General features: G+C 44.6%; 1 protein-coding gene and 1 long non-coding RNA gene across 4 annotated transcripts; one reads left to right on the top strand and one right to left on the bottom strand.

The window, feature by feature from the left end:
* Positions 1–21,664: 21,664 nt before the first annotated feature.
* Positions 21,665–47,876, bottom strand: LOC134396023 (uncharacterized). 3 transcript variants are annotated; one of them, XM_063122351.1, is made up of 5 exons: positions 47,829–47,859; positions 38,097–38,283; positions 37,048–37,098; positions 35,679–35,803; positions 21,665–26,620 (listed from the first exon to the last, which is right to left on the bottom strand). In XM_063122351.1, the coding sequence occupies exons 3-5, from the start codon at positions 37,086–37,088 to the stop codon at positions 22,959–22,961; spliced, it is 3,828 nt and encodes a 1,275-aa protein (XP_062978421.1). In that variant the 5' UTR covers positions 37,089–37,098; positions 38,097–38,283; positions 47,829–47,859; the 3' UTR covers positions 21,665–22,958. The 3 variants fall into 3 exon arrangements, with proteins under 3 accessions (XP_062978421.1, XP_062978428.1, XP_062978435.1); XM_063122358.1 differs by having other exon boundaries at positions 38,200–38,283; XM_063122365.1 differs by lacking the exon at positions 38,097–38,283 and having other exon boundaries at positions 47,829–47,876.
* Positions 47,877–48,089: 213 nt separating this feature from the next.
* Positions 48,090–61,611, top strand: LOC134396180 (uncharacterized). The gene is made up of 3 exons (XR_010025254.1): positions 48,090–48,163; positions 53,347–53,460; positions 61,368–61,611. It is a non-coding gene; the product is annotated as an uncharacterized LOC134396180 (long non-coding RNA).
* The last annotated feature ends 10,478 nt before the right edge of the window (positions 61,612–72,089 follow it).

Here is a 72,089-nt window from a genome sequence, read left to right as displayed (position 1 = left end):
CCTACTCTACCAAGGCAACAGGTGTGGTCCAAGAAGAGGGCTCTCACAGGGAGCTATTTTCTTTCCTAAGGTGCTGGCTCTTTTCAGGTGCAGGAGACTCAGGGCGTGTCTACCCCAGTTGATATCCCAGGGAGCATCCTGGGATCATCCCTGTGCGTCCACATGACACACATGGGATCCCGGGAGCAGGAAAGGATGATCCCTCCATTTCCCCGGAATATCTTGGGACACTTTTAGCCCATTTTTTCTCAGGATCGTCATGAGACTGTAGGAGTTGTGGGTGCCCATCCCAGTTTCGTCCTGGCTTCGTCCTGCGAGTAAACATGAGGAGGCAGGAACCGGACACAGGGCACAGACCTCTTCAGGTGCTCTGTGCCCATCGGGGGTGGGGTGAGGGGAGCAGGATTGGGTTTTTTTTTTTTCTTAAAAATGTACTTTTTCGTTGGAGCGCATGTGCGCTCATTTCCGTAAAAAAAAAAAAAATGGCGCCTGTGACATCCCTAGTTTCTCCCGGGATGTCACGTGTGCGTCTGTACAAAGGGGAAGATCTCGCGAGCAGAATATCGCGAGATCCTCCCCCCTCCCTCCCCGGATCTAGACATGCCGTCAGAAACGTGGCCAGTTGCTCCTGACAAAACCCATTGTGAGCTAAAATGAAACAAAAAATCACCGCTTCTCCTGCACACAGCATGAGATAGTGGCAGGTTCCATCTCAAAAACATTTCAGATTTACCAGGGTCTTTTTTTGTCGCGTGAAGAAGGCTAGAAGTGGCAGGAGGCGCAGAGGACACAGACGACAACATGAATAGGACCTGTGAAAATCCATGAGTGCCCAGTAACGAGCGGGGAATGAAATACTTGTCTGACAACACCCTTTGGCTGCTGTCTCGATTGTGAGTATGACTCAGTGGTGTCAGAATGCTAATTCCTTTATGGGCCTCCAGAGATAGATTTTCGCCCCAGGCCTTCCACCCTCTTCCAGCCTCTCCAACCTCAGACATACCAGCTCACTGGGCTCCAGAATCGGCGAGATGGAACCCCCAACCCTGCTGGTTTTTACTTCTGGAAGTGGCTGCTGTGGAAGGAGAGATGGACGTTAGACAGAACGCACAATGCTGCCTTATACTGAGACAGACCGTTGGTCCATCGATCGCAATATTGTTATAGGATTGAGGCTTTGGCAAAATCAAGGGTGGGGAACCTGTGGCCCTCCAGATGTTCTTGGACTCCGACTCCCATCATTCCCAACCAGTGGCCATGCTGCCTGAGACTGATGGCGGTTGAGTCCAACAACATCTGCAGGGCCACAGGTTTCCTCTCCTTGGGTTAAATGGTCTTTCAAAGAGCCTCTCGACATTAGGGTGACCCTATGGAAAGGAGGACCGGGCTCCTGTATCTTTTAACTGTTGCATAGAAAAAGTAATTTCAGCAGGTGTCGTTTGTATGCAGGCAGCACCTGGTGGAATCCCCTCTTCATCACAACAGTGAAAGCTGCAGAAGCCCTGCCCTCTTTTGTATCTGGTCACTTTGGATCACCATACACTTCCAGCCATCAATTCTCTCAGAGAGGCTGCCTTCGTGACTCCGCTTTGCCACCCGTCCCTGGTAAAAGACCCTTGGTTTTGCTGCTGCAGGGTGGGGGCAGGGAATGGCCATGGGAGAAGTGAGTGTGGGCTTTTCCATCGGGCCCACCTCCTCCCCTCTGCCTGGCTTGCAGAGACCTATCACGCATCACCATCGGCCCAGGAATCACCTCACCCCAAAGCGAGGTCACACGGTGGAAGGACCATGGTGACCTCACTTCAAGGGAAAAAATGGAATAAGTCCCTGGCTTTTTAAATGTGGCGCTTCGAGGAAAAGCCCCGTGTCTGCTGCAAGTTGACAGCTGCATTGTGTAACCAACACAGCGCCACTGCACAGCCACTGCAGGGTAAATAAGCCATATAGACAACCCACCCACCCCACTCTCTCTCTCACACACAGCATGGATCCATCACACATGCATGCAAGCATACATCCTTATGTCCTACTTGTGGGATTCCCCCAGGCAGCTGGTTGACTACTATGGGAACAGAATGCTGGACTAGATGGACCCTTGGTGTGATTCACCACAGCTCTTATGTTCTTACATACATTGATACATGGATGCACAGACACAGACACCTCCACACTTCCCCACTGCAAGCACAGGAGAAACCACACTCACCCTTTTTGCAGATCCCTCAAAAATCCATGCTAAACACGTTCTCTCTCCATTTCTGCTTCTCACACACATCATAGAATCATCATGGAATAGCAGAGTTGGAAGGGGCCTACAAGGCCATCGAGTCCAACCCCCTGCTCAATGCAGGAATCCACCCTAAAGCATCCCTGACAGATGCTTGTCCAGCTGCCTCTTGAAGGCCTCTAGCGTGGGAGAGCCCACAACCTCTCTAGGTAACGGGTTCCATTGTCGTCCTGCTCTAACAGTCAGGAAGTTTTTCCTGATGTCCAGCTGGAATCTGGCTACCTGTTACTTGAGCCCGTTATTCCGTGTCCTGCACTCTGGGAGGATCGAGAAGAGTTCCTGGCCCTCCTCTGTGTGACAAGCTTTCAAGTATTTGAAGAGTGCTCTCATGTCTCCCCTCAATCTTCTCTTCTCCAGGCTAAACCTGCCCAGTTCTTTCAGTCTCTCTTCATAGGGCTTTGTTTCCAGACCCCTGATCATCCTGGTTGCCCTCCTCTGAACACGCTCCAGCTTGTCTGCGTCCTTCTTGAATTGCGTCCCTCATCCATTCAGATACACATGCACACAACCTTCTCCCACTCCCTAGGTTGCTTCCTGCTGGCTCCCCCAACCCTGCTGGTTTCCTTCTGCTCCCCCCTCCTCTGCTTTCAGCTAGCTTGCCTGATCCCACCCCCACCCCCACCCCCCCAGCTGAGTTACTACTTTCCCTCCCAGCCCTGCTACTGCTCTCCCTATCCCCAGACGTACCAGGTTGATAGGCTCCATAATTTTCAAGGTAGAACTCTCATCCTGAACAAGCGCTATTTCTCGATGTGTCGGCTGCAGAAGGAATGGGATGGACATTAGAGGGCAGTGTCAGGCACTTCCGGGACATGGCCCTCAAAGGGCCCAAATGAGCTTGGTTAAAGCAAGGATTAACTACTATTATTATTATGATTATGATTATGATCATTATTATTATTATTTGATTTATACTATTATTATTATTATTATTTATTTATATAGCACCATCAATGTACATGGTGCTGTACAGATAACACAGTAAATAGCAGGACCCTGCTGCGTAGGCTTACAATCTAATAAGTTGTAGTAAACAATAAAGAGGGAAGGAGAATGCGAACAGGCACAGGGAAGTGTAAACAGGCACCGGGTAGGGTGAAGCTAAACAGTATAGAGTCAGAACAAACTCAATATTTGAAGGCTATAGGGAAAAGAAAAGTTTTTAGCTGAGTTTTAAAAGCAGTGATTGAGTTTGTAGTTCTCAAGTGTTCTGGAAGAGCGTTCCAGGCGTAAGGGGCAGCAGAAGAAAAAGGACAAAGCCGAGTAAGGGAAGTGGAGGTCCTTGGGCAGGCGAGAAGCATGGCATCAGAGGAGCGGAGAGCACGAGCGGGGCGATAGTGTGAGATGAGAGAGGAGAGATAGGCAGGAGCTAGACCGTGAAGAGCTTTGAAGGTCAGCAGGAGAAGTTTATATTGGATTCTGGAGTGAGTTGGAAGCCAATGAAGAGATTTCAGAAGTGGAGTGACATGGTCAGAGCGGCGGGCCAAGAAGATGATCTTAGCGGCAGAGTGGTGGACAGAGACCAGCGGACTGATGTGAGACGAGGGGAGGCCAGAGAGAAGAAGGTTGCAGTAGTCCAACCGAGAGATAACCAGTGCGTGAACGAGAGTCTTGGCAGAAGAGACAGACAAAAATGGTCGAATCCTGGCAATATTATACAGGAAGAAACGACAGGATTTAGCTACTGCCTCGATGTGAGGAGTAAAGGAGAGCGAGGAGTCAAATATAAAGCCAAGACTACGAGCTTCCGTGGCCGGAGTAAGTGTGACATCGTTGACAGTAAGAGAGAATGAGAGGTGAGGAGAAGGTTTAGGAGGAAAAACAAGCAATTCAGTCTTTGCCATACCTCACCTTTCTACCAAAAATGGTAGTACTCAAGGTGGCTTGCAATCATAAATAAAACATCATCATCATCATCATCATTAAAACATAATTAAAAACACAACAATAACAGAATAAAAGCAGCACTCAACCCAACAAACCTGCTTATATATCAAAAGGCTGCTTAATAATAATAAAAAAAAGGTCTTTGCCTGCAAAGCAAAATTTTAAATATGCACATTACGAACCTTTCTGCATGAGGCATTTAGTGTGCTTTCACGATTCCTCGCTCGTGGTAGTTTGCAGGGGCTTTACATGACCTTGGCATTCCTCAGGACCTCTCCCATTCTTTGCAACCATCTTAACCTCTCCCCGTCTCTCTCTCAGTATTAGCCTTGGAGCTGAGATAGTGGGACATGCAGGTCCACAGTGTTTTCTCACGTATTGTAGAAATAAAGAACCGTCTTGTGAAGGTACCTGAACCTATTAAGCATTGCCCGTAGGTTACATACGTAGCCCTTTGCTTGCAACCCGTTGCCTGCCAGTTGCAAGTTAAGCAGGTCACCCCGCCACAATATTCACCATGGCCTTCAATCCTGTAATGGGCTTTGGCCCAAAGGGCCTTCACAGGGGTGAAAGCAATCGTGGAAATAGCTGAGGGTTTCAGCAGTGCGTGGAAAGATGTTGTCTGGATACTACTGGTTGAGAAACAACGGAGGACACCGGGGATACAAACTGATGTTGTTGTCGTTGTTTTACTCTATGACACTTTATTTCGTAAGCTGGCTTGCCTTGAATCATAGAATCATAGAATCATAGAGTTGGAAGGGGCCTACAAGGCCATCGAGTCCAACCCCCTGCTCAAGGCAGGAATCCACCCTAAAGCATCCCTGACAGATGGTTGTCCAGCTGCCTCTTGAAGGCCTCTAGTGTGGGAGAGCCCACCACCTCCCTAGGTAACTGGTTCCATTGTCGTACTGCTCTAACAGTCAGGAAGTTTTTCCTGATGTCCAGCTGGAATCTGGCTTCCTTGAAAGGTGTCCCGGAAATATTTTAGACAGATAGATGATAGAGGAGCATTCAGTCATACGACGTCATCCGCTGCTGAGGTGGAAAACAAAATCTACATTATTCTGTTGCATCACCCAGTGCTTACCTTGGCCAGAGCTGTGTAACATCCAATGCAGCCTTGAAACCGTCTTGGTGGTGAGTACTTCCGAGTCCGGTTCTGTACACAGAGAAATTGGGAGAATCAGGGTGGCGTCTCCCTATCAAAAGGTTCCTCAGCCAGCCAGCCCCCCCCCTCTCTGTTTCATGTACACAAATACACAACATACCTGAACTCGTACTGACACATGTTCAAGGAAAGCATCTAACTCTGACGGGCATGAGAGGGTGTTTGGGGCATATATATATATATATATATATATATATATATATATATATATGTTGTATTATATATATAAACACAACATATTTTTGAAGTTCTAAACTGCCCTTTATCCAAATGGATTCCAAGGCATGAGTGAAATTAATCACAGCAACGTAAGTACAAAAAAAGACACCGAACAATGAACAAAACAAGCAGATAAAACTATATTAAAAAAAACCTACAGAGAAGTCAGAGACAACATTGCCATTTTAAAATGGGCAGTTTAAAAAAGAATCCAAACCTGGGGCAGATCTACACCAAGCAGGATATGACACTTTGAAAACGTTTTGAAGACGTAGGCCATAGCTAGACGTAAGGTTTATCCACGGATCATCCAGGGTTCATCCCTGCCTGAGCACTGGATGCCCTGTGTGGCGCTTAGATGAACAGGTTCGACCCCAGGACAATCCAGGGATAAACCTTAGGTCTTGCTATGGCCTGTATCTGGAGCGTATCCTGGGCCTCAACAGTTGTCACTACTGATATCATAGAATCATAGAACAGCAGAATTGGAAGGGGCCTACAAGGCCATCGAGTCCAACCCCCTGCTCAATGCAGGAATCCACCCTAAAGCATCCCTGACAGATGCTTGTCCAGCTGCCTCTTGAAGGCCTCTAGTGTGAGAGAGCCCACAACCTCCCTAGGTCACTGATTGCATTGCCGTACTGCTCTAACAGCCATGAAGTTTTCCCTGATGTCCAGCTGGAATCTGGCTTCCTGTCACTTGAGCCCGTTATTCCGTGTCCTGCACTCTGGGAGGATCGAGAAGAGATCCTGGCCCTCCTCTGTGTGACAACCTTTTAAGTATTTGAAGAGTGCTCTCATGTCATTATGTCATTATCATGTCATTACCATGTCATTATCATGTCATTATCAGTTATAAACTGTTTTAAAGCAGTAGTGTAGCGCACCTCCCCCTTGCTTCTAGACGCCAGAGCCGCAGGGAGGACGCAAGCCCTGCGGCGTCCGCCATTTTTTTGTTTGTTTGTTTAAAGGGGCCGTGGGTGGTCCGAAGACTTCTTGAAGGTAAGGGGTGTTTTTGTAAAAACCGGGGGGGGGAGGATGGGAGGGGGGGCGGGTGACAGAGGGATCGCCGCTTGCCGCCGCCGCCGCTCGCCGCCGCTCGCAAGCAGGCGAGCAATGCTTGCCCGGGCAATGCCCAGGCATTGCCCGGGCAAGCGGCGCTCGCCTGCTTGCGAGCGGCGGCGGCGGCGAGCGGCGCCCCCCCTTCCCACCCACCCTCCCATCCTTCGCCCTCCCCTCTCTTTCCCCCCCGCCCCCGGGCCGATGGGCACAGCGCTCATACGAGCGCTGTGCCAAGGCGGTCCGCGGCTTTTCGCGGCTCCTTGCGAGGCAAGGAGCCGTGAAAAGCTGCGGAAGTCCCTAGACGTTCCCCAGCTCCGGCCTGAGGCCGGAGCTGGGGGAAAAGCGCGCCATAAGCGCATTCGCTTATGGCGCGTTGAAGGAGGCCTCAGCGCAGCCTGCCTCCGGATTCCCCTGTGCGTCATCTGGACGCACAGCAGGGAAACCGGGTGAGAAGGCATGCTAAGGCCTCGTCTAGTAAGGCTCTCAGAGAGAGGGCTGGGGAGCATGCCTCCACTCATTTGCTGGGTCGCACCTAATTGATTTGATTTTTACACCGCCCCATAGCCAGAGCTCTCTGGGTGGCTTACAACAACCCATAAAAATACAACATAGTAAAAATAGTTGAAAGTTTTTTAACACAGAAAAACTAAATCAATGTAAACATCTCAAAACAACTTAAATAAATGTTCCTCTCTAATAGACCTGTTCTAAAATAGCCGACATAGATGCCTCATCATATACCAGGGATTGAACTTTGCACTAAGCTACAGCCTCTCTCTCTCTCTCTCTCATGAAGGGACACGAAGAACTCATGACAAAACACCTCAGCATTGCATAAGCCCCACAACCAAGACTTCCAGGCTGGTTTGAGCCCTGGGTCCTCTGTCTTGAGGAATTAAGCACTATTCAGCGTCCTCCTACTTTGGACGAGACCAGCTCCATTTCTCAGGTACTTAGCCCTATGAGGCGGTCCCTTTGCCCCATGACATACTAGCCTTGGCTCCCCTACCCCGGACTGCAGATCTGCTGTTCTATCTCCAAAAGGAACCGTTCTACTGGATTGCCAGCTTGAGGAAGATGGAATTCATCTCCAGTGGCTTCCAGCCCACCCCTCTGCAAGGGATTGGCAATTGGAGTTGTTTTAGCCCACCGCCAGACCACACATAGCACAGGAAGGCCCGCTAGCAGGTGCAGATGTATCTTCAAGCCCTTTCCCAAGGAGAAAGGCACACTGCAGGATCCTCATGGAAAGTCTTCTGGGTTGCTCCATCAAAATTCCCGGTCTCAAGGAAGCAGCAGAGCAGTGGAACAATCTTTAAGACTAAATAGTGGCCGATGGGAGGAGCAAAAGCTCACTTTGTGAGGCACAGAATCTGCTGGTCCTTCCTATTGAGCCGGCATTTCAATCCTTTGAAATAGGAACATCTTGTAGGGAGTCTGGCTCATAAAACCTTGAGCTATTGAATTTGGAACCTTGAGCTACGATGGATGGACGTCCTGCGCCCTCCCTGCGCTCCCAACTGAAGGTGGACCTTGCTGATTTGATTGTCTCGCCTCTCTTGCCCGCACGGCTCGTACTGGACCCCCTTCCGTCTTTTTCTCCCTCTCTTAAAGACCACTTTCAACCTTGCAAAGCTCACCTGTCTCACGGAAGTGGCAACAGCCACAAAAGCCAGGACAGCAGCCAATATCAGCCAAGGCTTCTTCATGGTTAGTGGGTTGACTGTCCTCTGAATCAAAAGCAGGAGGGCAGAGAAAGGGAAAACACCAGTGACGTATGTCCCGTCCTTGGACCTTGATTCTTTCTTTCCAGTCATTTGGGGGGTCTTGGACAGGGTAACTGCCTGCCTGCCATCAGTCCTGTTAACATAAGACAAATACTAACCAGTGGGCAACCAATGCGCCACTCCGTAAATAATTAGCAATAACTAGAAGGCTCTAATGGGTTGGAGGGCCGTATGCCATCCCCAGGAAATCTCTGGGGGTGGGCATGTCCATCAAAATGTGGGCATCGTCATCTAAAGAAAAAGAAAATATGCCTCTTGGTTCAGAAATACTTTTTACCCGTATACAATTTTAATCAATTAATTGACAAATTGAAAGGATCGATCATTTTAAAGGGTTTAGCCCTTTTGATTATGCAATCAAGGTCATTTTTGCAGCAATTAATTTGAAGTGTTTTTCATGCAGCCATTTCCAAAATGCATTGAAGGCTTTCTACCGCTTTCCCCTGAGTGAGTTTTTCTGCTGAAAGGCAACCGTGCCGGCTGTTTTTCCCACCCCACCAAGGGAAAAGTTATTGTTCTCTACTGCATTTCTGCCTCATCATCATCATCATCATCATCAGACTGATCACTTTTTAGAATTGATGTTACATTGGCTTCTTTCCAGTTCTTTAGTATAGAGGCCTGTTTTAGGGACAAGTTTCATTTTTAATTTTTTTTTAGATTTCAGATTTAAATTCTTTTAAGAACTCATCAGTGGATGCCATCCAGATCTGGTGACTTGTTAATTCTTAACTTGTGTGTAAGCCCTATAACATGGGTGGAGAACATGTGGCCCTACATATTGGACTGTAACTCTTATCAGCCCTAGCCAGCATAGCCAAAAGTGAAGGATTATGGGAGTTGTAGTCCAAGAACCTCTGGAGGGCCATGTATTCCCTTCTTCTGCTCTAGAACGGCTTTTCTTGTCACCACTATTTGCCTCAGTTCTCCACGTGTGCCTGCAAAGGATGAACCATAATCCCCAGATTTCCAGTTGGTCAGTAGATTGTCCACCCCAAAACAAAAAGTAGGCCCATGAAAACAGGTCCATGAAGTCACGAAGAGTCGGAAGCAACTGAATGAATAAACAACATGAAAACAGGAGTTGATGATCTTTCTAACTCATGTATGTAAATTTGAAAACAGAATACCCTGCCGATGCAAGCAGATAAAGTCTATCATTATTATACCCATATATTGTAGGAGGCAGGGCTATGGGTTATGCCAACCCTGCAAAGTAGCCCAGTGTTGTTAAGCCCGTTTTGTCTGGGGGAGGGAAGAGCTAGAATTGTGTATGTTAACCCTGCAGTGAAATCCAGTGTGTTGGTCACCCTATATAATAAAGTTCCCAAACTGAGCTAGGATCTTGGCCAATCACTCTATTGGTGAATGTGGCAAGCTAGTCATTACTAACCGAAGTCTTATTCATTTCAATGGCCCTAAGTGTGACTAACTTCTTGCTCTGGATTGAGGCCATTAATTATTACAGAACAAATAGATTAGGGTGACCCTATGAAAAGGAGGACAGGGCTCCAGTATCTTTAACAGTTGCATAGAAAAGGGAATTTCAGCAAGTGCCGTTTGTATATATGGAGAACCTGGTGAAATTCCCTCTTCATCACAACAGTTAAAGTGCAGGAACTATACCAGAACGACCAGATTTAAAAGAGAGCAGGGCACCTGCAGCTTTAACTGCGGTGATGAAGAGGAAATTTCACCAGGTTCTCCATATATACAAATGATGCCTGCTGAAATTCCCTTTTTAATACAACTGTTAAAGATACAGGAGCCCAGTCCTCCTTTTTGTATGGTCACCCTAATTAAATAGATTGGATTATTTATTTTTATTGCATTTATACCCTGCTTTTTTTCCTGCAAGGAACACAAGGCGGTGTACATAATCCTTCTCTGCATCGCCATTTTATCCTCATAACAACAACCCTGTGAGGTAGGCTTGTCTGAGAGTCTGTGACTGGTCCAAAGTCACCCAGCGGGTTTCCATGGCTGAGTGAGGACTAGAACCCGGATCTCCTGACACCCAGTCCAACACTTTAGCCGCTACACCACACTGGCTCTTAAAGGATAGATAACAATTTTCTCAGGGGCCCTCAAGAGGGAGCTGCAGAGTTGCAGAGAGCACATAATAAAGAATTGGTGGCAATGGAGAATGTGATTTAGCCCTGTGTGGCTGCTATTATTACGAAAACCACCTGAGGGTTCCTGGGAATATCCTAGGCTGGCAGCCCAGCCTTCAGGCAGTTTGGAGGTGGGGGCAGGCAGGATGGGGTCCTTTGTGTGAAGATGAGGCTCCTGAAGTGTTTGGGGCTGGAGCTTAAGCCAATAATCCTGCTGTAGGAACAGTGTAGAGGACTAGCCAGTGGTAGGGTGACCCTATGAAAAAGAGGACAGGGCTCCTGTATCTTTAACACTTGTGTTGAAAAGGAAAATTCAGCAAGTGTCATTTGTATATACGGAGAACCTGGTGAAATTTCCTCTTCATCACAACCGTTAAAGCTGCAGGTGCCCTGCCCTCTCTTAAATCTGGTCACTCTAGTATAGCTCCTGCACTTTAACTGTGGTGATGCAGAGGGGATTTCGCCAGGTGCTGCATGCATACAAAGGACACCTGCTGAAATTCCCTTTTCTATGCAACTGATACAGGAGCCCGGTCCTCCTTTCCATATGGTCACCCTAGACAGTGGGCTATAATTGTACAGTTCACCTCATATTTTTATTAGAAACCTCTAATACAAAAAGATGGAAGGGCTCAGGGGCCTTTTAGGCAGGCTGCCCCTGACTCCCGTTACACACACACACACACACACACAGCCAAACACAGCCAGAAAGTGCCAAGTGTCAAGGACCAAGTGAGGGAAATGAAGGGGAAAGAGGGGTTCTGAGGGAGACCGGGGCTGAGTTTAAGAAGGGAGCAAGAGCAGAGGGGTCCTGAGGGAGGAGGCGTCATGTCATGACAGGGGCAGTAATGGTGCAGCCAGGTAATTTTAGACCCTGCAATTAAGGGCCGTAGGGTGGTGGCTTTAGATGGCCAAGCGTATCGCTTTAGTTGTGAAGCACAATTCTCTTCTCTTCTCTCCTCTCCTCTCTCATACACACCCACCCACCCAATCCAAGCGTTACATCTTCTTCGTTCCTGGTATTCTAGAATAACAAAAAATAACACACACACAAAACCCCAACTCTGAGCATGTGCAGTTCTGGATTTTAAACCCCCTTATGTCATAGCATCATCACGAGTACAGGAATAATGTGACATCTGCTGCCTGTTTCAAAAATAGGTTTGTTGCAAATGAGGAATGCAGTATTATATAAAAATAAAACTTTTATTGCCTCAAACAAACATAGCTTCTAACTAACTTCTCTCCAGCCCTGACTGACTCTTGAGAGTGCTGAGTCACCGACTGCTGTGTCACCTCCTGATTGGGCGAGTTTCCTTCAATCAAAGTCTGTGTCCCTGACTTCCTCTTCCATCTGACTTCCTGTGTGTCTCACTTAGTTCTACCTATTGATACATCTTTCCTTTTTTTATTTTAACCAACAATACATTACAACTCCCATTTACCCCCCCAAAAAAGTTAAACATAGTCTTGTAGATGGTGTGGCTTCTGTACCAGGCGACCTGCTCGAGTTCTTACTTGTTTTGCCATAGGAGATGTAGTTTCTCTGGGGTGATAAGCGGTATCATGGGTATCCCTAGGATGTGAGGACATTTCAACTATCTCCCCAGTCTCTCTGGCAGGGGATTCCGAATGACCTCTTGCCTGGAGGCCAGACTGTGAAGTGGGTGCTCTCTCCTCCTGGAATTGCTGTTCTTGGTTGAGGTTCTGCACACCTGCATTTGATACTAGTTGGCTGCTCCTCCACAGATGTCTACGGTTTCTTCTGAAGACTTGACCCTCTGGTGTCACCACCTCAAATGACCGTGTGTTCACTTGCCTTTGTACTTCTGCCTTTCGCCATTCCTTGTTCTCTTGCCCTGCTGGCTGAATCCAGACTTGCTCACCACTGTGTAGATCAGGTAGATCTTTGGCCGACTTATTATAATAATGGGCCTGTCTAGATTTTTGTTCTGCTATAGAGTCAGCTCGTCTGTTATGGATTTCTGGCTGCAGCAAATTTCCTCGCATTGGAAGTAAGGTCTTAGTTCTTCGACCCATGAGACTCTGAGCTGGACTCGCATCCAAGCCTTGTGATGGGGTGTTCCTGTGGTCTAAGAAAGCTAGATATGGATCTGTCCCAGCTTTCTTGGCTTTGACCAAAATACACTTTGCTGTCTTGACAGCTGACTCAGCTTTCCCATTGCTCTGGGGATAGGCCGGTGACGATGTCTGATGATCAAATTCCCACTGTGCTCTGAAGGCCCTAAATTCTTCAGACACAAACTGAGGGCCATTGTCTGAAAATAAAACATCGGGTATTCCATAACGGGCAAAGTGTCCTTTAAGCTTTCTGATAATTGTTCGAGATTGGGTATCTAGCAAGGAGTCTATCTCCCAGAAATTGGAATAGTAGTCCACCGTTATGAGGTAGTCTTTGTCTTGCAACTTGAATAAGTCTACTCCTACCTTTTCCCAAGGCCTCCTTGGAATCTCATGTGGGTGGAGTGTTTCTTTTTGCTGTCTGTCACCTAGAGAATTGCAGATCTCACAGTGTGCCATGTAAGTTTTCAGCTGATCATTCATGCCAGGCCAATATACGCATTCTCTCGCTCTCCTCAGACAGCTCTCAATTCCCATATGTGAGGAGTGTATCCTTTTCATTATGTTCAAGCGCATTGCCTCTGGGATGATAGCTCTGTTTGCCCTAAAGAGAATTCCATCTTGCACACTGAGCTCCTCTCTCATTGAGAAATAGGGTGTAGCTTCCACTGGTAGCTGATGTTTGGTCTCTGGCTAACCATCCAGGACAATGCATTTAACTATCTGTAAGTTGGTATCCTGCTCTGTGCCTTCCTGTATTGCTTGTAGGTGTGGCCGTGAAATGGGTAGATATTGCAGCATATTTATTGACTCTATGTCCTTTTCAACTGAACCATCTTCACTGGGCTCTGAGAGATATGCTCTGCTTAATGTGTCTGCCATTACCAGGTGCTTGCCTGGATGATATTGGATCTGTACATCATACTTTTGCAATCTCATCAACATCCTTTGAAGCCTCTTTGGGGCACTCAATAATGGTTTCCGCACAATGGTTTCCAGTGGCTTGTGGTCAGATTGGACATGTACTGTCTGTCCAAAAGTGAGCTGGTGGAAGCGTTCCATCCCAAAAAGGACAGCTAACAGTTCTTTTTCAATTTGTGCATAACCTCTCTCTGTTTCTGACAGTGCTCTACTGGCAAAAGCAATTGGTTGTTGTTTTTGTAAAAGGGCCGCTCCTAGCCCCTTTTGTGAGGCATCACATTGTAGGACTAGCTGTTCTCCTGGGCTGTAGTACTTCAGTACAGGGGTCTTGGATATAGTATCCTTAATTTTATGAAATGCTTGCTGATGACTCTCTGACCATTCCCATTCTACTTCTTTGTGTGTCAACTGTCTGAGTGGCTCACAGTCAGCTGCTAACCCTTTACAAAACTTCGCCAGGTAGTTTACCATGCCTAAGAATCGTTGCACACCTTTCACATCCTTGGGTTGTGGCATCTCTCGGATTGCCTTAACTTTTCCAGGGTCCACCTTCAACCCATCTGCAGTCAGCAGGTGGCCAATGTAAGGTACTTCTTTCAGTCTTAATCTGGCCTTATCCTGATTCAATTTGATGTTCCTCTCTCTGCACCTCTCCAGAAAATGGCACAACTTTTTGTCATGATCCCTTGTTGCTTCTATTATCGTATCTCCTTCTCCCACAATTAGGATATCATCTGCGATTATCTTCAGGCCTGGGATGTTCTCTAGCTCTTGATTCAACCTGCATTGAAACACTTCTGGGGCAGGGCTGATGCCCATTGGCATTCGTAACCAGCGGTATCAGCCAAAAGGGGTTGCAAATGTGGTCAGGTAGCTAGATTCCTTATCCAGTTCTATGTGCCAAAATCCATTTTTCACATCAAACACTGAAAAAACCTTGGCTCGTGATAGGTCACATAGAACATCGTCAATGGTTGGCAGGGGATAATGACTGCGTTTTAATGCCTTATTTAAAGGTTTAGGGTCAATACAAATACGGAGTTTTCCAAAGGGTTTCCGTACAATGACCAAGCTGCTGATCCATTCTGTGCTAGTCTCTACTGGAGCAATTATGCCTTTGCTTTGAAGGCTTGCTAGTTCCTTCTTCAGTGGTTCTGCCAGTGCCATAGGAACTCTCCTTTTAGGGATCTTTACTGGTTCTACTGAAGGATCTACCTCAAGTTTCAATTTCCCTGCCAAATGTCCTTCCCCTTCAAAAACATCCCCAAAATCTTTCAGTATTTTCTCCATAGTCCAAATCCTGGACTGGTTCTGCTCACTGGCTTGTACGGCATTCAGGATGTTCGTATGTTGCACGTGAATCAATTGCATAGCTTGGACTGCTTTGCTTCCTAGCAGTGGTCTGTGGGCATTCCCTTCCACGATGATGAACTCTAAGCGATAGAGTCTATTATTCTTTGGATTGCGAATCTTTAGCCTGCACTTCCCCACAGGTTTCAGGGTACTGCTATTGTACATAATGAGCAATTGGCCACATGGTTCCAGATCTGTTTTCTTGTCTATTAGAGCTAATGGCAGCACATTGCAGGTGGCACCACAATCCAGTTGGAAACGAACTGGGTGTTTGTTCAACAACATAGTGGCAAACAATGCGGTGGGGTAGGTTACCTTCTTCCCTGTATTCCCCACTATGCGGACATCATGATTCACTGGACCCAAAGTGAGGCTTAAAACATCCTCACAGTTTTCAGACTCATCGCTTTCATTCTGTATTGTTCTCACAGCCAGCCTATTAGGTTTCTTCTCACTCTTGGACTGACTTTGGAAATGGTTGGGTTTGCCACAACCTTTACACTTCTGTCCATATCCTGGGCACCTTTCTTTTCTCTTTTCGTGTTGTTTCCCACAGAACATACACTGTATTTTAGGCAGTCGTCTCTGAGGCTGCCGGCCCTGCTCATTATACGGACTTGACTGGTGTTGGACTGCATGCACCTGCACCGCATGGGTGCCTTCTAATGACCTAAGCCTCTCTTTAGTAGCTTCAGCTGCCCTAGCAATCTCCAAACAACGAGTCAGTGTTAAATCTGGCTCCCGCAACAGCCTCTCACGGAGATGTTGGTCTGTGGTCCCACAGACAATTCTGTCTCTGATGAGGGAGTCTGTGATAGCCCCAAAATTGCAGGTTGTTGCCAAAGTCCTTAGTGCAGTAACATAAGCATCCAGTCTCTCTTCAGACCCCTGCTGCCTCATAAAGAATTGATATCGCTCCATTGTTTCATTTTGTTTAGGTATGCAGTAATCATCCAGCCCTTTTACTAGCTGTTGCAGAGTAGAAGTTGTACTAAACCCAAGAGTTTTGCATATCTCTCGCCCCTTTTCTCCAATCAGATAATATGATAACTTTACCTTTTGCTTTTCTTCCTCTTTTATTTTTATATAATACTGCATTCCTCATTTGTGAAGGCAAGATCCAGGTACAATTCAAACTCCTCTTTCCAGTTCTGCCAAGCTTGAGCCAGATTAGGCCCAGTGAAATCCAGTGATGGGGGGGGGGCTTTCAAACCTCGCTCCATAATCCAAAATCTCAAGCTGTTTTTTGTTGTTGTTGTAAATGGGTCCTGTTAGACTTCTGACACCATGTTTCAAAGATAGGTTTGTTGCAAATGAGGAATGCAGTATTATATAAAAATAAAACTTTTATTGCCTCAAACAAACATAGCTTCTAACTAACTTCTCTCCAGCCCTGACTGACTCCTGAGAGCGCTGAGTCACTGCCTGCTGTGTCACCTCCTGATAGTATTCCTTCAATCAAAGTCTGTGTCCCTGACTTCCTCTTCCATCTGACTTCCTGTGTGTCTCACTTAGTTCTACCTATTGATACACTGCCCCCAACACCTGCCACTCTCCAGCTAGTCTTTTGGTCTCTAATGTCAGAATATAAGTGACATTTGAGGATATAATGTGCCAAATCCTCCCAGAGGCCTGGTTTCTCCCTTGGGCTGGTAGACCATATCTACCCAGTTGCATAATTGAATCCATTTGTTCAAAGCGCAGTCGAGTGAAAGACTTTCGTTACTCCAATGTTGTGGGTAATAAAAGGTACCCTTCCTATTGATGCTGACATTAGGTACTGTGTCTTAAACTAGGGTAACCATATGAAAAGGAGGACAGGGCTCCTATATCTTTAACAGTTGTATAGAAAAGGGAATTTCAGCAGGGGCCAATCTACACCAAGCAGGATATAACACTTTTAAAACAGTATTGTTAGACAAAGGTTCTTTTGCCCAGGGGCGAGATCTAATTAGCCCCAAAGCACGACTCTACTTTCATAACGACAGAGGGTTCAAAAAGCGCTTTATTGATTTAAATCAAGATCTGAGCTCTAAAAGGCGAGTGGTCAGGCATAGTTAGTATCTGGGCTTTGCCCAGTGACAGTGTTAGCCAATCAGAACATAAAGTTTATCATAACAGTTATCTTGCTCTGTATTCCTTTCGTCTTACAACAACCAACACTGTTCCTTTGTTCTACATCATCAATGACTTTCTAGGCCGGAACTAGAAGTAACTATTTTTGTTAGATAAAGGGGGAAACAAGCTGACACCTATGGATAGACGTGACTTCTCGCTTGCTGTGAAATGCCTGCAATTCTACTTCCTTTCTAAAATGGCTTCACTTTGGCTAACATAGCTTTCTTTTTCTAACAGTATGAAAACAGTATATGTAATGTGTCCTGGGCCTGAACAGTTCTCATAACCCTTATAAACTGTTATAAGCAGTAGTGTTTGTATGCATGCAGCACCTAGTGAAATTTCCTCTTCATCACAACAGTTAAAGCTGCAGGAGCCTTGCCCTCTTTTAAATCTGGTCACTCTAGTATAGTTCCTGCACTTTAACTGTTGTGATGAAGAGGGAATTTCACCAGGTTCCCCATATATACAAATGATGCCTCAATACAACTATTAAAGATACAGGAGCCCTGTCCTCCTTTTCATATGGTCACCATAGCTATAATTGTACAGTTCATCTCAGATTTTTATTAGAAACCTCTAATACAAAAAGATGGAAGGGCTCAGGGGCCTTTTAGGCAGGATGCCCCTGACTCTCTTCTCTACACACACACACTGCCAAGTGTCAAGGACCAAGTGAGGGAAATGAAGGGGAAAGAGGGGTTCTGAGGGAGACCGGGGCTGAGTTCCTCCTTTTCATATGGTCACCCTACTTTAGGGTGACCATATGAAAAGGAGGACAGGGCTCCTGTATCTTTAACAGTTGCATAGAAAAGGGAATTTCAGCAGGTGTCATTTGTATATATGGAGAACCTGCTGAAATTCCCTCTTCATTAAAACAATTAAAGGTGCAGGAGCTATACTAGAGTGACCAGATTTAAAAGAGGGCAGGGCACCTGCAGCTTTAACTATTGGGATGAAGAGGGAATTTCACCAGATTCTCCATATGTACAAATTACACCTGCTGAAATTCCCCTTTCAATACAACTGTTAAAGATACAGGAGCCCTGTCCTCCTTTTCATATGGTCACCCTACCCTACTTAAACATGCCAATGGTAGCAATGATGAAGAAGAAGAAGATGTGGACAAACAGGAGCTAACGACAGTGGCAATTAGATGATGGCTTCACTGAGGGAAGAGGCCCATTGACCGTGTCTTTCACGTCCTCAAAACCTGGAGCTGGAAATGGACACGACCGGTGAAATCGATGGAGAGAGGTCTTGAAAATAAGGGGCAACCATTATATTTGAATGGTGCAACCCCTGCGCCTGAAGTAGATCGGGGGCCCTGCTTCCCACGTAGGCCTCGCCTCCTAGCAGTAATAGTAAGACGTATGAATGAGTGCCTGGGCCTGCAAATCTCAGGACCAGAACAACCCTGGGATGGACTTGAAGCCAGGTACAGTTTTGGTAAGTTATTGTTTTACTTCTAATTTAAGTGTTTCTGCCCTGGGTTATTTCCAAATAAAATGTTTCTGAGCAGGCCTGTCAGTTCTTTTAGTGTATACTGTTTCTACACAGAGCTCCATTATGTAGGGTGACCCTATGAAAAGGAGGACTGGGCTCCTGTATCTTTAACAGTTGCATAGAAAAGGGAATTTCAGCAGGTGTCATTGGTATATATGGGGAACCTGGTGAAATTCCCTCTTCATCACAACAGTTAAAGTGCAGGAACTATACTATAATGACCAGATTTAAAAGAGGGCAGGGCACCTGCAGCTTGAACTGTTGTGATGAAGAGGAAATTTCACCAGGTTCCCCATATATACAAATGACTCCTGCTGAAATTCCCTTTTCAATACAACTGTTAAAGATACAGGAGGCCTGTCCTCCTTTTCATAGGGTCATCTTACATTATTATTTCACACATCACAAACTCCATTTTTAAGTCCCTTCAAGTACAACCCAACCTCCATTATGAATTTCTCTCACATGCAATACAGACTCAATTCACAACGAACAGATGGGCTTTAATGTTTGATGTGTGAGCTTTGCACCCTGATCTTAGGCCATATTTATACAGAAGAAAATCATAAGGAGGTCAAGATTCTCAATCCTAAAAATTATTTTCATTCCCCTAAGCCAAATGTTTGAATTTTTTGTTCTGGACATCTTGTGCCCAGCCTCAGAGCGTCATCAGGAGGTGGTGGTGAATAAGTTTGCTTACTGCTCCCCCGCCCCCCGCTTCTGTCCCACAATATTTCCTATTTACATGGGGAAGAAAGAGGAAGTAAGCAACGACCACATGGCCTATTCCGTGGGCGTTTTTATCCCACTGCTTCTCCTGTGCACAGTAGGAAATGGCGGGACGTTTCGCTACAGCCGAAAAGTTGGATTTTCCAGGTCCCTTGATTATTTTACTTGCCCTTTTTTGCACTTTTTCCAGCTCTATAATATCTTTTTTTTAGGTGTGGTGACCAGAACTGTACACAGTATTCCAAGTGTGGTCACACCATAGATTTGTATAAAGGCAGTATGATATTGGCAGTTTTATTCTCAATTCCTTTTCTAATAATGCCTAACATGGAATTTGCCTTCTTTACAGCGACCGCACAGTTGGTTGGCATTTTCATCAAGCCGTGCACCACAACACCAAAATCTCTTTCTTGGTCGGTCACCACCAGCTCAGATCCTATCAGGTTATACTTGAAGTTGGGATTTTTTGTCCCACTATGCATCACTTTATACTTGCTGACATTAAATTGCATCTGCCATTTGGACACCCACACTCCCAGCTTGGAGAGATCCTTTTGGAGCTCCTCACAATCCCTGTTTATTTTAACAACCTTAAATAATTTGGTTTCATCAGCAAACTTGGCCATTTTACTTAGATGGGTAGTGGACTGTCCTTCACTGAAGGTCTTCAAGTAAATGTTGGACAGCTTTCAATGGGTTGTACTCTAGCCTTGCATTTCCTGCCTTGAACATGGGGTTGGATTCCCTTCCCTAAAAGACAGTGTGGTGTAGTGGCTAAAGTGTCAGACTGGGAGTTGGGAGATCCGGGTTCAAGTCCCCACTCAGCCATGGAAACTCACTGGGTGTCTTTGGGCCAGTCACAGACTCTCAGCCCAACCGACCTCATAGGGTTGTTGTTGTGAGGGTAAAATGGAGAGGAGGAGGATTATGTACGCCACCTTGGGTTCCTTGGAGGAAAAAAGGCAGGATATAAATGCAATAATAAATAAATAAGATTCCATGATTCTGTGGATACAAATTTGTACCCAAGTGGGTTATAAGCAGTGACACGGACTACAGAGATGAAATTGTAACTGAAATGAATTAAACAGTTTATTGATACACAAGGCTCGGAGTATAGAAAAAGCAGATAATTTACCGATAATGTAGACCTTCATTCCAGCAAAACAGAATGGAATAAAGGCAATACTACAGAAATGAAAAAAATATAATTAAAGAAATGGCATAATGATAGCATTTGCAAAGCAACTAAAGAAAGAAATTTTAATTAGAATCTTAAACCTGCATGTCCCTACTGAAAGAAATTCCCCCTCCAGCACATCTAATATAAAAGCGTCATAAGTTTCTTAGCCATTCTAAACTGTCTAGCAATATGGAATACAGGATGTAGCAACCCCTTCCTGAACAAACTCTCAGGTGGGAAGAGGTGGCCTCTGGGAAATTTGTATACAAGGTCTTCCTTTCTGGGGTTTTTTTTATAAGAACATGAAGAACTGATGTCTGGACAGCAGCTTTTGCCCCCATGACTGAAGCTGCCTGTTCTTTCCCTGGCCTACGCTTGGGTGTAGTTAAGATGAGAGGTGAGCTTACCCACTTAGCTTGCAGTCCATCCTAGGCTTTCTCCTGTTAGCAACACAGTAAAGACTCAAGTATTATAGGGTTGCCATACACTTGGACTAAACGGCAGGGTGGACATACATTACTGTAACTTTCCCCTCCGCCCAGCAAAATGGGCATAACAACACCGGGCTACTTTGCAGGGCTGGCGTAATCCACACACTCTCAGCCACAGCCCTGCATTCTGCAATATGGTAAATAATAATAATAATAATAATAATAATAATAATAATAATAATAATAATAATGGAATTTATTTACATGTATTGGGAGATAATTTTTGTAAATTTTTCCAAACTTAAGAAAAAAACAGAATCATAGAATAGTAGAGTTGGAAGGAGCCTACAAGGCCATCGAGTCCAACCCCCTGCTCAAGGCAGGAATCCACCCTACAGCATACTTGACAGAGGGTTGTCCAGCTGCCTCTTGAATGCCTCTAGTGTGGGAGAGCCCACCACCTCCCTAGGTCACTGGTTTCTAAAAAGACCTGGGTTAGAAAGATCATGAACTTCTTCGTTCTTTCTCTTTTGTGGGGTTGGTGGTGGATAGACTCCTGCCCAATTAGAGCTACACTAAAATCCTGAATGTCTAAATTATTCTTTTATGGGGGCAATGCCTTCTTCACCAGGGAAGATCAAATAAAGAGACTTAAGAATGAATGAAGTTCTTTCTTCAGGTATTGGGTGGGATGTGACATTGCATGTCTATATCTAATGAACTTGTGGTTGTTATTATTATTATTATTATTATTATTATTTATTTATATAGCACCATCAATGTACATGGTGCTGTACAGAGTAAAACAATAAATAGCAAGACCCTGCCGCACAGGCTTACATTCTAATAAAATCATAATAAAACAATAAGGAGGGGAAGAGAATGCACCAAACAGGCAGTATAAAAGTCAGAACAAAATCAAGTTTTAAAAGCTTTAGGAAAAAGAAAAGTTTTGAGCTGAGCTTTAAAAGCTGCGATTGAACTTGTAGTTCTCAAATGTTCTGGAAGAGCGTTCCAGGCGTAAGGGGCAGCCGAAGAAAATGGACGAAGCCGAGCAAGGGAAGTAGAGGCCCTTGGGCAGGTTATGCTTATGCGTTCCTGTTAAATCTCTGTATTTTATGGTGAGTATTTCTATGGTGGGAGAGTGATGAATAACAGACAGAATAGTGGATTTGTATATGTGTGATGACTGGCTGAGTGAGCGGAGGAGAAGGCATGTGTGCTATTTACAGGGACACTGTAGTGCCCTTGTAGTTAAGAGCGGACAGTAGGTTTTGCATTCTACCATACTAAACGAATAATTGGTGTGTGTGTGTCATTATAACGTTCATAAAATCGAAAAATGTTTCACCAATCTTGCTGAAATTTACATGTGCCAGAAAGAAATGTTGGTTTTACATACCCTGAAATATAAACTCTGCGCTGTGCTGTGTGAGTCAGACAGATATATGATTTGAGATGGAGTTTAGATCAGAGATAGGATTTTAGGATTGAGAACAGAGAGGGGGAGGCCTATGTTGATTTGTGAAGTGATTTTTGAGGGTGTGATCTTGAGGCTGCCTTCACAGCACTGGGTTATCGAGGAGCAGCGTCAGCAACAAGAGGATGTCTCAGAGGACGCAGGCACCTGCAGGCTGCGAAAGGCAAGCTGGGAGGTGCAGAACTGGCACACAGAGCGGCTGATTTTAAATAAAGCATGGGTTAGCGAACCAGGTCACTACCTCTCAGTCCTAAGTCAGCTCCCACTTCCCTGACCTCTCACTAACTGTCCTTGTTCTCCTTCTACCTGACTTTCTCCAACTGCCACTCACCCTGCCCACCATTCTGTTCTAGCCTCAGCTGTCAATCATTCCTCCATTCACTCTTCTGTTTCAATGGTATAATTTTACATTAAAAAATCATAAGCTTTGTAGTTGTAGTGACGGTGAGAAAGGGAAAAAAGAAATAAATTTAATTCGTTTAAAGGTTAACTCAAAGGCCTAATACCGGCCTACTACTTTAAGATGATTGCCTCACAGACATATATCTTAGGGGACCTGAGCAACGCCGGGTATATCAGCTAGTAATAGTAATAAAAGAGCCTCACCAGAAAATTAGTGTAATTAAAATTAACGTGAGTCACTTTTCATAGAGGGAAGCCAACTTGCAAAGTAATTGAACGCTTTTTGGCACTTAGATGGTTTGGCTTTACACTTTTGGGCTGCTTTCTGCTCGGATGGAAGCAGTCGTTCGCCTCTGGCAATCTTGTTCACAATCACAGCCATTTCTTTCACCCCCTCGAGTGCCTTGATGCGATCTTGGAATCCAGGCGTAGCTTCTTGTTTTTCACTTTCAATCAGTAAATCAATGTGTTCTGGAGTTGCCATCGGATTGGGCTTTAAGGCAATTTCCTGCAAGCGCTCAATACTGTGAGACGATTCCTTAATCAGTTCGAGCACTACATTTTCCACAAGCTCATATTCCTCGATAAGCTGCTCAAAGATTTTCTCTGTTGTCATCACTTCCCCACAGGCTTTTTCATATTTCTCCTTGATCTGGGCATATGTTTGCTCCTCCTTTACAGTTTTGTATTCCCACCTGTACTTTTGGTTGTAATGTACGTTCCACACACATTTCCCGGGGCAAACGGTGCATTTTCCACTTGTATCCATTGAAGAACATTTGCGCTTGTCTTGATCACTGGCATAGGCACAGGGATAGTGACATGTGAAGTAGCATGTCTGGCAATTAGTTAAGAATCCTTTAGTGACCTCTATTTTCACGGTCACTGGTTTGTCAACCTCAACCACAAAGTTCTTGTTGGCATCCATCTCGTCTCTGCGCTGCTCCAAAGCTTGCTGTGTCTTTCTTAGTGCTTCCAGAGCCCCCAGACAGGCTTTGATTTGCGGCTGCAGCCCCTGCACGGCCGTTTCCAGCCTCTTCCGTTCCTGGAGCACCTCTTTGGTCATCCGTAGGCTTCTAGGCTCTAAATTGTGCAAAGACACAAAAAACCTCTCCATGCTCACAGCTCCCATTTTCCAGAACATTGCATCAAACTCAAAACTTGTCTCATTCGCTGTAGAATTGCTGGCGAACAAAGCAGAATTGTTGAATTTGAAGTGAACAGGGTTGCCGTCTCCATCCATAGCACAGGGCACCTCAGACTCTAAAATGGCTTCAAGAACAGGGGGAAACTGTCCGTCTGCAAAAGTGACTAGGATTTGGATGTTAGCTTTTATGTCCTTCCCAAAGATGGAAAGCACCGAGTCAAAGACATATTTCTGAGCTTGTGTCAAGCGAGCTAAAGAGGCCTGAACCACGAAACAGACACCGTCAATATGGTCGATGCCGCCTGGAGTGGAAAAAAACTCCCGGATCTTCTCTGTTATCAGTCTGTCATTCTCTATTCCTCTGGTGTCACCAAATCCTGGGGTGTCAATTATAGTTAAGTTATAGGGAATCTGAAAGCCATTTAAGTGATTGATCTCATAGGCGGTTACCTCGGAAGTCTGGCTCTGAGCTTGGCTTCTGTTGGTCTCTTCATGGATAAGCTTGAACCTGAAACGGTCCTTCCACTCCACTCCCAGGATGTAATTGATCATCCCATTGATCAGGGTTGTCTTCCCTGATCCTGTTGCTCCCATCACCATGATCACTTTGTGAGAGAATCGGGAGTCTTCGTGCCCCAGCCGGTATTTTATAAAACTGGAAGAAGAAGAGGCAGACTTTGTTAAAGGAAGGCGATAAATGGTGAGTTGGTCACGTTCTTCTAACACGGTGCTTCGTTCGATCATTTTGTCTACTACTCTGTCATTTACTGGCAGTGAAATAGCAGCTGTTGGTGGAACTGCAGAGCGTTCATGTGAGGCAGACAACAAGTCACCTCTACAAACATTCCTCATTCCTTCCTCATTGCCATGTAGTTTTAGTTGTGTTGCTTCTTCAAATGGTTTTCTTTTCATTTCATTATCTTTTGCAAGTTCGTATTCTCGTCCACTGTTGTCATATTCAGCAAGACTGGCTTCCTCAGAAGTGAGGGAGCTGGCTTGGCATTCAGTCGCGATCCTCTCAGGCTCTCCAGGGAAACCAGTAGGAAGTGTCTTCACAATGTCAGTTATGTCACTGCACTCACTGAGCCCTAGTCTGCCCACAGCACTGTATCGAAACTGGTATTCATTATTTGGGAGAAGCCCTGTTACAGTGAATGTCTCCGGTTTATCTTTGGTATTCACAGACACCCAGTTCTTCTGACCATCAATCCTATACTCAACCTGATAGCTAGAGATTTCAGCCTTGCCATAGACGGCAGGTTGAAAGATGAGCTGGATGGAGTCGTGGCTGATTTCGCCAATCACAGGAGGGGAAGGCTTGGAGGGTGGTTCAAGACTAGTGCTGACTAGCTCTCCATCTTCATACAGATATATGGAAACTCCTGGATGGTCCTGGTCTGGAAGAGCACTAATAATCAATTTAGTGTCATCTGAAGGCAAGCTGGCAAATCTTAAGAAGGCCTTGGCAGATTCCCGTGCTGTTTTTATGATCTCTTTGTGCTCAAACCACAATGTAGAATCAAATTTCTCCCTGGCAGAAGTTGTTGATCCATGATGTGGACTTTTTTTAATTGTTAGTGAGTTTTCCAGTTCTACCAGATATGGTTCCTCATCTTCTAAAGAGGTGAACACAAATGCAATGATGTGCTTCAGCAAAGGATTGGCTAGGACTCTGTCTAATGCTTTCTTAGTGGGTACAACTTCCACACCTTTCAGGACATCAAGATAGACATTCACAAACGTCATCTCCTTCTCTTTTTCATCTAGAAATGCACTGAGTTTCTTAGAGCTGAATAGTGACTGCTGTTTGTTAGTTAAAATGTCGATGACAGCATCTTGAACTTCCTCTCCTCGGCGGATTAACGGTACAGTTCTTGACAGACGTTTCTGAAAATTCTCTTTGTACTGCTGGTACAGACCTTGGAATCGCTGGAGTTTCCTCTTCATTTCAGGGAAAGTTGTCGCAGCAGTGTTCTTTGCCAGGTCATTGCATTGTTTGTCTTTTTCTGCCAGTTGCTGCAGGATATTCTGGATTTCACAAACAAGTTCTGAACTGATTTCATGGAAATGGCAAACTATTTTGGAGTCCAGCAGATTCAGAGGATGTAGCCAGAGCCTCACAGGCACAGCCTTCTCAGCCAACACCTTGGGGAGGGTGGAACAAATGTTCACAGCTTCTTGGTAAGTCATGGAATGATCTTCTAGAGAAATATCACCATAAATCCTGCAGGCAATTTTCTCGGCTCTTGCCTTTTCCTTCTCATTCAATGTGGCAACCCCTTCCCCTCCATCTGAAGGAAATCTTCGCATTCTGTTAACCATAGCGCAGAGGTCCTGCTGTATTTCTTGCATGTCCTCAGAAGGAGAAACCTCTTGATCAAACACGAAGAAGACCTGCGCCCCATACTGCACACCAGTAACCACGTGCGTAGCTGTCTGTGGATTGCATCCACTGGGGTAAGAGAGATTTGTCATGTTGAGCTGCTTGACCTTGGTTGTGGCCGAATACTGGAGAGTTACACAAGCCTGGTGGGTGGAGCTCTTGCTATCATGTAAGAATTTGGCAGCTCCATGGGCTTCCACCAGACCACACAGCAGACTTGCCTTCATGGATTCCGGAGCCCTCAGAGCAGTCAGTTTATCTGCAATGGTGTCTGATTCAATGATATGACATTCAGTCCCAGGGCTTGGCTTAATTAGGATATTCTCTCCCAATGTCTTGTCATCCCATAATGTAGTACCTGAAAAGTTACAAATACAGATTGATTTAGTCGTATTGTATTGTATTTCTTTATTTACAGTCAACAGACCAATATAAAACAAGAAGATACACCATTATATAAAACAGTACAAAGTAGGGATAAAAAAGAGGGAGTGTTATAAAACCACTAAAGATACTAGATTGTTATTTGTTGGTTTCTGAAAAGGGAACAGAATTGGGTTATTGGGGCCTAGCATAGTGAAAAAGGGAGGGATATATAGATAATAAGATTGCTAATCTGTGGATTTAAGCGCAATCAACATCCATAAGAGATCTGGTGCGGATGGCCAAATTCAGGAATTTGGCCACCTGCTCAGTGGTAGATTTACTGGAGCCCTGAAGTAGACTAATCAGGAGTGACTCAGGAAGACGTTGCATAATAGGACAATAGGTCTTTCCTTGCCTGTTGGTAAAAATTGCAATGGAAGAGCACCTGCAGAATGGATTCCACCTTGATGTTATTACATGGGCAGTATCTGTTTTTGGATGGAATTTTCTTATATCTGCCCTCCAGCAACTTGGAGGGGAGGACGTTAAATCTTGCTAGGGTGAATGCCTTCCTGTATTTGGGAATGGTTAACCAACCCAGGTATGGCATTCCGTCTTTGCAAGAAGGGACTGGGAGACCCAGTGATTGGGGGGAACATGGTCCCCAGGCAGTTCCCCGGAGCTCTTGGTAGTCTATATCCATTAGTCTCTGTTTGGTGATCTGTTTAGCGCTGTCCAAGTCCATAGATAGCAGGAAAAAAGGGGATAGCCCTATTGAGGTTACTTTTTGCACCACTGCATTTGCATCACAAGCATTTTGGATTAAAATAGAGATGGCAACAGAAGAAATGTCTCCACATATGCCCTTCTTGGAAAAAACTAAAGGCGCAGTGCAATGTGGCTCCACAAAAAGCTTAGAGATGACCTGAAAACAAAAAAGGATACATATAGGAAGTGGAAGGAAGGCCAGGCTACAAAACAAGAGTACAGACAGGTGGCGCAGAAGTGCCGAAATGGCGTCAGGAAGGCTAAAGCTGAGAATGAGCTGAGATTAGCGAGGGATGCTAAAAGCAATAAAAAGGCTTTCTTCAGATACGTGAGTAGTAAAAGACAGAGGAAAGAAATGGTGGTTCAACTGCTTAATGAGGATGGCAAATTGATAACAGATGACAAAGAAAAGGCTGAAGTGCTCAATTCCTACTTTGCCTCAGTCTTCTCCCAAAAGCGGGTCTATGCCCCCCCTGGAAAAAGTGAAGCAGAAGTTGAGGGGGCAGGATTGCAGTTTGAGATTGATAAACAAATGGTCAAAGAACACCTAATTTCCTTGAATGAGTTCAAATCTCCAGGGCCCGATGAACTGCATCCAAGAGTAATGAAGGAGCTAGCGGAAGAACTCTCAGAACCTTTGTCTATTATCTTTGCAAAATCATGGAAGACGGGTGAGGTGCCGGACGACTGGAGGAGGGCTAACATTGTCCCTATCTTCAAAAAGGGCAAAAAAGGAGGAACCTGGGAACTACAGACCAGTCAGTCTGACATCCATCCCTGGATGGATGTCTGGAGCAGATTATAAAGAAGTCAATCTGTAAACACCTTGAAATCAATGCAGTGATTACTAGAAGCCAACATGGATTTGTCAGGAACAAATCCTGTCAGACTAATTTGATCTCATTTTTTGATAGGATAACCTCCCTTGTGGACTGTGGGAATGCTGTGGATGTCATATATCTTGACTTCAGCAAAGCTTTTGACAAAGTGCCCCATGATATTCTGATTAACAAACTAGCTAAAAGTGGGCTAGATGGAACAACTATTAGGTGGATTCACAGTTGGCTACAGAATCGGACTCAAAGAGTACTTGTCAATGGAACCTTCTCAAACTGGGGAGAGGCAACGAGTGGGGTGCCGCAGGGCTCAGTCCTGGGCCCAGTGCTCTTCAACATTTTTATTAATGATTTGGACGAGGAGGTGCAGGGAACGCTGATCAAATTTGCAGATGACACCAAATTGGATGGGATAGCTAATACCCTGGAAGACAGAAACAAACTTCAACGTGATCTTGATAAACTGGAGTGCTGGGCTGAAAACAACAGAATGAAATTTAATAGGGATAAATGCCAAGTTCTACATTAGGAAATAGAAACGAAATGCACAGTTACAAGATGGGGGATACTTGGTTCAGCAATATTACAAACGAAAAGGATCTTGGAATTGTTGTAGATCGCAAGCTGAATATGAGCCAACAGTGCGATATGGCTGCAAGAAAGGCAAATGCTATTTTGGGCTGCATTAATAGAAGTAGAGCTTCGAAATCACGTGAGGTACTGGTTCCTCTCTATTCGGCCCTGGTTAGGCCTCATCTAGAGTATTGCGTCCAGTTCTGAACTCCACAATTCAAGAAGGACGCAGACAAGCTGGAGCGTGTTCAGAGGAGGGCAACCAGGATGATCAGGGGTCTGGAAACAAAGCCCTATGAAGAGAGACTGAAAGAACTGGGAATGTTTAGCCTGGAGAAGAGAAGATTCAGGGGAGACATGATAGCACTCTTCAAATACTTAAAAGGTTGTCACACAGAGGAGGGCCAGGATCTCTTCTCGATCCCCCCAGAGCGCAGAACACGGAATAACGGGCTCAAGTTAAAGGAATCCAGATTCCATCTGAACATCAGGAAAAACTTCCTGACTGTTAGAGCAGTACAACAATGGAATCAGTTACATAGGGAGGTGGTGGGCTCTCCCACACTAGAGTCATTCAAGAGGCAGCTGGACAACCATCTGTCAGGGATGCTTTAGGGTGGATCCCTGCATTGCGCAGGGGGTTGGACTCGATGGCCTTGTAGGCCCCTTCCAACTCTGCTATTCTATGATTCTATGAATGCAATGCATGTTAGGCATAAAAAAAAAGTCCTACAATTCCTAACCTGGCCCAGCCAGCCATGCCCCATGCTGGGAATTGTAGGATTTTTTCCTCTCTAAACATGCCAAGGATTGCTAAGAGAATCAGAAGTGAACTGGACAAACCAACTAGGCTGGCAACTCTTACTCAGAGGACCTTTTCTTCTGCCGCCCCCAGACTGTGGAATGGCCTGCTGAAGGAGAGTCATCAGCTTAATGTTCTTTCAGAGTTTAAGACAGCCGTAAAGACTAGTCTTTTCTGGCAGGCCTACCCAGATGAATTTTAAACCTAAGAATTTTAAGATGCTGTGATTGTTATTTTAATATTGTATTGTTTTATATGCTCTTTTAACTCATTTCATTTATGATGTTTTATTTAATGTTGTTCCCTGTCTCGATCCAGAGGGAGAGGCAGGTAATAAATAATTTATTATTATTATTATTATTATTATTATTATTATTATTATTATTATTATTATTATTGGTCCACAGTGCAGTATTCTGCTCCCAGCACTGGCTAACCAGATGCCTCCAAGAATTTTATAGGCAGAGCATGAAAGTAATGGACATCCTCTATTGTTTGTCCCCAGTATCTGTTACTCACTGGAATATTGCCTCTGAACCTGGATCTTCCATTTATGGCATGACCCCTGAGAGCAGGTGTCTTGCGCAATGACTGTGAGGCAGGGCCAGCATCCCAGGTAGGCCCAGTCAGGCACCTCCCAAGGGCCCGTGCCTCAGCAGGGGCCCATTGACAAGACCCCTCTGGTCTGGCTCATTCTCTTCACCATTGCAATCTGCTTGTTCATCTGCCTTTCATTGCAGCCCAGACGAAAGGAGGAGGAGCCGTAGATGCCACTGCCTACTTGCTCACTGACTCCCTACCTGCCAAGCAAGCAAGACAGTAATGACAAGAACGGGGTTCAGGAATTTTACCTGGAGAAGTGGCAGGTTACAGGATCATCTTCCATTACTAAATTCCCCACCCACTCACCCACCCACTCACTCCATGTTAGCAGGAAAGGAGAAAAAACAGCGTGTAAGTGGTTATGATTACCTGGCTTAATGGAATCAAACAGACCTCACTTCCTGTTTCATTGTAATTGGTTAGAAAAATGCTGTGGGCATAAACTACCGTCAAACAGTGCAACAGTGGTTCAGGAAGGAAGTGGAGGGCTCTGGCCCTCAAAGCCACAGCTTGGCGCCCACAGTGCACTCCTTCCATCGCCAGCTGAAGACCTTTTTATTTTCTCAATATTTTAACACCTAATTTAACTTAAATTTAAACTTTGCTGTTTTAATTCCATATTTTAACCTATATCAGTTTTTGCTGTGTGGTTTTATCCTGGTTGTGCTTTGTATATTGTATTTTGTATTTGTGTTTTTAGACTGTTGGTTTTTATGCTCTTCATGGTTTTAACCTTTGTGAACCACCGAGAGAGCTTTGGCTATTGGGCGGTATAAAAATGTAATAAATAAATAAATAAAGTAAGTAAGGGATAGGCACCAGAGTAGAGCAAGGAATGGTGCTAAAAAAAGATTATGAGGAATAAGGTCAGGAACCTCTCCAGATCCTGGTTTATTTTTAGAGCTGAGCCTCACAAACATGATTAGTTCTTTTAATATTGTATCAGTTTTATATGTTTTTAATCAGTTTTATGTATTTTATGGTATTTGTATTTAATATTATTATTATTATTATTATTATTATTATTATTATTATTTATTTATATAGCACCATTAATGTACATGGTGCTGTACAGAGTAAAACAATAAATAGCAAGACCCTGCCGCATAGGCTTACATTCTAATAAAATCATAATAAAGCAATAAGGAAGGGAAGAGAATGCACCAAACAGGCAGTAAAAAGTCAGAACAAAATCAAGTTTTAAAAGCTTTAGGAAAAAGAAAAGTTTTGAGCTGAGCTTTAAAAGCTGCGATTGAACTTGTAGTTCTCAAATGCTCTGGAAGAGCGTTCCAGGCGTAAGGGGCAGCCGAAGAAAATGGACGAAGCCGAGCAAGGGAAGTGGAGACCCTTGGGCAGGTGAGAAATGTTGTTCCCTGCATCGATCCAGAGGGTTAGGCGGGTTGTTATTATTATTATTATTATTATTATTATTATTATTATTATTATTAGTATATCAAAGCAAAATAGGTTTCAAAGCAAAGAGTACAAAGGACTCAGATGCACTAAGGCTGGATCCAGGGTGGCTCAGAAGAAAGAGAAAAGGGATTTGGCTCAGGGAAGTGCAAAAGTGGAGGAAGGAACTAGAGGATCGGCAATCCTTGACTTGATATTGATCAATAGGGATGACTTAGTGGATAAAGTGGCAGTTACGGGAACTCTGGGGGAAAGTGACCACGTCATACTTGAATTCTTGATTCTAAAGGAGACAAAAGGGGAGTGTAGCCCATACACGTACTCTGGATTTTAGGAAAGCTGATTTTAATAAACTCAGAACTATGATAAGTAAGGTCCCGTGGCAAGTGAGCCTAATGAGAAAAGGAGTGCAAGATGGGTGGGAGTATTTAAAAAAGGGAATTTTAAAGGCACAATTACAAACAGTTCCAACAAGGAGAAAAGACAGAAGGCAACAGAAGAAACCAATGTTGCTCCACAAAAAGCTTAGAGATGACCTGAAAACAAAAAGGATCCATATAGGAAGTGGAAGGAAGGCCAGGCTACAAAAGAAGAGTACACACAGGTGGCACAGAAGTGCCGAAATGGCGTCAGGAAGGCTAAAGCTGAGAATGAGCTGAGATTAGCGAGGGATGCTAAAAGCAATAAAAGGGCTTTCTTCAGATACGTGAGTAGTAAAAGATAGAGGAAAGAAATAGTGGTTCAACTGCTTAATGAGGATGGCAAATTGATAACAGATGACAAAGAAAAGGCTGAAGGGCTGAAGGGCTCAATTCCTACTTTGCCTCAGTCTTCTCCCAAAAGCGAGTCTGTGACCCCCCTGGAAATAGTGAAGCACAAGTTGAGGGGGCAGGATTGCAGTTTGAGATTGATAAACAAATGGTCAAGGAACACCTAATTTCTTTAAATGAGTTCAAATCTCCAGAGCCCGATGAACTGCATCCTAGAGTAATGAAGGAGCTAGCGGAAGAACTCTCAGAACCTTTGTCTATTATCTTTGCAAAATCATGGAAGACGGGTGAGGTGCCGGATGACTGGAGGAGGGCTAACATTGTCCCTATCTTCAAAAAGGAGGAACCTGGGAACTACAGACCAGTCAATCTGACATTTATTTATTATTTATTTACAATATTCATATACCGCTCCCCGTTCAAAATTTCGGAACGGTGTACAAGATAAAATTAAAATAAAAACAGAATAAAACACTTAAAACAGATTTTAAAAGAAACAAATACAGTGACTCATGGCTGGACATTAAGGAAAGGCTTCCTGGATTAATGATGTTTTCAGGAGGCGCCGAAAGGAGTACAAAGTTGGTGCCTGCCTGACCTCCAGAGGCAGGAAATTCCATAGGAATTCCTAAACGGTTTGGGGCCAGGTTATTTGAAGGAACGCCTCCTCCCATATGTACCTGCCCGGACCTTCAGATCATCCACAGGGGTCCTTCTCCGCGAGCCCCTGCCAAAGGAAGTGAGGCAGGTGGCTACTAGGAGGAGGGCTTTCTCTGCTGTGGCACCCTGGCTGTGGAATGAGCTCCCCAGAGAAGTCCGCCTGGCGCCTACACTGTACTCCTTTCGTCGCCAGCTGAAGACCTTTTTATTCACACAGTATTTTAACACTTAATTTTAACTTAAATTTATATTATACTGTTTTAACTCTGTATTTTGACCTTATATCAATTTTGCTGCGTGGTTTTATCCTGGTTGTGCTTTTTATACTGTATTTTGTATTTGTGTTTTTAACCTGTTGGTTGTTTTATGATGGTTTTAATTTTTGTGAACCGCCCAGAGAGCTTCGGCTATTGGGCGGTATAAAAATGTAATAAATAAAATAAATAAAAATAATAGGAGGGGGGGCCACCACACTGAAGGCTCTTCCCCTGGAGGACTCCAATTGGAGGATGGGTCTATGTGGGACCACCAGGAGCAGGCCCTCAGATGACCTCAGTGACTGGGCAGGTTGGTAGGGGAGAAGGCGCTCTCTCAGGTATGCTGGTCCCAAGTTGTTTAGGGCTTTACAAGTACAAGAACCTTAAACCTGGCCCGGTAGTGAATAGGCAGCCAGTGCAGGTCTCTCAGTGAAGGAGTTGCAGTCTGAAAAGGGGCAGTTCCAGACAACAGCCAAGCTGCAGCATTCTGCACTAGCTCCAGCTTCCGGAGCAGCTTCAAGGGCAGCCCCACATAGAGCGCGTTGCAGTAATCCAATCTTGAGGTTACCAATGCCTGTACCACCTTGGCCAAGCTATCCCTGTCCAGGAGAGGCCGTAGTTGGCGAACCAGCCAAAGCTTGTAAAAGGCACTCTGAGCCGTGGCGGCCACTTGAGCCTCCAGCAACAGAGATGGGTCTAAGAGTACCCCCAAACTACGAACCTGATCTTTCAGAGGCAGTGCAACCCCATCCAGAACAGGCAATGAGCCTGACATCCATCCCTGGGAAAAATTTGGAGCAGATTATAAAGAAGTCAATCTGTAAACACCTTGAAAACAATGCAGTGATTACTAGAAGCCAACATGGATTTGTCAGGAACAAAACCTGCCAGACTAATTTGATCTCATTTTTTGATCGGGTAACCTCCCTTGTGGACTGTGGGAATGCTGTGGACGTCATATATCTTGACTTCAGCAAAGCTTTTGACAAAGTGCCCCATGATATTCTGATTAACAAACTAGCTAAAAGTGGGCTAGGTGGAACAACTATTAGGTGAATTCACAGTTGGCTACAGAATCGGACTCAAAGAGTACTTATCAACGGTACCTTCTCAAACTGGGGAGAGGCAACAAGTGGGGTACCGCAGGGCTCAGTCCTGGGCCCAGTGCTCTTCAAAAATTTTATTAATGATTTGGATGAGGAGATGCAGGGTTATCAAATTTGCAGATGACACAGAATTGGGTGGGATAGCTAATACCCTGGAAGACAGAAACAAACTTCAAAGTGATCTTGATAGGCTGGAGTGCTGGGCCGAAAACAACAGAATGAAATTTAATAGGGATAAATGCCAAGTTCTACATCTAGGAAATAGAAACCACATGTACAGTTACAAGATGTGGGATACTCGGCTCAGCAATACTACAAACGAGAAGGATCTTTGAATTGTTGTAGATCGCAAGCTGAATATGAGCCAACAGTGCGATGTGGCTGCAAGAAAGGCTAATGCTATTTTGGGCTGCATTAAGAGAAGTATAGCTTCCAAATCGCGTGAGGTACTGGTTCCTCTCTATTCGGCCCTGGTTAAGCCTCATCTAGAGAATTGCGTCCAGTTCTGGGCTCCACAATTCAAGAAGGACGCAGACAAGCTGGAGCGTGTTCAGAGGAGGGCAACCAGGATGATCAGGGGTCTGAAAACAAAGCCCTATGAAGAGAGACTGAAAGAATTGGGCATGTTTAGCCTGGAGAAGTGAAGATTGAGGGGAGACATGAGAGCACTCTTCAAATACTTAAAAGGTTGTCACACAGAGGAGGGCCAGGATCTCTTCTCGATCCTCCCAGAGTGCAGGACACGGAATAACGGGCTCAAGTTAAAGGAAGCCAGATTCCAGCTGGACATCAGGAAAAACTTCCTGACTGTTAGAGCAGTATGACAATGGAATCAGTTACCTAGGGAGGTTGTGGGCTCTCCCACACTAGAGGCCTTCAAGAGGCAGCTGGACAACCATCTGTCAGGTATGTTATAGGGCGGATTCCTGCACTGAGCACATTTGGTAGCAGTGGGGGCAAGAAGAGTGTGTGCAAAAGTAGGCAGGGGGCTCATGCGGTGGGTCATCCTTCCCTACAAACCTTTGGCAGCAGATATGTGAGTTACTCTTACTTATTGAACCTTTGAATTTTATTCTGGGCAGGATCTACATGTGACTGCTTTATAACAGTAGTGACAACTGTTCAGGCCCAGGACACACTCCACATACCATTTTCAAGGTGTCATATCCTGCTTGGTGTAGATCTGGCCCTGGATAACCCCTCTTGTTATAAAAGGTGGTGTGAATTGAGGCCACAATGTTGATCTTTTTGGGGGAGATTACCTGGGATGAGGACGTCTTTGCAACAGTCGTACAGCATTCCTAGCTGTACCTGGCGGCCTAGAGCAAGGGTCTCAGTTGTATGGCTTGCCATTGTTCTCCATCCCATTGCGTTCAGTTTTCTCCACCTGTATTAAATTGTAAAACAAAACTTTGAAAAAACTGAACTCAAACTTATTACATAGGTGAAAGCAGAACCCTTTTAGGCTAGTGTGTTGCAGCCTACTGGAAAATCTGGTTGCTAGCCACTAATAACTGTATGTCTTCCAAATTACATATTCAGGGTTTAAGTACACATTTCAGCTCCCTATACCCATATCTTGCTGGTAACATTAGATAAATGAAACATGCATTGTGATGTCAAGGCATTCAATGTCACCGCCCTCTCCTCCAGTTCACTGGCAGCTGCTGGCAACGGACAAGAAACACTGAACGCCACGACAGCACATTTCATGTTTCTTTTACTAAATGTTATCAGCAGCCATGCATTGCTTGCTGCAGGACTCAGGTCCTGCTTGTGGGTTTCCCGTTGATAGCTGGTTGACCACTGTGTGAACAGAATGCTGGACTAGATGGACCCTGGGTCTGATCCAGTCTCAGGGCTCTTCTTAAGTTCCTATTAGGGGGCAAAAGCAGATGGTCCTCAGATTCACAGTTGTGAGTACAGAGAGCCAGGCAACAGTAGTTATTCCTGCTGACTACAGGGTCGTCACTTCATATTTGTGCTGCAGGGCTAATAGCAGCTACTCTGGATCAGTTACTCATATATAAAACAATGCAATCTTGTGTATAGAGAGGTTTTCAAAAGAACCAGATGTGCTTTGATGTGTGGGCTTTTGCAGCCTGACCCTTTGCCACATTTACTCAGAAGAAAGACCAAATGCCTATAAAAGGACATAATGATAAGCATTCTGGTGCAAGGCTAGTTGTGAATGCTTCTCAATTGCTTCTCACAGCAGGAGCTGGTAAACAGGAGCCCGCCCACCCTCCAGCATATTTTCGTTTAAAACTCTTACTGCCAGCAACAAAGGGCTTCTCCACATTTAGCAAAACTTCCGCAGCCTTACCGGGGCTTTGTCTTCTGGGATCTTCGCAGGTTTAATGATCAGCACAATACATTGGCCCCCCATCCCCCCCCCAAACCTTAATTTTGCCAGTTCTTCATCGTGGTCTCTATGCATCACACATATGGGCTCTGCGCCTGCGCTGAGACCTAGATCGGAACCTCCAATAGCTAAGCGAAACGCTTTTGGGCGGGAACCCCTCCCCCACGCCACTGCGCATGTACCGTGGGTTCCCGCCCTTACCTCAGTTTTTTTCCGTCCGCCATCGTGCTAGACGCTAGTTTCTATACCTCCAGGAAAAAACTTACCTTGTATTTCTTCTATCCTCTTTCTTCTCCAAGTTATTCATCCTTTTCACCCTAAAAAAAAAAAAAAAAAAGTTAGATATAGTACAGTTTTTCAGCTCGCGCTTCAGCTGAGGCGAATGGCAGTAAAGGCCCCATTTCGAAAATGTGTGTCCCGCGGAGCTAAACTCCCGCCCACGGACGGGCATTCGCTGTGTGTACTTTGCTTGGGGGAGACCCAAAAAGTACTGTTGTGCCACCATTGTATGGCGTTTACAAAACAAACGCGCAAAAATAGAGCAGACAGACTTCGCTCTATCCTGTGGGAAAAGGCACTTCGAGCTACCGAGCCAAAGAAGGCCAAAATGGACAAACCACCTACAAAGACCTCTGAAACCGAACACGAAATATCCTTGTTTGTCGTGGGAGATGAGACCATGGCGGATTATAGGGCTAAGATACCCCTCACGCCAGGACAGTCGCTAGCGAGTTCCGCGGCTAAAAAACTTACTATTAAAGCCCGGACTCCTAGATCCTCCGAAACAGAGAAGAGAAAGAAAAAGAAGAAAAGGCTGGACAAGTCCTCCCCGAGGAGTTTTGGAACGTCCAAAACGAGTCGTACCATGCCGACCTCGCTACCGACAGCGACGGCAACTCCTTCGGTACCGACCCAACCTTCGGAACCGACTATGGTACCGACACCTACCGTACAGAGACAGCACGAGCTTCCAAGTCTCTCGGAGGGGGAGATTAGGGATTCAGCCTCAGCGGCCTCAACACGAGACCCGGCACGCCTCACAACAACAGACGAGCCTGCCGAAATACCTAGACCTTTAACTCCTAGACCTGTAGCCGCAGGAGAAGCACATCAGTCCCCCAGATCAGAATGGGATAGATCATCTCAAGTTGCCTACTATAGACCCGATCACCGGTACTATGACTGGGAGGGCTATCGGCCGCATGACTATTTCCCCGATGGAAGAAGGCCCCAATACCATCCAGAGGCATATTTTGCCTATCCACCGCCCCCAACTAGGGTCTGTTGAATCCCGGTGGCTCCACCATTATCTCACCACTCATCACCAGCATCAACCCTTCAACGTCGAGACGATACGTCTCCGCATCGACCAGCACCACATCAAGAGCAAGCGTTGCAGCCTATTCAGCAGCACTTACAAGCCGAGGCACCCTCTTCACCGGAAAATGACTACCCTTCCGACTCAGAATCTGCAGTTTCGATTGCTCCGTCAATCCCATCACCTGAAGACGCGGTCTACACAACTGATCCAGCTTCCCCATCGGATGACACAGGGAGATTTGCCGAGCATATTCTAAGAATGGCTCAGTCCTTGGGATTGGATATCCAGAAACCAGAAGAACAAGTACAAGACAAAATTTACGATGTCTTCCATACCGACGATAATACACCGATCACCATTCCATTGCCTCAGATATTGATACAAACTGCCCAGCTAGCATGGAAAACCCCAACTTCGACTCAGCCTAATTCTAGAAAGTTAGAGTCTATGTATAGGATTCAAGACAAGAACGCGGGTTTCCTATTGAAACATCCAAAACCCAACTCCATAGTAGTAGAATCGGCACAAGGACGATCACAGAGAACCCACTCGGCGCCTACTGATAAAGAGGGTAGGAAGCTCGATGTAACGGGGAGAAAAATTTACTCCTCTTCATCACTTGGTATCAGGGCAGCCACTTATGAAGCAACGATGGCCCGATACCAATTATTTCTTTGGCAAAAAAGAGGAGCACTGTGCGATCACCTTCCAGAAGACAAAAGGGAGTTAGCCAGAGTCTTTCAGTCGGAAGCATCGGCCATAGCTAGGCAGCAACTTTCCACGGCGAGGCACCAGACTGATTGCCACTCCAAGACTATGATGGGTGCCATAGCCTTAAGAAGGCACGCCTGGCTCAGATCTGATAACTTGACGACTGAAACCAAAAGCAGAATTGAAAGCCTACCCTTCGACGGGGAAGGACTCTTCAATTCCAAGACAGATGAGGCATTAGATACCATCTATAAGGCCCGGACAACAGCTAAAAATGCAGGTTGCTTACCTGTAACTGTAGTTCTTTGAGTGGTCATCTATGCATTCACACATATGGGCTCTGCGCCTGCGCTGAGACCTAGATCGGAACCTCCAATAGCTAAGCGAAACGCTTTTGGGCGGGAACCCCTCCCCCACGCCACTGCGCATGTATCGTGGGTTCCCGCCCTTACCTCAGTTCATAGGAGTCCGACATCGTGCTCCCATAAACATGAATGTAATTAATCAGTTTCAGATGTATCATAACACATATATACAGTGCTCTAATAAAGAATAACATATGCCACCAAGCGGGGTTGGTGGGTGGGTTGTGTGAATGCATAGATGACCACTCGAAGAACTACAGTTACAGGTAAGCAACCTGCATTTCTTCATCGTGGTCTCTATGCATCACACATATGGGCGAGTAGCAAGCTGACATACCTTTGGAGGTGGGTTGGTGCATCATGTCCCAGCCTCAGAGCTCTTTAGGTTAGCTGTCATGTCAGGACTTCCGAGAGCACAGCTCTCCCGAAGGTGCAGTCCTGAGGGGCTCGAGTGTCCACACTGTAGTGCCTGATAAACGTGGACGGAGTAGACCATGTTGCGGCCTTGCAGACATCTGTCAGAGAGACTCCTCTGCTGAATGCAACAGACGTCGCTACAGCTCTAGTGGAGTGAGCTTTAACTGACTGTTGCAGTTCTAATTTCGATAGGGAGTAGGCAAGATTAATTGTCTCTACAATCCACTTTGATAGTCTCTGGCAAGAGACAGACAAACCTTTAGATGGCTCTCCGTAACAAACAAATAACTGCTTAGTTTTCCTAAAACTTTCAGTCCTAGCTTTGTAAAAGGCGAGAGCCCTCCTTACATCGAGTGTATGGAGCGATGCCTCGATTGCCGTCGTTGGGTTCGGGAAGAACACTGGGAGAATAATGTCCTGGGAGACATGAAAATTCGATACCACCTTAGGTAGAAATGAAGGGTCAGTGCGTAAAACGACTTTGTCCCTATGAAACTCTGTAAAAGGTGGATCAATTCTGAGAGCTCTAAGCTCGCTTGCACGTCTCGCCGAAGTGATGGCTATCAGAAAGACTGTCTTAAATGATAAGAGCCTCAGGTCAGCTGTAGCCATAGGTTCAAAGGGTTTAGCAGTCAGAGACTGTAAGACCACAGATAAGCTCCATGACGGCACGACGTCTTTAACGGTCGGTATCGTGTTCTTCAATCCCTTTAAGAATGTTTTTGAGAGGGGGTGTGAGAAGGGTGAGTATCCCTCGACACCATAATGAAACGCTGCTATCGAAGCTAGGTGAACCCTGATCGAAGAGAGTCTTAGACCTTGTCGGTAAAGTGACAATAAGTATTCCAGTATTGTAGAAATAGGGCATGAGTTTGCTGTCTGTTCTGTGAAGCAAATGTCAGGAATCTTTGCCACTTCTTAGCATAAGATTTCCTCGTCGATGGCTTCCTCGATGCCATCAGTATTTGGTCAACTGTTATATTTACGGTACCGAGGGAGGCGTTGGAATTATCCTCCACGCCGTCATTTTCAGTGTCGATAAGTCTGGATGCCGAACCTTGCCCTGGTGTCGAGACAAGAGTTTCGGTATCGACGGAAGCCTGACATAGTCGTGTCCCGATAGTCGAAGAGCATGCGGAAACCAGGCCTGTCTTGGCCACCACGGCGTTATCAGGATGCAGTCTGAATTGTCCATCCTGATCCTTGCTAGGACTCTTGTTAAGAGAGGGAATGGAGGAAAGATGTATAGGAGATCTCCTTTCCACGTTCCTGTGAAAGCGTCTCCTAGTGAATTTTCCCCTCTTCCAGCTCTGCTGCAGAACCTGGAGCAGACTGCGTTTCCCTCGGTGGTGAAGACATCGACGGCTGGATACCCCCAGCATCGAAAGAGGTGTTCTCTGGTATTGACGTCGAGCTCCCACTCGTGGTCGGTGTGGAAGGACCCGCTGAGTGAGTCTGCGATGACATTGTCCTTTCCTGCGACATGAACCGCCACAAGGTAAGTATCCCTCTTTATACACCAATTCCATATTCTGGTTGCAGATCGAGTCAACGGGTACGACCTGGTTCCACCCTGTCTGTTGATGTAACAGACTACCGTGGTGTTGTCTGTGGCAATTAGGACATTTTGGCCCTCGATGATCTGAGCAAAAGCCTTTATCGCATTCTCCACTGCCAACAGTTCCAGGTGGTTGATATGCTCTTCCTTCAACGAGGGGGGCCATCGCCCTTGCGCAGTAAGGTTGTTGCAATGGGCTCCCCACCCATCCATGGAGGCATCGGTAGCGATCGTTACGGAGGGCAACGGTCGTTGAAATGGGACGCCTTGTAACAAGTTTCCCATCGAGCGCCACCATTTCAGAGATGCTTGTACTTGTCTCGGGATGGAAAGAAAGGTTCTGTGAGCGTTGCGGCGAAGGTCAAACGTTCTCAGGAACCATCCTTGTAAAACTCTCATGCGAAGCCTCGCAAACGTGATGACAGCCGTAGTGGCTGCCATCAAGCCAAGTAGCCTTTGAATTGTCCAGGCTGAGTGTCTTACTCGCTTCTCGATATCGACGATGAGGTCGTGAAGCGTCTTTGCTCTGGCCACGGGAAGGAAAGCTTTGCCATCCAGGGACGATAAGGTCACCCCTATAAAGTCTATTTTCCTTTGGGGGGTTAGGATGGATTTTTCCTTGTTGACCCAGAGGCCTAACGAGCTCAATAAATTGAGGGTCGTGGATATGTTGTCTTGTAGCGTGGGACTGCTCTCCGCTACCAGCAGCCAGTCATCTAGATACGGGTAGATGAAGATTTGTCTTTGTCGTAGGTGGGCGCAGACGACTGCCATCGTCTTCGTGAAGACCCTCGGCGCCGTCGAGAGTCCGAAAGGCAGGACGGTGAATTGGAATTGTTGAGTTCCAATGGCAAATCGTAGGTAAGTTTGGTGTGACTTCCTGATCTCTATACGGAAGTAAGTATCCTTCAAATCTACCACCGCGAACCAAAGACCTTCGTAAAGGAGTTGGAGTACCGAGGAAACCGTTGTCATATGGAATTTCTTGGGGCTGATATAGTTGTTTAGATTTCTTAGGTCCATGATAGGTCGAAGACCGCCATCCTTCTTCGGGACCGTGAAGTAGCGGGAGAAGAATCCCTGGTTGATTTGAGGTGGCAGCACTGGAGAGATAGCTCCCTTCGATAGGAGGGTCTGAACTTCGAAAAGAAGGGGTGCGGAAGGTGCTGTTACTTTCGGTCCCGAAGGAGGAGGAAGGGCATCGAATTCGATGGCGTAGCCCTGCTTGATGATAGTGAGCACCCAGGAGTCGGTTGTTATCGACTCCCATTGATGGAAATGGGGTGCTAAGCGGTTCAAAAATGGTGGTAGATTTGGGGCACAGGAGTCAAACCCGCTGTTTTTTGTTAAAGTCAGGTTGACGTTTATCTCCTTGAAATCGACTCTGGAAAGGCCTCTTTTTCTGCAACTGCTGTTGTTGTTGCCTAGGTTGAGGTTGGTAGTAAGGCCTCTGCTGGTATTGTTGAGCAGGTGGTCTTGTCCAGCGACGTGGTTTGTACTGTTGGGATGGTGCATTGAAACCCATCCTTTTAGCTGTTGTCCGGGCCTAATAGATGGTATCTAATGCCTCATCTGTCTTGGAATTGAAGAGTCCTTCCCCGTCGAAGGGTGGGCTTTCAATTCTGCTTTTGGTTTCAGTCGTCAAGTTAGCAGATCTGAGCCAGGCGTTCCTTCTTAAGGCTATGGCGCCCATCATAGCCTTGGAGTGGCAATCAGTCTGGTGCCTCGCTGTGGAAAGTTGCTGCCTAGCTATGGCCGATGCTTCCGACTGAAAGACTCTGGCTAACTGCCTTTTGTCTTCTGGAAGGTGATCGCACAGTGCTCCTCTTTTTTGCCAAAGAAATAATTGGTATCGGGCCATCGTTGCTTCATAAGTGGCTGCCCTGATACCAAGTGATGAAGAGGAGTAAATTTTTCTCCCCGTTACATCGAGCTTCCTACCCTCCTTATCAGTAGGCGCTGAGTGGGTTTAAGTTTTTTTCCTGGAGGTATAGAAACTAGCGTCTAGCACGATGGCAGACGGGAAAAAACTGAGGTAAGGGCAGGAACCCACGGTACATGCGCAGTGGCGTGGGGGAGGGGTTCCCGCCCAAAAGCGTTTCGCTTAGCTATTGGAGGTTCTGATCTAGGTCTCAGCGCAGGCGCAGAGCCCATATGTGTGATGCATAGAGACCACGATGAAGAAGGATGGGTTTCAATGCACCTATGAAAAGGAGGACAGGGCTCCTGTATCTTTAACAGTTGTATGGAAAGGGGAATTTCAGCAGGTGTCATTTGTATATATGGAGAACCTGGTGAAATTTCCTCTTCATCACCACAGTTCAAGCTGCAGGAGCTATACTAGAGTGACCAGATTTAAAGGAGGGCAGGGCGCCTGCAGCTTTAACTGTTGTGATGAAGAGGGAATTTCACCAGGTTTCCCATATATACAAATGACACCTGCTGAAATTCCCTTTTCCATACAACTGTTAAAGATACAGGAGCCCTGTCCTCTTTTCATATGGTCACCCTAAGTATGCATTATATTAAGAGATCTTACAGCAAACCTCCAAGGTAGCCAGTATTATGTCTTTAAAATATCTGTTCCAGATTATTATTATTAGTAGTAGTATAGTAGTAGTAGTAGTATTTGTATACCGCCCCATAGCTAAAGCTCTCTGGGCGGTTTACATAGGATAAAAAAATTTAAAAGGAGGGTGCATTTTCCACATTCCTTTTAAGGTGAAAATGCCTACTCAGGAGTAAGAACATAGAGTTCAATGGGACCTCTTCTTGCTCCAGAGGGGCTGCTTATAACCTACATGCAAATTTAATCCATAGATTAATTGATTAATCAACTAAATCTTCTACCAGCTGCCACTGGAGGTTGCATAGTATTCCCCTTGTCATTAGGGGTGTGCATGGACCCCCCGATCTGCTTCTCTTCCAGATTCACAACTTCCGGATCGGGTCCAATCCGATCCACCTATGTTCCACTCTGCTTCGCTGTGGAGCTCCGGATCCGGATTGCAGCTCCGCTTTCCCACCCCATAGACTTGCATTGAAATCCAAAAACACCTACAGCTTTTTTCTGTTAATGTTAGAAACCTCAAACTCGGCACCATGATAGCTTATCCATGTATACACATGCATGCGAAGCCTCAAGCAAATCCAAGCATCCCCTGATTTTGGGGGGATTTTTGAATATCTGACACCCCATTTTCAGAAATGGGATTTACTCCGACATTTTTACAGATAAAAACTTTGAAGCAGGCACCCTCATAGATACCATCTAGATACACATTCATGGCAAGTTTCAAGCAAATCCCATCATCCCCTGATTTTTGGCGGGGGGGTTTCCCTTTTAACTCACCCCAATTCAAGTCCCATGCTAGAACTCCGTCAATTTTCATGTTAGAAATGTCAAATTAGGCACCATGACACCTGATCCATGTATACACATGCATGCCAAGCCTCAAGCAAATCCAAGCCTCCCCTGATTATTGGGGGATTTTTGAAAATCTGACACCCCAGTATCTCAGGGATTTTTAAAGCTGCAGACAGCTCAATGGGCTTTATTCATGGCCATTTCATAGGAAATCCCAACATGCCATGAATTGGGAGTAGACAAACCTAAATATGAATCTTCTTCCACACTTGAAAAATTTATTTGGAACTTCAAAAAGTCAGGAAGGACTTATCCCCTGAGTCAAAGCAAGACACACACAAACCATCCCTGCGAGGCGGGTACAGAGCAGGACACAGGCAGCACTGGGAGCAAGCATGCCGGAGGCTTGTGGGGTTGAACCACAAAGCCCATCATGTAGTATAGCTCCCAGGCACCAGGCGGGCAGAGAGGCAGGCAGAGATGCCATAGATCTATGGGGAAGTCAGTCCCAGCAGATGCCCCACCACAACAGCACCCAGGCGGAGGAGGGAAGGCAGGCATGCAGCAGACATTTCTGGGGGCACAAGGAAGTGAGTCAAGGATTGTTTCAAAGCCAGTAATGCAAACCATCCCTGCGAGGCGGGCACAGAGGAGGACAGGCAGCACTGGGAGCAAGCATGCCTGAGGCTTGTGGGGTTGAATCACAAAGCCCATCATGTAGTACAGCTCCCAGGCACCAGGCGGGCAGAGAGGCAGGCAGAGATATGCCAAAGATCTATGGGGAAGTGAGTCCCAGCAGATACCCGAAAACAACAGCACCCAGGCGGAGGCGGGAAGGCAGGCATGGAGCAGACATTTCTGGGGGCACAACAAAGTGAGCCAAGGATTGTTTCAAAGCCAGTAATGCAAACCATCCCTGTGAGGCGGGAGCAGCACAGAGAGATGCCTTTTCTTTTGCATCCCATAACTAGGAGGCTAGGAGGATAAGAGTAAAGCTTTGTGATCCTTGCTTCAGAGTTGATTGACTGCATTGTGATCACAGCCATTATTAAACAACAACAAAATAATAACATTAATAATAGCAGTACTAATTAATATTAATAGCAATAATAATAATAACAACAACAACAACAACAACAAGGAGTTGAACCACAATGAAAGCCTGCCTGACTTCACTGAAGAGGAAAAGCCAGTAGAGCTTGGGCTATGGGGTGTATAAATATAAAATGTAATAAATAAATAAATAAACAAAGGAGGGGTGGATTTAAAAGCAACAGTGTTGCTGAATAAACAACAAGAAGATTTTTTTTAAAAAAAGGCTATGTCTGTCTTTTACCAGTAAGAGGAAAGTGGACGTGCCCAGGGGGAGGGGGAACTCTGCCCATTTGACAGTCTTTAAGAAGCTAACTTGCACTTCAACTCATGACACTTCAACTCTTCTCCACTGGTTAACCTTTGGAGGGTTCTGATTACCCTCCAAGGGCAGGAGTGTGTGCACTGGGCACATCCACATGCCCTAGGGGACCTCATTCCCTTGCACCACATCTATTCATTTGTTCACCAAGGTTAGGGTGGGTAGCAGTGCTGTATTTTCTATCTCTTATTTATTTGCTTAATATATGATTTCAGGTTGTGTTTGTGCGTTTGGTGGGGCTACTGTTTAAAAAAACACAGGGAAAAGTCTGTTCAGAGACTAAGGCCGTAGCTAGACCTAAGGTTTATCCCTGGATCGTCCAGGGGTCAAACCTGTTCATCTAGGTGACACACAGGGGATCCAGTGCTCAAGCAGGGGTGAACCCTGGATGATCCCAGGATAAACCTTAGGTCTAGCTGTGGCTTAAGAAAGAAAAGTTTCCCAGTATCCCAAGTTACTAAGTATCCCATTTTGCTTATCCCCCCTCTAACTTTGGGATTGGATCAGGTGATGCTTCATCAGGTGATCATGATTGGGAGTTGAATCTGCCTCTCAGCACTTCAAAAAGGTACCTCTTCCGCTTTTTTTACCCTATTTTTTTAAAAAATATAGCAAGCAAACCGCAGCATGCAAAGTGCTGAAAATAGGCTCAAAATAACCCCCACCCACGACTCTCTAAGCACAGCGAATTTCAAATAGATAGCTTGAAAAACAAAAAAGTTATCCACTAATCTTTTCTGAAATGCAATCCTATGGGCGAAAAAATCCAAAATGGCAGGCGGAGCGCTCCACGAAAAGAGAAGCGATCCGCTTATGGTTGGTTCTCTTTGCCATGCTTCTCCAGCCTCCTGATCCGCTTCTCCTCCGCCTGTAGCGGAGGTGGATCACCCCGATCCGCTTCTGCTTCTCCGATCTGAGGAGAAGCGGATCACACCCCTACTTGTCATGCACTTCCAATCACAGAAAGACCACAGCTGCCTGGGTGGATGTAATTCACAGTTGCATCCTATTCATTTCAATAGGCTCGAAACCCCCTCCCCCCTTGGATACTGAGCTGAGGGAAGGCGGGAAGGAAGGGACGGATTGCTTTACGGGAGGGGGAGCCTGGCTGTGATCCTGCACGTGCGGATTTGGGAGAAGGCATGGGGGGGGAGAGAGTGGAGGGTCCCTGGTTGGGTCATGCGCAAGGCGGGCTGCCTAAAGTGGGAACAGCTTGTCTGCAGCTCCCCCTCGCCAGTAAGGGTGCTTCTACTCCTAAGCATGTAACTCCTCTGCTGAGGGAACTGCACTGGCTGCCTATTCGCTACCGGGCCAGGTTTAAGGTTCTTGTACTTGTGTACAAAGCCCTAAACAACTTGGGACCAGGATACCTGAGAGAGCGCCTTCTTTACCAACCTGCCCCATCACTGAGATCATCCCAGGGCCTGCTCCTGGTGGTCCCACATAGACCCATCCTCTGATTGGAGTCCACCAGGGGAAGAGCCTTCAGCGTGGTGGCCCCGCTCCCATGGAATTCCCTGCCTCTGGAGGTCAGGCAGGCGCCAACTTTGTATTCGTTTCAGCGCCTCCTGAAAACGTCATTCTTCCAGGAAGCCTTTCCTTAATGACCAGCCACTGCTCACTGTACATTTTGCCTCTTTTAAAATCTATTTTTAAATATTTTATTCTGTTTTTATTTTATCTTGTACACCACTCCAAAATTTTCAAATTAAACAGGTGCAATGCTGTTTAATTCAAAAGCTTCCATACTCTCATACTACCAACAGATATCAGTCCACAAACAACATCTCTGTAACAGTGTCATTCCCCTTCCTCTCTGGAGCAAACAAAATCCCCAGTGACAATGAACTCATTGAATTGCACCCACCCACACGCACGCACACTCTCACGTTACCTTGCTTCTCAGCGGAGAGCCTCACGATGCCACTGGGCACAGCGCTGCCCATTCTGCAAACTGGTCTCTCTGTGGAAACCTCTGAGCCTTTATAGGGTGCTTGGAGGGGCTGCTTTCACTTTCAGTGGGTGCATTTCCCAGAATAAGATGAATCATTCTTTGCCTGTTGGGTGTTGATTAATGATCAACATTTGTTTCTCTTTTGCATTTCTGCTGGCAGCACGAGCTTATATAAAAGGCGAAGATGTTCCTGTACAAAAGCAGTTCCCCGAACAGGCAGCACCGCTCTCAGACTCTCCAGGCAGAAAAGCAAGGCACCGAGAAGGAAGTTTCAGGTAAAGCAGTGTTTTGATTTTGTGTTTCTCTTTTGCCTGTCCCCAAAACTTTGTTCCTGTTGGAAAGGAGAGGGAGAGGGGGAGTGTGTGTGTGTGTCTTTCATCCCCCTCCCTGGCTTTCCCTGCCCTTTCCACGTGCTGCTCCGTCCCTTTCATGTGGACAGAGCTGAGCACCCGCAGCACAATCCTCTCCTCATACACATAACTGACTAAAAAAAAGGAGTCCAGGACAGGGAGGAATCGGGCTAGTCTGTTGGAGCAAAACTCTTCAAGAACAGCCCACTTGCTCTGGCAGAAGCTCTCTGGGCTAGATTCCACATCATCACAAGCATGAAGGGTTTTCCTTAGTTGGCAGGTGGGCAGTGACACTTAGCGCTCATCTACACCACGCAGGATATTCCACTATATAAAAGGCAGGAGCCACATGACTGCTTTATAGCGGTACTGAAGTGTACTGACAACTATTTGGGCCCATTGACACATACTATATACCACTTTTATACTGTTATGTCCTGCTTGGTGTGGCTCCTGCCTTTTATATACTGCTTTCATACTACTTTCATAGTGCAATATCCTGCTTGGTGTAGACGAGCCCTTAGTTGTACAGGAGAAAAATGTAAACGGTAAATAAAGGGTTTTATCCTTAAAGGCAGTCTAAAAATAAATAAATAAGCAAATAAGTATATTACCCTACACAAAATTATTAACCAATTAATAGTTTTTAATTAAAATATTTGTTTGTTTATGTATTTATTATAAATATTTCATATGACCCCTCCATCATATTCCCAGGGTGCTGTACATCAGGAATATAACAATTAAACTGTAAATACAAAAATATATAATAAAACTAAATAAGCCTATGGGATAGAATCCCAAACCAGTCATCAACATTCAAAAAGCAAATGTAAGAACAGTTTTGGGACATTTTATTTCTGTTTGCTAGCTGCATTGTTCTCTCTCTAATTCTGTATGCACAAACTGGTCTTGCTGATTGAATATAACCCCTTGACGTCAGATCTTCAGGGTCACGGATTAATTACAGTTCATATTGTCATTGTTTTTGGTAATACAGAAGCACAACTTTTACCTCTTCTGCAACCTTCTTTTCCTTTTTCCTTTCTTCTGCCTGGGTCTCCAGCTTTCAGTTTATCAAGCAGCAGCACACTGGGATTGAGCTGAACCCCAATAAATATACCCCTCTGCCTTAGAAAACTGAACCTTTTGTGACCTTTAGGGTGGAAGCAGTTGTGAACTGCTCCCAAATCTGAAAAGAAATTCACATGCCTTGTTAGAATTATAATAAAAATTCCACTTTCATAATTTGAAAAAAAATGCATTTAGGCCGTAGCTAGACCTAAGGTTTATCCCAGGATCATCCTGGGTCCGTCCCTGCCTGAGCAGTGGATGCCCTGTGTGGCACTTAGAATCATAGAATCATAGAATAGCAGAGTTGGAAGGGGCCTACAAGGCCATCGAGTCCAACCCCCTGCTCAATGCAGGAATCACCCTAAAGCATCCCTGACAGATGGTTGTCCAGCTGCCTCTTGAAGGCCTCTAGTGTGGGAGAGCCCACCACCTCCCTAGGTAACTGATTCCACCGTCGCATTGCTCTAACAGTCAGGAAGTTTTTCCTGATGTCCAGCCGGAATCTGGCTTCCTTTAACTTGAGCCCGTTATTCCGTGTCCTGCACTCTGGGAGGATCGAGAAGAGATCCTGGCCCTCCTCTGTGTGACAACCTTTTAAGTATTTGAAGAGTGCTCTCATGTCTCCCCTCCATCTTCTCTTCTCCAGGCTAAACATGCCCAGTTCTTTCAGTCTCTCTTCATAGGGCTTTGTTTCTAGACCCCTGATCATCCTGGTTGCCCTCCTCTGAACACGCTCCCACTTAGATGAACAGGTTTGACCCCAGGACAATCCTGGGATAAACCTTAGGTCTAGCTATAGCCACAGTTAGGTGATAGCATATTCCTCTGTTTGCACTCTTATAGGATGCAGAATTTGGTCCTTGGTACATGCCAATTGCAAGGGGCATATTCTCCAGAGCACAGCTTGTCAGTGCCACAAAGGCTATATTCTTCATCGCTCAGTTTGTGTATTGAACCTATTTGTCTTTGCTGAAAATAGGAGACAGCCATCAGAATACAGTACTGTCAAGAGTATTGATAATCTGTCAGTCAGTTTGTCTGTCACAAGTTGATTACACAGTGGTCTTTGGGTGGGTGGGGGGCATATCCAAATGAACTAACAGAAATTAATTGGCCAGAGAAATGCAAAGTCACAGGATGGGATTCTGCACAACTCCCTCTAAGGAAAATCAGGAGCCCTCCAATTCATCACAAGGGGATGCCAAAGGACCTAAAGATGGTCTCCAAACTGCTTAGAAATAAATAAATCTTCTGAATGGCCATAGGAATTTGCTGGGATAGATTGTGTGCACCAACATTTCAGGCAGAGAAAGTCACAAACCCACAATCGGCCACTTTAAAGCACAGGGAAACCCCACCCACCCCATAATATTGGGGGTGCCTAAGGGATTTACAGACCCCCATTATTAAATATTTAGCATTCATGCAATACTCTTGGCTGTTCACATGCATGATTTATTTTTAAAATAAATAAACAGCCCTTAGCTTTGGCCTGGCTGAGTGTTTAAAATTTGTTTTAAATGTTGCTGTTTTTATGCTTTTAAATTTTGTATATTGATTTTTGATGTTTAGTCTTTTTAATCTAATCTTTTTAATCTTTGTGAGCCACCCAGAGAGCTTCAGCTATGGGGAGGTATATAAATGTCATAAATAAATAAATTATCTCAGTAATCCTTGCAACAACCTGTAAAGTAGAGCAGCAGAGAATGGTGCCATGCAAAAACCATCTGTTTATTTAAGACTGGAGGAGGAAAGTGGGAAACACACAAACGTGCATCTAAAATCTGTAAGTGGAAGTTAAAAGTAGGGGTGTGATCCGCTTCTCCTCGGATCAGAGAAGCAGAAGCGGATCGGGGTGATCCGCCTCTGCTACAGGCGGAGGAGAAGCAGATTGGGGGGGCTGGAGAAGCATGGCGAAGAGAAGCAACCATAGGCGGATCGCTTCTCTTTTCGTGGAGCGCTCCGCCCGCCATTTTGGATTTTTTCGCCCATAGGATTGCATTGCAGAAACGTTTAGTGGATAACTTTAGTGGATAGCATGATAGCACTCTTCAAATACTTAAAAGGTTGTCACACAGAGGAGGGCCAGGATCTCTTCACGATCCTCCCAGAGTGCAGGACACGGAATAACAGGCTCAAGTTAAAGGAAGCCAGATTCCAGCTGGACATCAGGAAAAACTTCCTGACTGTTAGAGCAGTACGACAATGGAATCAGTTACCTAGGGAGGTGGTGGGCTCTCCCACACTAGAGGCCTTCAAGAGGCAGCTGGACAGCCATCTGTCAGGGATGCTTTAGGGTGGATTCCTGCATTGAGCAGGGGGTTGGACTCAATGGCCTTGTAGGCCCCTTCCAGCTCTGCTATTCTATGATTCTATGATTCTAAGGACTTCTTCACATAGTACATAGTTAAACTATGGAATTCACTGCCACCAGATGTAGTGATGGCCACCACTTTGGATGGCTTTAAACGGGATAGTTCCTGGAGGAGAAGGCTATCAATGACTATTAGTCCTGATGGCTTATGTGCTACCTCAAATATTCGAGGCAGTAAGTCTATATTCACCAGCCCTCTCTGGACTCCACTCCATTCATGCCTTCAATCCTGTATAAGTGGGGCCTTTAGAGTTGCCATTTAAGCAAGGTAGGAGATACGCAATTTTCAGAGGCTCCATTGTGTACAACAGTGGAGGCTCCAGAGCAGGGTGGATGGGAAGTGGCAAGTGTCCAATGAAGCCGGACACAGACAAGTCCGTCCATCCCTAGTTCCTGGTCAACAGCTGTTTGGCCACTATGTGAACAGTGTGCTGGACTAGATGGATCTTGGGATAGTGGTGGGCAGCTCGATGAAAATGTCCGCCCAGTGTGCGGCCACTGTAAAGAAGGCAAACTCTATGTTAGGCATGATAAGAAAAGGAATTGAGAATAAAACGGCCAGTATTTTACTGCCTTTATACAAATCTATGGTGCGACCACACTTAGAATACTGTATACAATTCTGGTCACCACACCTAAAAAAAGATATTATAGTGCTGGAAAAAGGGCAGAAAAGGGCAACTAAAATGATTCAGGGGCTGGAGCGTCTCCCCTACAAGGAAAGGTTACATCAACTGGGATTGTTTAGCTTCAAAAAAAGGAGGCTAAGGGGAGACATGATAGAGGTGTATAAAATTATGTGTGGTGTGGAGAAGGTGGATAGGGAGACATTTTTCTCCCTCTCTCAAAATACTAGAAACCGGGGTCATCCCATGAAGCTGATGGGTGGGAGATCCAGGACAAATAAAAGGAAGGACTTCTTCACACAGTGCATAGCTAAATTATGGAGCTCACTACCACAAGATGGGGTGATGGCCACCAGTTTGGATGGCTTCAAAAGGGGGTTGGTTCAATTCCTGGAAGCGAAGGCTCTCCATGGCTACTAGCCCTGATGGTTGTGTACCATCCCCAGTATTCGAGACAATAAGCCTGTGTGCACTAGCTGCTTGGGAACATGGGTGGGAGGGTGCTGTTGCACCATGTCCTGCCTTGTTGGTCCCTGGCTGACGGCTGGTTGGCCTCTGTGTGAACAGAGTGCTGGTCTGGATGGACCCTTGGTTTGATCGAGCCTCAGGGCTCTTCTGATGTTCTTATGTACTACTGCAAAGTTATAATATACAAATATTACAGTTGAATTTTATCTTTAAATTTAATATTCCAGAAATTGATAAATACTTACCATTTTCTATAAATCTATTTGATTTCCATATAAACCTGATTTAGTGAAAAAAGCAAAAAAAAATAATCATGTTCTCTTAAACCATTCTGAAATTTCTGGTATGTTTTCCCATTTTGAGCTGTGCATATCATTGCCACTAGAATAAATTCATTGTTAACTATAGATGTTGTCTCATGAACAAGAGGAAACCGTTGGTATTTCTGAATCTTTGTGTGTACTGAATAAGAGAAAAATTGCTGAATAGAATGAATGTAAGTCAATTAAAGTTACAAGGATTTAAGCTTCATTATGGTTGACAACACTTTGAAATCTACCTTTCAGAGAACTACTAGAGGACAATGTCTGGGCCAGATAATGTGATTGAGATGCCTGCCCTGGGCCGCCCATTCCAGCTGGGGATGCTGTACGACTGCTATAAGGATGCTCTTCTCTCAGGTAAATATCCTGTTCTGTTGAGACTTGAAGCTTGCATGGGAAGTGGATACTGTCAACTAGAGTTTCCTGGGCAGGCCATGTCAGGTCAAGACATTCCAAATCAAGCAAAGTCAGCTTTCCATCTCTAAAGACGGGATCAGGACCATGGTCAGCTCCAGGTGGCCACGCTGGCTGGAGGTCTCCCTTCTATTGCAACTACGGAGAAATGTCTCTTGAGGTTTATATATTATTTATAAACCCTTTTGTTCACTATACCAGTGAACTAGCAGAATAGCAGCGGTTCTTAACTATGAAAGTCAGCAAAGACCAAATTAACTTCAAGACAGAGTCTATTTTGTTTGGTACAAAAATAAAGTATTTTACTGATAGAAAATAACACAGTTTATGGCAATACAAATTTACACCAACATACTCACACACTTGGTCATACAGATTACAGCAGGGCTCACACTAGTAGAGAGGGAATATTTTAATCTGGTTACAAAGCTCCAAAACTCTCTTTATATACACTTCCCTGAACAAATGATGAAACCACTAATTGGCAATGGCAAGACAATTAGACTTTTGCATCATCCCAATAATTCAATAAAGTCCAGCTGCAAACTTGACCTTTAAGCTGATTGACTGATGCTGAGTCTTCAGTTTCTTCCAGGTTTTACAGGCTTGTACAAAGATATGGAAATCACAAAAAACCAGTCCTAATTCAGGACTCCCAACACCCCTTCATTTTGGGTTTTCCACTATTTCACCACGTTACAACATTTGTACAGTTAATCACATTTTTAGCCCTCCCTGAAACCTAACGTTTCACAAATCTCCCAATGTTTGATGGCTCCTAACGGTTTTGTAAAGACGTCTGCCAAATTATTCTGGGACTCACAGTAGGCTAACTTCAATGTTCCACTAGCTATGTGTTCTTTGACATTATGAAACTTGATAGCTATGTGTTTAGACTTTATCTTTAGGATTTCTGAATTCGCCAATGCAATTGCTGCTTGGGAATCACAGAACACAGTTACAGGCTTTGCAACATGGATTTTGAGGTCCTTTAATAATTGCAATAGCCATGTAATCTCACCACAAACATCAGACAGTGCCCCATACTCAGCCTCACATGAAGATATGGCCACTGAAGCTTGCTTCCTTGACTTCCAGGATATTGGGGCTTTTCCAAATAATAGAATATATCCAGACGTGGATTTTCTATCTTCCGTACAGCCTGCCCAATCTGAATCCACATAGCACAATAAATCTTCATCTGGCTCTGCAGATAAACTTAATCCGTGCTCCAAGGTGCCTTTTAGGTACCTTAAAACTCTTTTCAGGGCATTCCAGGCTGGTATTGTGGGCTTTGCAACAAACCTGCTTAAAATGGCGACAGAAGCTGACAAATCTGGCCTAGACCAGTTAACTAAGTACAACAACATTCCAACCACAGACCGATACAAATCTGGGTTGCTAAAACATTCACCTTGTAAAGTACTTTGTATGTTCAGTTCCATGGGGCTTTTCACCGGTTTGCAGTCTTGCATCCCACACTGTTCAAGTAACACCTCAATTTTCTGCTTTTGACTTAGCAGAAAGCTTCCGTCCTCCGTTTGTTTAACTTCTACCCCCAGGTAATTTTTCACTGGCCCTAGGGATTTCAAGTTATACTTACTAGCCAACTGCTGTGCTACTTTTTGGACCTCTGCGTCACTATAACAAGATATCAAAATGTCATCAACAAACAAAATTAAGGCTTTATAATCCTTACCACTCCCCTTCGTGTAAAGACAAGGGTCTGCAATGCTCCTAGAAAAACCCATGTCGTTTACCAGAGTGTTGTTTAAAGTTGAATTCCAGCACCTCGCACTCTGTTTCAACCCATAAATCGCCTTCTTTAACAACCAAACTTTGTTGTTGTTATCAAACCCTTCTGGTTTCCTCAAGTACAATTTTTCCTGGATTGGTGCGTTTAGATATGCTGTGGTAAAGTCGTACTGACTTATTTTCAACTTTTCTTTGGCTGCAAGGGTTAAAAACAAGCGTAAAGTCTCTGATTTTACAGTGGGTGAGAAAGTGACGTCATAATCGACGTCCCTAACCTGATTATATCCCCTAGCAACCAGCCTAGCCTTGAATTTAGTGTCCCCGTTTTCAAGCGGCTTGCGTTTGAAAACCCAGCGGCAAGTTAAAGATTTCTGTCCCGGAGGCAAAACAACTTCTTCAAAAACCTTGTTCTCTTGAAGACTCTGTAATTCGCTTTCCATGGCACACTCCCATTGTTTTCGTTCAAAAGAACTTAATTGCTTTACTTCCGCATAAGAATTAGGTTCACAGCTCACATTACAAGCGTGTATTCCAAGCCTATTGTCTTTGAGACCTGCGGGGGATCTGCACCTCCTCCTCCTCCTCTTGCTCTCTGTCTTCTGGCTCGGTCTGAGTTGCTACAGGCGTTTGCCTGCTAGAAGAATCTAAATCTAGTAAAACTGACGGATTATCATGTACCGATTCCCAATTCTGCTCAGCAAAGGAAGCAGATTTTGAGACAACAATTCTTCCTCCTTTGTGCAAAAACCTCCAACTACCATTTTCATAACCAACAAACATCATTTTGACTCCCCTGGGTCCTAGCTGTCTCCTTTGAGCTAAAGGAATATTCACAATTGCATAGGATCCCCAGATTCTGATGTGTTTTAAACTAGGATTTTTGCCAAAAATTAAGAAAAAAGGAATATTGTTAATGGCTGAAGACCACGTTCTGTTGCACAGATAGTTTGCAGCCATAAAAGCTTCACCCCAAAGCTTGGGATCTGCTTTGGCATCCTTCATTAAGCATTCCATTTTCGTTTTCAGCACGCCAATCCGCCGCTCCACATTCCCAGCTTGCCAAGACGCCATGGGATCTGTAAACTTATGAGAAATCCCATGCTTTCTGCAAAAATCAGCAAACTCTAGACTTCTAAACTCGCCCCCCCGATCCGAACAGAAGTTCTGTATTTGCCTTTGCAAAGATCTCTCCACCTTTTTAACCCATTCCTTTACTTTGGCTAGACACTGAGACTTTTGCTTTAACAAATATACCCATGAATAACGTGTTTTGTCATCTAAAATGACCAGGGCATATTTAGCTTTCCCATAACTCTCTGGGAAAGGACCAGTCAGATCTAAATGTATTAGACCAAGAATGTCCTTATGTCTCCAGTCTCTTACACGTGGAATATTGGCTACACGTGATTTTGCCAACTTACAAACGGAACAGTCAAGGTAATTCTGGCAATTTTTTACTCTCACATCTTCAGCAATCTTGAGAGTTTTGCCCAGAGATCTAAAACAAGGATGTCCAAATCTCCTATGGAATAAATGTAGGCAATTGTCATGGGGAGAAATGTTTTTGTAAGTCATAGAACTTGAAGAAATATCTTCCTCTCCACCTTGGCTCCTGTCCAGGAAAAACAAACCGTTTTTTAAACTGGCAGTCCCCTTCAGTTCTCCATGCCTGGAAATAAAACATTTCCCCTCCTCAAAGGAGACAGAGAACTTTTTCTCCATTAGATTTGACACACCTAAAAGAGAATGACTTAAGTTGGGAACAAAAATAGCATTAGCAAAGCTTTCGTTAAGGACAGGAATATGGCAAATTCCTTCTCCCTTCACTTCCTGCTTTGAGCCGTTAGCAAGGAAAATAAATCTGTTAGACGTGACTCTGAAGTCCAGGAAGCTTTCCATTCTAGTAGAAATAACAGAATTACAAGCTGAGTCTATCAGCCAGATAGCTGAGCTTCCGTTTCCTTCCTCCTTCGACATCTTGCTCACTCCGGCTGTAACGAGCTGTGCTGACTTCTTTGAACAAGAAGCATTTTTCCAGCGATGCTCAGAAACTTTCTCAGGTTGTAATCTCACTTTACAGTCAATCTTCTTATGTCCAATTTTGCCACATTGCCAGCAAACAATTGTTTTTTGTGGCTTGTGCTTTTTAGAAACTGAATAAGCAGATTCAGTCTCCTCCTTTTTCACAGTCCCGGTCTTAACCCCTTCTGAACCAGACCATTGTTGAAATGAGTCTGCCTTGCCGTTTGAGCTCACGGCTTCTCTCTTGGAATGTCTTTTCTGTTGTTCTTCTAATAATTTTCCGCACACATAATTCAGGGTTAAATCACGGACAGTCACTCCCTCTAGGGTAGTCACCAACACGTCCCAAGACGTTGGTAAGCTAGACAAAATAATATAAGACTTCATTTCCTCTGAAAGAGTCAAGCCAGCCGATGCTAAACTTTGGAATATTTCTCTCAGCTCCTGCAAATGTTTGCCAATATCTCCAGATTCTTTTAGCATCGTCCTATACATTCTGCGTGTTAAATTTATTCGAGAACCTGCTGTATCTCTTACATATACTTCACGCAATTTTGTCCAGATCACATGAACAGCATCCTCTCTATTAACATAGAATAGCTGATCATTCCTCATACAGAGGATTATATAGGTTTTTGCTTTCTCTGCATTTCGATTCCACTCTCTCAAATCAGCTGCACTTAAATCTTCATCGGGTGGGTCTGTAACTACTTCCCACAGCCCTTGGTTCCTTAAACTCATTTCAATCTTAAATGACCAAGTAATATAATTTGTGTCTGTGAGTTGTTCCATTTGTGTATTCATTCCTATTTGAAGTGCCATAACTGCTAATTGGTTGTTTTTTCAACCCTTTTGTTATTTGAATTTCCTTTTTGGGAACTGACCGGCTTAACAACCTCAGAATCCCTTTTCAAATTCAAAAATAGCCTTCTATCAGACACCGTGTGACTTTGCAAGACAAAAAGCTTTACAAAAAAAACTTCTTCCTTTGTCTAAATCCCAACGTTCTTTAGAAAAAGCAACGCTCCAGGGCAATTAGTCAACGCACGGCTTCTCTGTCTTATCAGGTCCTACTGTTTCTCTGTTAAGAACTAGAATTATGTCCAGACTGTTACTGGGCCATAACCTCTTGAGGTTTATATATTATTTATAAACCCTTTTGTTCACTATACCAGTGAACTAGCAGAATAGCAGCGGTTCTTAACTATGAAAGTCAGCAAAGACCAAATTAACTTCAAGACAGAGTCTATTTTGTTTGGTACAAAAATAAAGTATTTTACTGATAGAAAATAACACAGTTTATGGCAATACAAATTTACACCAACATACTCACACACTTGGTCATACAGATTACAGCAGGGCTCACAGCAGTAGAGAGGGAATATTTTAATCTGGTTACAAAGCTCCAAAACTCTCTTTATATACACTTCCCTGAACAAATGATGAAACCACTAATTGGCAATGGCAAGACAATTAGACTTTTGCATCATCCCAATAATTCAATAAAGTCCAGCTGCAAACTTGACCTTTAAGCTGATTGACTGATGCTGAGTCTTCAGTTTCTTCCAGGTTTTACAGGCTTGTACAAAGATATGGAAATCACAAAAAACCAGTCCTAATTCAGGACTCCCAACAATGTCGTCTAAGCAATGAGCTGAAGCCACCTGGAACCTTTGTGGGCTGACAAATCCTCTACTGCTGTTGGCCCTGCTTTCCTGTAGGGGCTGGTTGTTGTTTATAAAGGGTCCTTGACTGATTCTGTATCCATTGGCTTCTGCTGGAGATAGGGGTGCTGGTAGTGATTCATTTTCTGAGGACATTGGTGGGGCCATGCCCTCCGGACAGGAGCACATGAGACCATCGTATACCTCATTCTCTTCTGAGTCTGTGCTGCTAGTCTAGACATTTGGAGGCCCTGCTGTTTCTCTCTGCCAGGAGCAGTGTGGCAGGTGTGTACAAGGAATAAGGCCTTCACTGTTGTGAGTCCGAGATTACAGACTGCCCTTCTGCACGCAAACTATGTGCTCTACCACTGAGCTATAAACCCTAGCAACAATGATGCACCCCCTGCAAACATACTGTTGCATCCAAGCAACACCCTAGGCAACGGCATTGCGCTGTGATGCCATTGCTTGTGGCACTGAATCCACCACTCCAGGAGCCTTTACAGCAGAGTAAAAATGATTTAAATAAATACAAAATATTTATTTTATTTATTTATTACATTTAAATACCGCCCCATAGCCGAAGCTCTCTGGGTGGTTTACAGAGGTTAAAAACAGTGAGCATTAAAAACAAATATGCAAAAATTTTAAACCAACAAAAGAATAAAAACAACAATATCCATTTTAAACAACTATTCTGGGGTCAGTTAAAAACTCAGCATATGTTGTTAACTGCCTGGGAAATAGGGCAACCCCAAGATACATTTCTCACAACTATCCATCACTCCAAATGACAGCCCAGATAGATACGACGGCCAGGAGTGCCTGCTATCAGCTTCGGCTGATACGCCAGCTGCGCCCCTTCCTAGAGTCGGAAGGCCTAAAAACGGTAGTGCAAGTGCTGGTAACTTCGAGGCTCGACTTCTGCAATGTGCTCTACATAGAGCTACCTTTGTGCCTAGTCCAGAAACTTCAACTTGTTCAAAATATAGCAGCCAGGCTGGTCACCGGTACACCTAGAGGTAACCACATTACACCAGTTTTAAAATCTCTACACTGGCTGCCAAGTAGTTTCCGAGCAAAGTATAAAGTGTTGGTTATCACCTTTAAAGCCCTACATGGTTTGGGTCCAGGCTACCTGCGGGATCGCCTTCTCCCATACAATCCGCCCCACACACTCAAGTCCTCTGGGGGAAATCTACTTCAGCTAGCAAAAACTAGATGAACAACCGTTACCCCGAGGACCTTCTCTTCTGCTGCTCCCAGACTGTGGAATGGCCTGCCGGAGGAGACTCGTCAACTTAACAGTCTACTAGCATTCAAGAAAGCTGTAAAGACTGATCTCTTCCGGCAGGCCTATCCAGTGGAATTTTGAGATGTTTTTAAGATGTTTTTAAAATGTTTCTAGGATGTTTTTTAGGATGTTTTTAACAATGTATATTGAATGAATGAATGAATGAATGGTTTATTTGTTTGTAGCACAAAGACCATTACAAAATACAGAATTGCTCACATATAGCAACACACATTATTTAAAATATTCAAAATATTCAAGGTACAACAATGTATATTATGTTTTAATTATTATGTATTTTATCGTTTATTGTTGCTCCTCGCCTCGATCAAAATGGAGAGGCGGGTAAGAAATATTATTATTATTATTATTATTATTATTATTATTATTATTATGCAACGCATATCAGAGATCAAAATGCTGCATGCACCCTTGAAGGTTGGTCCTCCTGGGTTCAACGGCAACTCCCAAGTGGATGTGCTGCAGCCTGAGTGTGTGCTATAGCTGCAGAATGGATTTAGTGAATGGAAGAATTGTTTATTACAGTCACAGACCAATACAATTTTTTGTATAAAACAAAGGTGCAGCTACTTAAGTGTAATTAAATTAAACCAATGAATTTTAAAATGGGCCCAACATATTTTCCCCATTGTTTGCATTGAAATAAGAAAGAACCTAGCAACCTTCCAGTGACATAGGATGAATTATCCTTCAAACAGAACATCTCCAGATCTTCAGAAGGTCGCCCTGGGAGAGTTCTTAATAAGGGGGAACGGAATGAATTGGTGTGTGGGAGGTGCGTGTGTGTGTTCCTGAGTTCATCCTGCACAGTCTGCTTTCTTTCAAACTACCATGTAGAGAGACGAAGAGACCCAACAACCTCAGTTAAAGTGTTCATTCATATGTCTCAAAGTAAGTTTGCTGGGGATGCAGCATGAAGGCTAGCTAGATGGCTCAATGGGGAGTGGTTTCTCCATCCCCAAGGGCATTGGGGAAATTAAGCCCCCTGTTGTACATTGCACACACTTAGCACAGATCTAATTTGCTTTCCATTCGTTATTGGAATGATTTGTCTCTTCTTTCCATTAACCACATGTTTCTTTTCAATTCTCCAGAATATTCATTATTTGATCCAGAGATACATCAGAAGAACACAGGCAAAAAAATACAAATCAGCAATATAATGGACAATATTTCGTCTAACACAATTGGAGAGAAGGCTGTTGCTCTGGCTATCAGACCATCCCTGCTGACCAGCCTCCTCTGTGGCTTGTTTGAAGTGAACGGATCTGCAAAATATCTGCTCAGCACCAAGAAATCCAGACACCAGGACAGCACTACGTACAGGTACTTGGCTATAGAAGTTGTTGAGCGTGAACGGCTGTCTCTAAACTCCTTTGGACCCGAACGTTTCTCTGACTCCACTGTAAGCAAGTGGGAGGCTTCTCATGTGGTTACTGCTGTTCGATACGGGGCCCAGGCCTTCGTGGAATATGATAGAGCGGTTTCTTCTTCTGAAAATAGCAAAGAGGAAGTGAGAAGGCCTGGAGGTAAAATGTCGATGTTTCCACCGCAAGACAAATCAGCTCTCAAAATGGATGACGAAGGAAAGCCACAAAACCAAATGTTTAACTATAGGTTTTATGGAGATTTTCCTCTGGAAAACGATCTAGATACTTTACATGATCCTACAAAAATTCACACTAGCCTCCCCAAACTTCTGGGTGAGCATAGCGAGAAGGCTGTACCCATAACTGTCCGCCTGTACCCACTAAAGAAATTAAGGCTCCAAACCCCTCTGATGCCGTATGCAAGCTCTTTCCATGAGATAAGTGATGTCCTGAATTATGGCATCAGGGATGAGACAGAGGGCCTCTTCGAAATAGATGCACAGTGCAATGACCTCCTGAATAGTCTCGCAGCCAAAACCTTCCCTGAAATCAAGAAGAAAATCCAACACTTCAGAGATCTATGTGAGCAACACAAACAGGCTTTTCAGAAACAGCTAGCAGAAATTGTACCCTCCGTCCGTGAAGGAAAGAAAGAGGAAAAGGAGCTGGAGGAGGTATTAGAATGGAAAAAGCAATCCCTCTTCAACACTCAAAGACTCAGTGGATTTTTGGATAAAAAGGAGCAAGAGATTAGTTTTGTGAATTCTATCCTTTCAAGCCTTAAAGAGAAACAAGTCATCCGTCTTAAGCAGGAACTGTCTGAAGAGATCTTTCGTCCTGGGACTGACTTTGTTGTTGCATTCATGTTCACATCGTTACATGAAGAGGAGCCATATTTGTCCAAGCTGAAAGCGTCTCTCTCTTCCTTGAAGCAACAGGATGCATCAGATGGGGAGACTCCAAGCTCCATAGGATGGTATGAAGATACAACTGTCATCAAAAGGGCAAGAGAACTGGCCACAACTTTCTCAGCTTTTGCCAATGCCAATCTGTCCAGAAAGAAGACCCGATTCGTGGTGGCCTCCACTCAATATAAAAGCAATCCAGGTGCTTCCATCCACTTGTATGAAAGTGGACACCTGAAAGAAACGAAATTTGAGCCTCCATCCAAACCTCTTCCCCTAGAGATTGAAGAAATCTCACATGACAGTGTGCAGCTGAGATTCACTCCAGCACAGTGTGGGAAAGACACACTCTCCTGCTTCCAGTTTGAATACAGGACCATGGAGCAAGAGAACTGGGTGTCTGGGCTTACCAATGGGAGAGAAGAAACTTCTACAGTAAGAGGGTTATGCCCAGACACTGAATACCTTTTCCGCTATGCTGCTGTGAGCAAACCAGGGCTTAGCGAGAACAGTGACATTGGTCATGCTGTGAGGACCCTTCCTGTTAGCGCCCCCAGGACCCCCAAAGAAGTTAATGCAGGAGCACCAGAGGGCGGTTCAGGGAATCAAGATACCAGCACAGAGGAAAGAACCACAGACATTACAAAAAAATCAACACCTCAGGGGTTCCAAAGAGAAAGATATGTATGCCAGCAAAGCCTAACAGGGGAAATGGAGAATGTTGGGGGCACTCAGACCTTGACACCTCACTCCTTCTCAGATGATGTGGCAACATCTGTCCCAAACCCCAAAGGAACGTCAGAAAACATGGCCGTCTCCCTCTGCCAAGCAAGCCATATAATAAGAAAAGGGCCGCCTTCCGTATACGCCCTCCCATTGGAGAAGTCAGACTGTGATCCAAATTCAACTTGTCTAAAGTACAGATTTGGGAAAGAAGAGGGCCCTCCATTCAATCACAAAGTCATTCTGTTGCTGGGAGAAACAGGGGCAGGAAAAAGCACGCTTCTCAATGGGATGATCAACTACATCCTAGGTGTGCAATGGGAAAGTGATTTTCGCTTCAGTGTAATCCAAGAAGTCCAAAAGAGAAGCCAAGCTCAGAGCCAGACAGACAAACTGGCTGCTTATGAAATCCATCTGAAGCAGGGCTTGCAAGTCCCCTATTCCCTGACCATAATCGACACCCCAGGCTTTGGAGACACAAGGGGCAGAAGCCGTGACGAAAAGCTACTGGAGCAGATCAGGGAGTTTTTCTTGGCTCCGGATGGCATTGATCACATTGATGCAGTCTGTATTGTGGTCCAAGCCTCCCAAGCCCGTTTGACACAAACCCAGGAATATATTTTTAATTCAATGCTCTCGATTTTTGGAAAGGACATCAGAGACAACATTCAGATCCTGATCACCTTTGCAGATGGACAGACACCTCCTGTACTAGAAGCCATCAAAGCAGGCCGTGTGCCTTGTGCTAAAGACGAAAAGGGAGTCCCTGTTCACTTCCCGTTGAACAACTCAGCTCTCTTTGCCAGTAACATTCCAGTTGACGGGGACAGTCATTGTCTTGATCAAATGTTTTGGGAGATGGGACGGAGGAGCATGAAATTTTTTTTCCAGTCTTTAAATGATTTAGAACCTCAAAGTCTGAGACTGTCCGCAGATGTTCTTAATGCGCGGAAGGCGCTTGAGGCAGCTGTGCAAGGCATAAAACCCCAAATCAGAATGGCACTCATGAAAAAGGATGAGCTAGGGAAAACCCTAAGAGCACTGGAAAAGCACCAGAGTGACATGCAGGCCAACAGGAATTTTGAGTACGAGGTGGTAAAAATTATTCCAGTGAAGACAGCTGTCCATGACACAAGATACAGCTCAAACAACTGCCGGAATTGTCAGTTCACCTGTCATTATCCTTGTCAGATACAAGATAACAGTGAAAATTGGAAATGTGTCACTGTGGACAAGTCTTCGCAACGCTGCAATGTTTGTCCTGGCAAATGTAAGTGGACAGCCCACTGCAGTGAAAGCTACAGGTGGGATTACCTTATAATAAAAGAAAAACAAAGTTACACACAACTGAAGGAGAGATACGAGGCCGCTTATGGAAAACAAATAACAGAAAAGAAGGCATTTGAGTGGCTTCGGCAAGAACTTAAAAAGGCAGAAATGGACTTGGTAGAACTTATTAAGAGGTCATCTTATTATCTCCAGAAACTGCAAGAAACTGCCTTAAAGCCCATCACAATGACCATGGCGGAGTACATTGACCTACTGATCAGTTCAGAAGAAAGGGAACTACACCCTGGGTATGAGGACCGAATATCCGTGCTGAAGAATGTAAAAGGAAGAGCTTCATCTTATACCTCAACAAGAAGGCAGTGCTCAAATTATGGAAAGTGGGGCTCTCCTCACCTAGAGTGACCAAATGACAGGAAAAATCTGGATTTATTAGGGATTTTGCTAACAAATCTGGGAGGGGGTGATTTGTGAAATTTGAAGAAAAATCCGGATTTTTTTCTGCCCTCCCCACCCAAAGGGCCTATGAAGTTAAGGACATGGCAGCTCTCTATTTTTCCTATATCTATGTCCGCAAACTACAGTGGCCATAAAGAGGAATGGCCCTTTATGGCTGCCGTAGTTTTCAGCCATAGATATAGTAAAAACAGAGCTGCCATGACCTTAACGTCATAGGCCTGGGGAAACAGGGCTCCCGCTGCTTGTGCCTTCACACACACACACACACACACACACACACACACACACACTCAAAAAACAAAAAATCCCACTTCGTCATAAGGGCATTCTGTAAGGGCAGGGGGTGAGTGAGAGGGATCGGGGGGGGGGGGAGGAGGAGAAACGGGAGGCTGACTCTGATGCCTTTTGAGACTGGCCTGGCCTGATTATGCTTAGCAAAAAGAGACGGAGGGGCGTCCAAGGAGCAAGAAAAATACTAGGAAAGAGACCTGGGCCAAGGGAGGGGGCAAAGGAGTATGTTTACTCAGAAGTAAATCTCACCTATATTCAGTGAGGCTTACTCCCAGGGAAGTGTAATTGGATTGCAGCCCAACTGTCCTATTGAAATGTTATCCTCTGCCAACTCATCCTTTTACACTTTTAGCTTCACATGTCAGGAATCTTCTTTTTGCAATAGGAGTCATTAATATTCTTTTGCAAATGGAAACTGAGGGTGAGTGGTGATAACAGTATGTGGCAGCAATGCATAGTTGGAACCCCTGGAGTAAATCTCATTGAACTCTGTGGGACTTAATTCTGAGTAATATGCATGTCCTGGGCTGCACAACATCACTCCAGGGTCTCTGAAGGGAGGGTGGAACTTTACAATTGCCTTGCCACAGTATTGCACTGGCAAGGCTGCCATTTAGGTATTTCCATTGGAGTTCTACTGATGAAAATTCTAACCCGCAGAACATCTCAACCTATGCCAATATGAGCAAGATTTCCTAAAACCTTTAATGGGTCATCATACTTGGGATCAGGAATTTTGAGTCATGAAGGAAATTCTTTCCCAACATAGACAGTTGTGTTTAGCCATGACACATTTTAGATTCGTTTCTCATTGATAAACCAGAAGTTAAAATAAGCTAAGAAGTGCGAGTGAGAAGCAACTGTAACAAGCCTTTAGTCCATTTTGTTCCATGGCTAATGTTTGCAGGGTAAGAGTATTTTATACTCTTTCTGATGCTAGGTTGCTTGTTTGTTGTACTAGATTTTTCTGCACTTGTCAACGGTTTCATTTGTTCATTGATAGCAGTATGCTGAAATATGTGAGTATGGATATGAGAAAGGTGATGGGGAAAGAGTGTTAAATGTTAGAAAAGGTGAGACTATGGTCATCCAGTGAAGGATTTGCAGTCAGAAAAGGTATTTGAAGGAAGGGGAGACTGTATCACACAGTATAGCAAAAGCTTCAAAGTACAAAAAGCTACAAAATATGACTGAGCAAAGTTAATTTCAGATACACTGAATGTCTCACTTGTTTTTTATTTCAGTGATTTTAACATTAAGATGTTATGTAGAACTGGCTTGTCTTAATTGTGTGCTGTGAAATCAGACATGTGACCAAGGCCATGTTCGGATGGGCACACCTTCTTGGGGCTGGACATGCCCCCTCGGGGGCTGGACTTATTGGTGGGCACGCCATGTTGTCCTCCTTTATGGTTTCCAAAATATGGTCACTACACCTGTAGCCAAATCAGGACACACCTTTTAGGCTGCTCATGGGGCCATCGCAGAAGGTTAAGGGGCTGGGAGGGAGGCTGTAATCTTCCAGAGAAGGAGTGTAGAACCTCCAGCTATTCCCCCCTACCCCCAACCACCAATCATTGGGTGCCTCCCCAGCTTTTGTGCAGTTTCCCCCCATTCTGAACAGTTGAAATGTCTCTCAAAGGCTCAGTTGCTGGCAGCAAGCTTAAACCTGGCTTTTTTTCTTCTTCTTTTTTCTTTTTTGTATTCTTGGGGGGGGGGGGGGGTTGGTCCCGGCTCTTTTGCCTTCAGCTAGAGTGTGCTAAAGACTTTGAACTGGTGGAATTTTACCTACAGCAGAGATGGGAAGTATTCCTGTGTGTGAAGTAGGACTGCCTTTATCTTGCATTTTCTTGGGGAAATCTCAGCCTCCCACATTGCAAACGAAAATGTCAGATGGGCAGAAAAATGGCCACTGCCTTCTAAACAGAATAGCTACGTCAAATTTTACTTCCAGAGAGTGTGTTTTTCTTCTGTGGTATAGGTGAATCTCAGACTTTCTAAAGAATCCTTGCCCACAATAGCCCATCATTTTGTTACTCGTTTTGACAAACACAAATCATAACCCCGTTCATCAAATTGATGGATCATTGTGGGATTTTTTCATTGCAGTTTTCCCGTCCTCCCTAGCCCTATGCAGGCATTAAAAAGGAGTTAAACCCCACAAGAAAGGAGAAGGAGGCTCTCCACGTGAGCGAGAATGGTGGAGAGCCCCACGGATACAAATTTAGGTTTTTTCCCAAAATTATTTTTGCTGGATTATTAAGCTTTTTTTACATGAGGCTGTTAATAACTGTATCTACTTTTGGTTTTATCGCAAAATTTAGATCCACCTTCTACACAAAGATCTTTTCCTTTCCTGCTTTTCTGCTACATAAAGCCTAGGGGGCACTGTGCTATAGCGCAAACATACGAGTAGGGAACAGAAAGTATGCAATCGAGATGCTTCTGGGTTGCAGAAATTCTTGAAATTACTTTCAAATTTTGGTGATGAGTGAAAAGAGCATTCCACCACGTTAAGGCCGTAATTGGGGGTGGGTCATTCTGACGTTCATAAAATAGTCAATGTTTCACCAATCTTTCTGAAACGGAGACCTGCCAGAAAGAAATGCTGGTTTTACATACCCTGTGCGTTTCAAGAAGATTGGTGAAATATTGAGGGCAGGATTGCAGTTCAAAGGACCAAAGTGAGAAAAGCCTCTCTGGCTCAAAATGGCTCTTTTTTACTTCCAGGTGGTAGTATTGCTGAGCCAAGTATCCCCCATCTTGTAACTGTGCATTTGGTTTCTATTTCCTAGATGTAGAATTTGGCATTGATCCCTATTAAATTTAAATCCATGGGGAAATGTTATTAGAAAAAGCTTTAAACAAAGAGTTTTGGATGTTGGCACAAAGCCTCCCTTACATCTCTAGAACAGAGCTATTTGGTTGGCAAATGTGAAGGGTACCTCTTATTCCCCATGACAATGGAATATTGAAGGGACTTCATTGAATCGCACTTCAAACAAATGGACTGCATGATGAAGTTGGGTAGATTTCATAGAACAGTAGAGTTGGAAGGGGCCTCTAAGGCCATTGAGTCCAATCCCCCACTCAGTGTAGGAATCCACCCTACAGCATCCCTGGTTGTCCAGCTGCCTCTCAAATGCCTTTAGGGTGGGAGAGGCCACAACCTCCCTAGGTAACTGGTTCCATTGTCGTACTGCTCTAACAGTCAGGAAGTTTTTCCTGATGTCCAGCTGGAATCTGGCTTCCTTTAACTTGAACTCGTTATTCCGTGTCCTGCACTCTGGGAGGATCAAGAAGAGATCCTGGCCCTCCTCTGTGTGACAGCGGTGTACCAGTTCAAGAGAGAGTGTGTGACTGTGGGAAAGCTGTTTTGGAGGATTTGGCACATTATATCCTCGAATGTCAATTAGACTGTGATTGATATCCTTTTTTAAAGAAAATGAAATGTAAAGAGGAAACTGTGTTTTCTGCTACAAGCAACTAATCAGTATGTGGTCCGGAGGGTTGTAAAGGCTGCTAAATGTAGGGAGAAATATGTAGATTCCATTGCCATCAATAGCCTGGAAGATTCCGAAATATGAGAAATGCATTCTGATATAAGTTTATAATATCATGTATTTTATAAGTAAAGCTTGCTACTTTAAGAATATGTTTTAACTTTAATAATCTGAATTATGCATTTTAACTAGTGATTACTGTTTTTATGTACATTTATATATAAGAGTTCTCACCAGATAATAGGCTAGTTGTCTATCTGTGGACCACACCCTAACTTCTGCGCACCTCTGAAGCATGAGATAGCATTGTCCGTACAAACACGTGAAACTGATTGCTATTTGAAGAATATGTTTTAACAACCATTTTAACAGCTAATTTTAACTGGTGATTATGTTATTTTTATGTACATTTATATAATTTTTGTTGTCTGGTTTTGTGCTGCAGTGGTCTAAGGCTAATGCAATAAATGTTACTCATTCATTCAATATATTTTCAAATGTATCTTGTACTTTTAGTTTAACTTCTTAGTAAAAATCTTCTCAACTTTGCCAGTTTTGTGTCAGATTTCTTGAGTAGACCAATAAGAACCTAGTCTGGGAATCAGAATTCGCTTTTTCCTTTTCTTTGTAAGTTCCACTCACACACTTGCAATTATGGCTTCAATCCTGTACCACTACCCACTTATCTGGGAGTAAGCCCCATTTCACTCAATGGGACTTACAGGGGACAGTGGTGGCTAGTGCCTATTGAGGCAGGAGAGTGGAGGGCAAGGTAGTTAACAGTAGGTGGGACCAAGTGGTCGCATTAGGCAGTAGGCCAAGCCAACAGTCACAGGTGGAGCCAGCTAGAGCATGAGTTCAAACCAAAGGAGGTGGGGTTGCCCCTGACCCATACAACAACACCATGCCACTCCTTTGAGCCCTATTTGTCCACTACATGAGGAACTCACTGCACAAAAGGGCAAAGTGAGGCATTGAAGTTCACTTTAACATGAAGAGTACAAAGCATAGGGTTGGGGGTGGGGAGTTTCTGACCCATAGAACAGCAGCAAAGAAGCATTCCTTTCATGATGATGATGATGTATTAAACTTACGTTGCTTCCCACTGCAAAAGGCAATCATAGAATAGCAGAGTTGGAAGGGGCCTACAAGGCCATTGAGTCCAATGCCCTGCTCAATGCAAGAATCGACCATACAGCATCCCTGAGAGATGGTTGTCCAGCTGCCTCTTGAAGGCCTCTAGTGTGGGAGAGCCCACAACCTCCCTAGGTAACTGGTTCCATTGTCATGCTGCTCTAACAACATTCATCAGAAAGTTCCAACCAAACTTACCAAAGTAAGCTGAGAATTCAGTATATCTCATGTACAGGAGTCTAACTGACAGATCTGAACAGAGATAATGTTTGAGCCTCCATTGTTGTACAGCTGTAACTGGTTCCTCACTATTCCTGATGTCCAGCTGGAATTTGTCTTCCTGTAACTTGGGCCCGTTATTCTATGTCCTGCACTCTGGGAGGATCGAGAAGAGATCCTGGCCCTCCTCTGTGTGACAACCTTTTAAGTATTTGAAGAGTGCTATCATGTCTCCCCCTCAATCTTCTCTTCTCCAGGCTAAACATGCCCAGTTCTCTCAGTCTCTCTTCATAGGGCTTTGTTTCCAGACCCCTGATCATCCTGGTTGCCCTCCTCTGAACACGCTCCAGCTTGTCTGCATCCTTCTTGAATTGTGGAGCCCAGAACTGGACGCAATACTCAAGATGAGGCCTAACCAAGGCCGAATAGAGAGGGACCAGTACCTCATGCAATTTGGAAGCTATACTTCTGTTAATGCAGCCCAAAATAGCACTTGCTTTTTTACACACAAATACAGAAATACATAATTAATACAACAGAAAAACCCTAAAATCAATATAAACCATATTCAGCATGTTGGAGTCCTGGATTAGGACTGGTTTTTGTGATTTCCATATTTCTGTACAAGTCTGCAAAACCTGGAAGAAACTGAAGACTCAGCATCAGTCAATCAGCTTAAAGGTCAAGTTTGCAGGTGGACTTTATTGAATTATTGGGATGATGCAAAAGTCTAATTGTCTTGCCATTGCCAATTAGTGGTTTCATCATTTGTTCAGGGAAGTGTATATAAAGAGAGTTTTGGAACTTTGTAACCAGATTAAAATATTCTCTCTCTGCTGCTGTGAGCCCTGCTGTAACGTGTATGACCAAGTGTGTGAGTATGTTGGTGTAAATTTGTATTGCCATAAACTGTGTTATTTTCTATCAGTAAAATACTTTATTTTTGTACCAAACAAAACAGACTCTGTCTTGAAGTTAATTTGGTCTTTGCTGACTTTCATAGTTAAGAACCGTTGTTACTCTGCAAATTCACTGGTATAGTGAATAAAGGGTTTATATAAAAATAATACCCCTCAAGAGGTTATGGGCCCAGTTCCCAGTCTGGACATAACTCTAGTTCTTAACAGAGAAACAGTAGGACCTGATAAGACAGAGAACCATGCGTTGACTAAATTGCCCTGGAGCGTTGCTTTTTCTAAAGAACGTTGGGATTTAGACAAAGGAAGAGGCTTTTTCGTAAAGCTTTTTGTCTTGCAAAGTCACACGGTGTCTGATAGAAGGCTGTTTTTGAATTTGAAAAGGGATTCTGAGGTTGTTAAGCCGGTCAGTTCCCAAAAAGGAAATTCAAATAACAAAAGGGTTGAAAAAACAACCAATTGGCAGTTATGGCACTTCAAATAGGAATGAATACACAAATGGAACAACTCATAGGCACAAATTATATTACTTGGTCATTTAAGATTGAAATGAGTTTAAGAAACCAAGGGCTGTGGGGAGTGGTTACAGACCCACCCGATGCAAATTTAAGTGCAGCTAATTTGAGAGAGTGGAATCGTAATGCTGATAAAGCTAAAGCCCACATAATCCTCTGTATGAGGAATGATCAGCTATTCTATGTTAATAGAGAGGATGCTGTTCATGTGATCTGGACAAAATTGCGTGAGGTATATGTTAGAGATACAGCAGGTTCTCGAATAAATTTAACACGCAGAATGTATAGGACGATGCTAAAAGAATCTGGAGATATTGGCAAACATTTGCAGGAGCTGAGAGAAATATTCCAAAGTTTAGCATCGGCTGGCTTACCTATTTGTGAAAAAATGAGGGCTTATATTATTCTGTCTAGCTTACCACCGTCTTGGGACGTGTTGGTGACTACCCTAGACGGAGTGACGGTCTGTGATTTAACCCTGAATTATGTGTGC

The sequence above is a fragment of the Elgaria multicarinata genome, chromosome 1, assembly GCF_023053635.1.
Source record: "Elgaria multicarinata webbii isolate HBS135686 ecotype San Diego chromosome 1, rElgMul1.1.pri, whole genome shotgun sequence".
In the NCBI taxonomy this organism is placed as follows: Eukaryota; Metazoa; Chordata; class Lepidosauria; order Squamata; family Anguidae; genus Elgaria; species Elgaria multicarinata.
The sequence above is the reverse complement of the archived record's forward strand: the minus strand, read 5'-3'. Positions and strand labels throughout refer to the sequence as shown.

Excerpts from the sequence above, each read along its gene's own strand:
- LOC134396023 (XM_063122365.1), bottom strand. The coding sequence starts at position 37,088 with ATGAATAACTTGGAGAAGAAAGAGGATAGAAGAAATACAAG. Across the intron at positions 35,804-37,047 it reads GAGGATAGAAGAAATACAAG|GTGGAGAAAACTGAACGCAA; the intron begins GTAAGTTTTTTC and ends AATTTAATACAG. Across the intron at positions 26,621-35,678 it reads CAAAGACGTCCTCATCCCAG|GTACTACATTATGGGATGAC; the intron begins GTAATCTCCCCC and ends GTAACTTTTCAG.